The sequence below is a fragment of the Lissotriton vulgaris genome, chromosome 7 (assembly GCF_964263255.1).
Source record: "Lissotriton vulgaris chromosome 7, aLisVul1.2, whole genome shotgun sequence".
NCBI lineage: Eukaryota > Metazoa > Chordata > Amphibia > Caudata > Salamandridae > Lissotriton > Lissotriton vulgaris.
Genome location: NC_141695.1, coordinates 599,934,898 through 599,995,845, shown reverse-complemented (window position 1 = coordinate 599,995,845; position 60,948 = coordinate 599,934,898). Strand labels below are relative to the sequence as shown.

General features: G+C 49.0%; 1 pseudogene; it reads right to left on the bottom strand.

Moving 5' to 3' along the window:
• Positions 1-791: 791 nt before the first annotated feature.
• Positions 792-34,374, bottom strand: LOC147702088 (uncharacterized; annotated as a pseudogene).
• Positions 34,375-60,948: the final 26,574 nt, after the last annotated feature.

The following is a 60,948-nucleotide window of genomic DNA, read 5'->3' as shown; positions in this document are numbered from 1 at the left end:
AAGGTGGTCACAATGGGTCCTTTTCAAGAGGCTGTGTTGGACGGGAAAATCAGGCTGTGCAATGCACCTAAACATCACTCGAAATGTGCGTGAATCAGGATAAAAAGGAGTGGTGCGAGACAGTGTCGTGTAGGGGCTGCCCTCCATCAGTCCCCATCTGCCATCCCCGTGGCTACCTCTCACTTACCAGTTTACAGCATTTTGTCTTTTCTGTTGCCAAGATTCCCCCCTGGACAGGAATGTAACATTTCAATGAAAGCATTTTATTGCAGTCATCAACTGTATAGTTCGGGCTGCCTGAATGTGCTGATTCAAACAAGGCTATTTCAGTGCCATCTTGCCCAAGATTTTTAACCTCTCAACACTTAGTGCTAACATCGGCACATACCCCAGCCCTCCCACAACAATAACTGAATAACAGACACTACACAATTTTTTGGTGGAGAAAGTTGCTGCAGGTTTATTTGCATAACAATAAGCCAACATGTTGGGTTATCTTACGGGCGATCCAGGGGCAGGCAGCCCCTCGCCACCTGCCCAGCTGATGAGCCATAAAACCCCAGTGGTATTAACCGCGGGGTGTTGTCAATTTGGGGGAAGGGATAGCCCCTCCCACCGGCGGACCTCCAGTCCACCCCTTACTCACGCCCCTCCCCACTACGGGGGGGCCGAGAGTTGCAGGCAACCCCCGGTTGCTCAGGTCCAAAACCGCCCGTAGGACTAACGGGGCGCCGTCGCTCCTCCAGGATCCCCCGCGAGGACATCCCTGGGGATAATTGGCTTTAGCACCCTTACTGTGCTCCTGTAGAGGACGCCCTTCTGTAGTTTACAGCCTTTGGCTCGCCCTGTAACTCCACCTGCAACACAAAGAAAATAGTATTAAATGAGCCGGGTTTGCGGTAGGGAGGGAAAAACAGTGTTGGGCAGCTCGGCCAGGCAGGAGGAGGGCGACTGTCCTCAGCGACGTCCGGTACCAAAGAGGGTGCTCCGATGGTGGCAGAGGTAATTATACCCCCCACACACCCCCTTTCCCCGCCGGAAGAGAAGTCACCCGGGGACCCCACAGGTCCCCAACAATAGACTGCAGCTGAGTCTGTGCCATCGTGTGGCACTAAGGGTGGCTGCCCTCTTAAGTGGCCCCCTTAGATGGCCTGGGGCAGCCTGGCATAGTGCCAACATCGGCACATACCCCAGCCCTCCCACAACAATAACTGAATAACAGACACAACACAATTGTTTGGTGGAGAAAGTTGCTGCAGGTTTATTTGCATAACAATATGCCAACATGTTGGGTTATCTTACGGGCGATCCAGACACAGGCAGCCCCTCGCCACCTGCCCACCTGATGAGCCATAAAACCCCAGTGGTATTAACCGCGGGGTGTTGTCAATTTGGGGGAAGGGATGGTCCCTCCCAACGACGTACCTCCAGTCCACCCCTTACTCACGCCCCTCCCCCCTACGGGGGGCAGAGAGTTGCAGGTAACCCCCGGTTGCTCAGGTCCACCATTGCCCATAGGACTAATGGGGCACCGTCGCTCCTCCTGGATCCCCCGCGAAGACCTCCCTGGGGATAATTGGCTTTAGCACCCTTACTGTGCTCCTGTAGAGGGTATCCTTCTGTACCTTACAGCCTTTGGATCACCCTGTAACTCCGCCATGGCTCTTGGTGTGACCCCCGCCGCCCCAGGGCCCCCCCACCTTATACTGACCTTTCACTTACAACCTGCTGCTGTCAATGCTTCGCCTAAGTCTAGCAGAAATAGGTCCTTCCCTACTTTGGATAGGTGAATCCCATCAACCTCAAAGCACCCGTTGCATTTCGCATGCAGCAACCCATGCCTGACAAAACTAAAACCTCTTTGCTCCGTGAATTTGCGCATTGCACTGTTCACCTGCCTGCGCGAGGGTTCCATGGCCTCTCCTGAGCGCGCACCCCGCCAAAACAGCCTAGGCGTAATTTCGGACCACCATAGCTCACAGGACCCAAGCATGTTGCTCAATTCGTGCCCCTCATCTCCTGGAGCAGGTCTCTACGTCCCAGAGGAACCAGATCATCACCTCCCAGGTGTATTATCAGTACATCAGGTGGCCAGTCCCCTGCCCAGTCTCTGAAGTATTTTCCGCTTTAAGTTATTCCAACGCATGTCGGGTGTCCCCAGCCAAATTATCCTCATTGACATGAACCTGTGTTTCCATTTTCTGCTATCCACCCACTGAGATACCCTCTGTAATCCAGACTGTCCCATCACCCAGACCGTTTTACCTGGTAAATAAAGATGCAGAAGTTTGACACACTGTTTATTAACAACAACAAAACTCAATTCTTCGAACCACATCATCATCACAATTACACCGTCTCTTATGTCACACAATATTTAACACATTAAGCTCCAGGACCATTGTTTATTCCATAACTTTTACGAACGTATATATTTCCTGTAACAATTTGACTCCCAACTCCCCACTTGTTTGATGTGTTCCACTGGCAAGCCCGCCTGGAACGCCGTGGTTGCTGGCCCTATTCTAAAAGAATGGCTGCAAAAACGCTTGCCCTGGACCTTATTGCCTGAGAGTTCTAAGCACAGGTCCATTATGCGCTGCACTTGATATTTGGTCAAGGGTGTACCCTCAACGTGTATTGGGAGGTAACCCTCGCTAGCGGGGCGCAGCGCCAGGTATCTCGCGACTAGGCGCACTGGACAATACTTGGCGATCTCCAGTTTGTTCAACACTATCACTTTCCCTGCCCCTGCCTGGTCCATTTTCGATCTCCGCAGCCTTAAGGTCAGGACCTCCTCTTTGAGTACTGCATCCTGTCTGGACAATGCCACACCTGCCATTTCCTGTTTAGATTTCGCTACCAGCTCCCCCATTCAAAATGCTCCAAAGAAAGCCAACACAAAAGTTGCAGTGAAAAGAGCTGCTTCAAAAACTGAGTGAGTGACCATGTTCACCCAATCTAGCATCCCCTGCAGAGTCACAAAGTCTCTGGTTGACCTGGTGGAAGGTGCTCACGGCTCGCTCCTGGCCCAGCCCTTCAGTGCAGACCTTATTAAGAAGGACTTGGTAGGATCTAACTGCCCCCTCAACCTAGCGTGGTGGCTGATTGCTGGCAAGTGTCCTGCTATCCACGGTTGTGACTTCCCCTGGTCATTGGCCCACATTATGAAGTCCTGAGTCCTGTTCTCCAGGGAAGGCCTCACTTCATCCCAAGCATCGGAAACTGCGCAGAACTTCTCCACACCCGCCCGGTACTGCTTCATCGTCCGAGGAGCCAAGGACAGCTCGCCCAGCCCCCTTAAGCACCTTTCAGATTCAGTAGAAACCACAGATGTGCTGGGAAAGGGGTCATCACCTCCCTTGCTCGCGGCCACGTCTCCCGAAACCTGTGCCACTGAAATCGAGAAAGATCGTCAGCCATTGTGTTTAGCACACCTTGTATATGTTGCGCTCTACACTCAACGTTGTTCACCAGGCACACCCTCACCAGCTCCCTGAGTAAGCACAAGACTAGCGGGCAGGACGCTGAATGTGAATTGATCGATACAAAAGGGGATGATGGACGGAGCGTTTGAGCAAATCAAACACTCACCCCCAGTCAACTGATCTGGATTTAATCCATCACCATTCTTTAGCTAACTCTGCCACCCCAGGTCAGACATGGCCATATGCAAATCAGTCTGACCCTGTGCCTCATGGGAACAGTCCAGCCCGAACCGCCAAGCCATGTCTTCCCTGGACCGGAAACAAGCATCCTGGGACCGGTTTCGGATTCATAATCCCTATCAGCCAGGCTATCTTGAATCCAGTGGCAAAGTGAGCAAGGGACTCACGTCTGAGCATACCCTGCCAACATAGGGCGAACAAAGCAATACAAAAGTGGATGATGAACGGAGCGTTTGAGCAAATCAAACACTCACCCCAGTCAACTGATCTGGGTTTAATCCATCACCATTCTTTAGCTCACTCTGCCACCCCAGGTCAGACATGGCCATATGCAACTCAGTCTGACCCTGTGCCTCATGGGAACAGTCCAGCCCGAACCGCCAAGCATATGGCCATGTCTGACCTGGGGTGGCAGAGTGAGCTAAAGATCTGTTGACTGGGTGTGAGTGTTTGATTGGTTCAGATGCTCCGTCCATCACCACCCTCTTTTGTACTGGAATCTGAATTGATAGCTTGCACCACCGTCAGATTGTCTGACCAGAAAAGGACCCTACGTGCCGACAGCGCCACGGGCCAAAGGTGGAATGCCACTACTATCAGGAAGAGATCCAGGACAGAAATGTTCACTGTGATCTTCTTCTTACGCCATACATTGGGCCATCTCTGCACGCAACACTCAGTGTCCAGGATGACCCCGAAGCCCTCTCTTCCTGACGCATCCGTGAACAAAGCGAGTTCCGGAGACCCTGCCCAAGGCGCCCTCCAAACCACTGAACCATTGAAGTCTTCCAATAAGCTTGCCCACATTCATAAGTCGTCCTTCATTCATTCTGACTAGGTGGTACCTCCTGGTGACCTTCGCTGTAGCCCTGGCAATTCTGCGAGCAAAGACCCTCCCTGCCGGTATGATTCTGGCGGCGAAGTTAAGTTTGTCCAGTAAGCCTTGCAAGAAACCTAGTGTCACCTTCTCCTGACCCAAAGCTGCCTGGATGTGCTGCGCAAGGTCCCGAACCTTGTCTGACAGTAATCTGGATTCACCTGCCACTGTATCAATTTCAATCCCTAAAAAGGTCAACACTTGCGCCGGACCCACAGTCTTGCCAAGTGCCAGAGGGACCCCTAGGTGCGCAGCCAGTAACTCAAAATCATGCAGGGCCTTGCTACACTCCTGTGACCCATCATTCCTAATAAAGAGGAAATGGTCCAGGTAGTGAGACACCCCTCTGACCCCATAGCTTGACTGAAGAGCCCAATGAAGGAAGCTGCTGAATCCCTCAAACTACGCGCATGACACTGCACAACCCATGGGCATGCATCGGTCGTAAAAGTACTGGCCCTCTAGCTTGAAGCCTAGCAGGTGTTGGCTGCTCGGGTGCACTGTTAGTAACCGGAATGCCGACTCAATGTCTGCCTTGGCTAACCAGGCCCCCCTGCCTGCCCTCCTGACTAACTTCAACGCTACATCCAGAGTACAGTACGTGACCGAACAAGCGCCTTCCTCCAAACCATGGTTGACAGAGGCCCTACAGGGTGAGAGGTTGTGAATTAAGCGGAAAGCCCCAGGCTCCTTCTTGGGAACCACTCCCAGAGGAGACACCACAAAATTGTCCAAGCGTGGCCTTGAAAACGGGCCCGCCACTCTCCCCAGTAACCTCTCCTTCTCCACTTTGGCCCTGACCACAACCGGTTGATCCTTGACTGACCTAACATTGTCCGCCTCCCTGGGCCCTTCAGGTCCCACATAAGGTATTCTGAAACCCTCACTAAACCCCTCAAGTAGCAACTGACTGTCAAGCGTGAGCGGGTACTTTCTCAAGAGAGGCAATAGGTTTGACATGATCACTGGCGAAGGGCCCTTCACTGCACCCTCAATGACGTCAAGCTTTCCTGTGGAGGGAACCAAAGGGGGGGGGGGGGGGGGTGCTGAGAATAAACCGTCGCCAAGCTAAACAAGGGAGGGGGAGAGGTGGGGGGGACCCCAGACGTCCATACTAACTTCCTGCCTCCAGCTTACTTTTGGTGGTGCCCCCTTGCTCAGACTGGCAAGAGGCTGCCGGGTGGGGGCCTCCACACCTGTTGCAAGCGTGCGAAAATGTGCATGTCCTGCCCCAAGAGCCAGCCCTGGAGTTGAACAAACAACAGGTCCCCGGGGTGGACCTTCTGAACCCCCCTCTGTTACTCCCTCTCCCCCTGAAACCCCCCCAAAGGGCTACCTGTCCCCCCAGTCTCATAGAGAAAGGCACCACTGCGGACATCCTTGTTCCCCTGACTCTTGCTCTGTGCCCCTGCACCTTGCACCATGCGAGAACCCATGTGATCCAGCCTCAGCTGCACTTCCTTCTGGTCCCACCTTATTTCTGGACACAAGGACATCCTCTTCCTAAACCCCCGGTCATAGCTCAACCAACTCTGTCCGCCCCAATTCATGGCGTCATTGCGAATGAGGGCCCCGTATTGGATGAGACCCTGGGCCTGCTCAGGATGCTTCTCTAAGATGACGGCTGACAGGATAGCAAAAGCATCAAGCCAGTTTTCAATAGTTTTTCCGGCCACTGCTGGTACTTAATTTTCTTGTCATCCTCTTTAGCCCCCGCCTTCCTGACATCTACCCCCTCCTGCCCCAGTAAGAGCAGAGAAAAGATGTCTATCAGCTCTCGCCTCCATATAACCTCCTTGGCCGCTAAAGGTACCTGCCAGGCCAAGGAGCAGTGACCAGATAACAGGGGGACTGCAGCGACCATCTGCACCGGCGTGGGGGGCGCTAACTGCACTGCAGGGGAAACTACACTGGGTGTGCCACCTGCGGCTGAAGGAATTGGCGTGGCCACGCTGCTGGTTGCAGGGGTAGCAGCCGTACTGGTGTTTGGGACCGAAGTGGGCTACCACTGAGGCTGCGGGGTCCACTGCCACCCGACTGCTGCTAGACGTGGAAGGGAAAATGGGTGGCACAGGGGGAAAACCTCCCCAGCTCCCTCCGTGGGCCTACTAAGCAAAGGTGTGGCTGTGACCACCAAAGAGACACCCGGGCTAGCGGGGGTCGTCGCCCCCAGAGGAGACTGCGGCACCTTCACCTGGTTCACCCACACTGATCCCGCCACCCTATCCCCTCCCTCTCCCAAAGCTGGAACACTGACCGGCTGGGCCGGAGAAGGGGTTACCCGTCCCCCTCTCAGCTCTGCCATGAAGTTTTTGAGAGTGTCGAAGAGCTTACCCAGATCTTCACATGTAGCGTACCCCGCCGCAGTCTGGAAATTATCTTGGAGAGCCACTGGAGCTAAGGGCTGAAGGGTGACCAGTAGGGGCACCGCCTCCTTCTGCACGTGCAATGCCCTAGACTTGGCTGGCAGCGGGTCTGGTGGGAATTCCTTGGACGTGGGCTTGCGGGCCCGCTTCGATGCCCTCAAAGGGCCGACCTCCTGGTTGAGGTCAAAGTTAGGGGGGGTGGCTCACAGAAGACGCACGAGTCCTCTGATTCGACGGCCTTCAAGATCCCCGTGGCCCAAGACAGACTCCTTTCTCTGGCCATTTGAATAAACGCCGCCCACTGTGCCTTCTGCGTGGCATCCGGCAGCGAATCGTCCACCTGCGACGTCTGCGTAAAAAGTGATGGTGAGCCCTGGCTCTCCATGGCGTATCGTTGGGATTGCGTCACTCAATCTACGGGGATAAAGTCAGTCAGACATATCCTTAACACTCCTCTAGCTAGGCCAGACCTATTGCCGCCACTGCTGAGCCCGCATACCCCAATCCAAGGACTTACTTACTCAAGATTAGGTGGCTATGGATATGCGAGTTCCGTGTCAGACAATGAGTCCCCCATCGCAACAAATCTGTATTTCCGATGAAAAGAAAGGTTATCAGCGCCCCCCTCGCATCCCAAAAAACTTCGGTGCTTGTTGATAACCCCTCACAGCACCTTCCCCTAACTGACCATGACCTGCCCCTACCCGCAGAGTGTCAGAGCCTTACCTGTTCCTGACCAACTTCAAAATTCCTCTGCGTCGTTAAATTTCTGGCCAATAGACAATCTGGAATTAGAAAAAACACGTCAGTTTCCAACCCACACCTGTTTGCCAGTAACCATGGCCCACTGACCCCAGTGTGCCGCCACCTTTTTACCACAATTATCTCTCCCGTGGCCTTCCGAGGGGCTCTGGCGTCCTCTTCCGCTTGGTTCCTGCAGGGACATAGAACACACATCAGCTGCCCTAATCCCTAAATCCTGGCAGTGATCCATAGCAAATTAGCCAAAAGCCCGCAAAGTACTGCAAGCCACCCTCAGAGTCACTTGTCCCAACCACCTGCACCTGCCCTTACAATTGCCAGGAAATCAATGAGATACATGCTAAAATCTTTACAAATTTGACACCAGAACTCCGCATTGAAATTAAGCATGGGCGGAAAATCCGTTTCGCTCGCGGATTTTGCGGATTTTCGGTAAATTCGCAATCCGCGAGATTCGCGAATCTCCCGCAAAATCCGCAAATCCGCGAGCAGCGGATTTTATGGCTTGCTCGCACTGTTCGCGTGAGTTCGCGGCTTCCCAGTACAACTTCGCGCCCCGCGAATAAGCGCTAAATTGCAGAAATACGATCTTAGCAAAACTGAAACTACTTACCAGGTTCAAAAGTTCAGGCTCATCATTAGTAGCCATTTCCTGTAGTGCTTCCTGAGGGGCCCCTCCAGAGTTCAGTTGCCTACTTGCAACTATTATGTGACCCTGCTCTGAACCTCAGAATAGTTACACATATGCCACAAAGGTCCTGAATTACAGCTAAGGGAGACAAGCAGGAGCCAGGCTGGAAGTTCAAATCCATTAATCAGCCCCTAATTCATTATTGTCAGTTGGGGCAGGGCAGGTGTTGTAACTAATTTTGCAACAATGAAAGCACTTAGCAAGTGCAAAAGATCACTAATCAGGAAGCACTAAGGAAGCAGGTGCCAGCTAAAAAAATATTCTGTGACACATTAATCAGCCCCAAATTAATTCAGGTCACTTGAGGCAGGGAAGGTGTGCTTTGCTTTGCCGAAAATAATGTACACTGGACAACCAGAGGGTGCAGTGATGAAACAGAGGGTGGCATGGGTGGGCCAGAGGGTGGCATGAGTAGTCAGAGAGTGGCAGTGGTGACAGAGAGTGGCAGTGATGAAGAAGAGTGTCCCAAACAGGCTGGACACGTAGAAACAACAAGTTCGCAAAACTTGCGACCGACAGGTAAGTTCGCGTTTGCGAAATTGTACAAAACCCTCGCGAACTGGCAGAAACCCGCGCGAACACAAAAAAAAAATCCGCAAATTCGCGAGAATTCGCGGATTTTGCGGATTGCGAGTTCGCAAATCCGCAAAATTCGCGAACGCGAGATTCGCAAAATTCGCCCATGCTTAATTGAAATGCCTCCTATGCCGATACTGCATCCCACACACAAGACCAGTTACTTTTTACTAGCGCTGCGCAAGCCGGGAACTGACGAAGCAGTACACACCATAGCCCCTCCCGAGGTTTAGCCGTGCCTGAACGCCGAGGCGCAACAAGGCCTCTGCCCGCCCCCATCCCCCCGCATACACGCTGGACGCCGGGCCTCCCGGCAAAGCTCCCAAGGAGCCCGGCGCCTAGGCCTGCCTTCCGTGCACCACGTGCCCCCGGAAGACCAGCGTTGCCACAGTCTCAGGTGAGGCGGAGGGGGCCCACAGGGTAAACGGACACATGGAGACGCATAGATGCTGAAAATAAATGCACCACCGCGCTGGGAGAGGACACTGATGAGCATTCGTCCTCCAAGCGGACAACCGAGGAACTAGCAAGGCCTAGCCGAGAACTTACTTTACCCCAAGGCCTTGGTGTCGCGGGAAAACACCAGCCCCCCCCCCACCCGCAAGCGGGAGAGCCCCAAAGAGTACGCCAGCGTGGCCGTAAGAGTGGGACAACAGCAGACACTGATTATGAAGAACTAAACAATCCCCCCGCATGCCACCAACCTTTCACCACCAACCTTTCACCACCACCCCAAATCCCCCTCCCGCCGGGGCAACAGGCCGCAATCCCCCCCGCAACGCCGCAAACCGCATGCACGACAAGGCCTCAGCCCGCCCCCCCCACACCCCGCAAACACGCTGTCACACCGGGCATCCGGCAAAGCTCCCAGGAGCCCAGCGCTTAGGCCCGCCTACACCTCACAGCAGAACAAAGCCCCAGAGCGACCAAATCCCCCTCCCCAGGCAACCTGACCCCGCGACCCAGGAAAGGCAAGAGCGCCCACCGATGCACACACCACTAACCCCTACCCCCAGCACGCCGTAAAACAAGGCCACCAACCTTCCCCCCTCCTGCAAACGCCACAGGGCCACCTGACCGCCAACTAACTCGCACCTCTCCCCCACCCGCCACCCAAAACCACCCACAACGCAAGGGGCCCACCAAGAAAACAGGACCCTAAACCCCCCTCCCCCCCCCCCCCCGGAGCCTGCCCAGAAAGCTGGGACGAAGCATGAAAATACCGCCCAAACAAGGGGGGGACCAAGGTGGCAAGGAGGGCGGGGGTGGCGTCCGGAGCGAAGGGGGACTCACCTTGCTATCACACACAGAAAAACAGTGTTGGGCAGCTCGGCGAGGCAGGAGGAGGGCGACTGTCCTCAGCGACGTCCGGGACCAAAGAGGGCGCTCCGATGGGGGCAGAGGTAATAATACCCCCCCCCCACACCCCACACCCCTCCTTTCCCCACCAGAAGTGATGTCACCCGGGGACCCCACAGGTCCCCAACACTAGACTGCAGCTGAGTCTGTGCCATCGTGTGGCACTAAGGTTGGCAGCCCTCTTAGGTGGCCCCCTTCGGTGGCCCGGGGCAGCCTGGCATTCAAAAGGGATCTTAAGTAGATTTAGTCTGTTTCATTGCAGACGAAATGCTGTTCTTCAGGCGAACATCCACAGCGAATCAAAGCACTGCAATGAACACGTAATCACAACTGTATCGTGATACCATGCTAAAATCAAGCGCTCATTTGCAAAGATTCTCTTTCTTTTCATTGTATTTCATTAGGAGGAGATGTAGCATTATGGCCGAAGCGGTCACCTATGGTGCTGGGGAACTAGGTTAAAGTCTCTACGTCAGCTCAACATCTCGTAATTCTCTGCAAAACACTTAATCTACTAATGACTTCATGATAATACTTTTGGGTCGAGTTTGCGCTATTTAAAACTGAACAAAAAAAGATTTTGTTGTGATACAGAAACCCCGCTGATGAAACAATGAACAGCCATAAACTTACTCTAATGGCTGTCCTCAGAGCCTCGCTGCGAGAAGCGAAGAGAGAAAAGCACCCAAAGAGAAGTTCCACAAAGTCAAGTTCAGCACATTTTTAGGTCTCAGCTGTCGATAGCAGCGTCCATGCGCTGCTCTCGATATCCAAGAGCTTCTTGAAATCAATACGGTAAAGGAAGGGGACTTGAAGCTCCGCCCCCTCTTGTCATTGGCTCGCGTCATAGCTTAGGCTAAATGCAGGCTTCTTATTAGTCCCTCCTTGTTGCCGCCTTGTCTCCTTTTGGCTCCGCCCACTGGAATTGGATCATTTACTGGCGGCGTTACACCATGGCCATTATTTACTGGGTGAGCACTATTTGTTTTCTCCTTCCCTCTGCCTCTCTTCCCGAGCAGACCCTTCCCTCTGTGTCTCTCAGAGACACAGCTGCTTGTTTTTAACTTTGAAAATGAGCGCAGTGCCGCTTCACGGACTTCACACTCGGTTTATTTATATATTTCTTAACTTTAGCACTGAGCGCAGCGCCCGCTTTAATGACACCGCGCTCAGTGTTAAAGTTAAGAAATATATAAATAAACCGAGCGTGTCCATGAAGCGGTGCTGTGCTCAGTTTTAAACGCAAGCATTTGCAATGCAATCTGACACATTACATTGCAAATGCTTGTTTTTGGCAGAGAACCCTCATAAATCCCCTGTCTGTGGGCCTTATCATGTTATCCTTGTAAGGGAGATAGCTGTCCAGAGTGCAGCACTGCGCCTTTAAATTCCTTCAGCACGCTCAGCTGGTATCACGCGACTCTTTGAAAATGAGCGCTGCGCCGCTTCGCGGACACCACGCTCGGTTTATTTATATATTTCTTAACTTTAACACTGAGCGCAACGCCCGCTTTAAGGACACCGCGCTCAGTGTTAAAGTTAAGAAATATATAAATAAACCGAGCGCGGTGTCCGTAAAGCGGTGCCGCCCTCAGTTTTAAACTTAAGCATTTGCAATGCAATCAGACCGATTACAGGCACGGCTGGTATCACATGACTGCGCTGCTTCCACAGAAGGAGCTGTGGGTTCAATGCTGTTGGGAAGCCTGAGTGCTGGTCCGCTTATGGAGGAGCCGCGGTTACAGCCTCAACGCTCCCAGGTAAAGACGGGGTCCTGCCTGAATCCAGTGGCCTTTAAACCTCCAATGGCCTTTAATCCTTTACATGGTCTTCGCTTTTCCGGCAATGAGGCACATGAGAATTTTTATTTTTAAGTTTGGTAGTTACCGTATTGACTCTTATCGGACTTTTTTGCAAGCGCCTCACTCTTTTCTCCTTCGCCGCTCCTTGATACCCACCTTCTTTCTTTTTTTGTTCTCTTTTTCTATCTCACCTCTTCTCCACACAAGGTTATATAAAAAATAGCCTTTGTATTGTCATAAACACATAAGAAATATAATCACATAAAATACACTGTGCCAACTGGCATTAGGCAATATTCACAGGGGATTATATACAGGACCGGGCCAATTGAGCCGCGGTCAGAACGGTCAGAACCATCAGATCAGGTAAGTAAATGCAAAATACAACCAATAACTACTGGTACAAAAATGACCTAAGCATTACATCACATTAGACATAAACCCACAGTAGGCCCAAACCTTAACAGCATAAACACATTACGCAATATCACATTAGGCATAAACACATTACCCTAAGCCTCAGGAGCCAAAACCCTAAAATGACCCCCAGGCCAACTGGCCTACCTAATGGGGCTCAAATGCCCTACGTCCAGAATGTCAGGGCTGCCAATGCAGTAGGGACCAAGCGCGCGCAATGGCGCTGGGGCAGAGGAGTGTCTCTCACTCCTACCTCCTTCAGCAATGCCCCCAAAGGAAGGTTGGCCTAAACATTTCAGCTGCCCACTACATGCTGGGCAGCTGTGAAATCAAAGGTGGGCATGGGCACTCACTGTGCCAGCTGCCCTCAAAAGGAAATGCCCCCAAGTTGCAGCCGCCCGCTCTCTGTCTCGCGGTGCAGCTGGAACCAGGACTGGCACTAACTGGGCCTCCTTAGCTCCCTTTGCCAGAGCTCCAATGTGGGGCTTAGATTCAACCCCCAAAAGAAATCAGCATGGGCACCACTGTGCCTGGGGGGAGCCCCACTCGGGGGACTCTCAGAAACAATTTCCCCCAACGTTGGAGCGGCCCGCTCTTCTGCGGGGCAGCTCAGTAAATGGCACTCACAGTGTGCCAGGCATCGCTCTTACCTGACCGGAACTCTCAGGCTGGATCCCGGGGCTCTCCTCAGCCCACTGGAGCCCCGGCCACATTGTTACTGCAGGGGGGAAGGCACCGGCTAGGTGCCTTCACACACCCCTCCACCGGACTCCCAACTATGCCCCACTCACCGGGCTGGTCTGGAGAGGCTCTCCAGACTTCACCCGGGCCCCCTCCTGGGACCCGGGACTTCAATATCAGGCTCGCGGGCAGGACCACGAAGGCGGGGTGGGCTCCCGCTGGACCCACATGCTCCTTGTTGCGGCCACACGCGGGCCTCTCACTGTCATGGGAGCCCCGCCTCCAGTCACGCTGCTTCCTGACTCCGGCCGTGCTGCTCCTCTTCCTTGCGGCTAGCCTGGGCTTCCGTCTTGCGGCCCCACCCACTGTCAGGTTGCGTGCCTTACTTCCCACTTTAACTGGCAGAGATTCTTTGGCGCTTGTGACGGTGCAGCAGCAATGCGGGGTGGGCACCCGCCAGTTAGGACCACATGCGGGGTGGACACTCACCTTCTATTAATACAGGAAAATTGGCACAAATACGCAGGGTGGGCACCACTTCCTAATCCTCATAAAATCCGGCACCATTACGCGGGGTGGGCACCCGCTTCCTAATCCTCATAAAAACCAGCAGCAATAAGCAGGGTGGGCACCCGGCTCCTCTGGCAGCTCGAGGGAATCCCCACGTTGGGATTCCCTCCAGAATCACAGCATCCGCACTCTGCACGCTGCCAGCTCCTCACTCTCCTCTGGGGCAATAATAAAATAAAAGCGCTCACGCGATGCTAGCAAACAGGTAAAAATAAAGGGTCCTGGGAGCTGGGGAGACCACAGCGCAGCCTGGCAGGACAGCATGCAGGGACCCCCAGGAGTCAGCAGCTGGGTCCTGCGGCGGTTCCTCCTGGTAGAGTGCCCCCTCCCAAAATAAGCACAAGCACAACAACCTTCATGGGGTCACAGCCCCTTCATTTATAGGACATTTTCCGTTGTTCAGCAGAGCACAGGGCTTGGGGAAAAAGCAAAAACTGGTTATGGGGGAATTGGAGCACTTTGTTTACAAGGCTCCTCTTCCCCTTTGTCATGTGGGGGCTCGTCATCAGACACACCACAGGGGGGCAGAGCCAGCATTTACTAGGGCAGGGGGCAGTCACTCACGTATAAAACGTAGGTTGGCTATGTTAGAACGATTTTTCTAACACCTGAGATTATCTGGAGCCCCTATAGTGGAGAATTTGGAGGAGAACTGGACAGACCTCCAGTGGGCCGGCTGTCAACCGGTTCTTGTTCAAGACTCTATCTCATGGGGCCCGAGTTAAATCGTTACCACTCAGTAGTCATTGTTTCTCTGCCCACACCCCTCCCTAGCACACGTGCATGTCAGGGAGCCAAGGTGGGGAACTCCAGAGAGGTCCACCTTCTCTTTAGTTTTGTTGGTGTCGAAGTAGGCAGGAACTGTACTTCTCCCCTCAGTGGGCTTTAAACCATAAAGAGTTCTTCTTGGATGTGATACAGCTGTCCTTTTGGTTTGCTTATATCGATGTACGATTCTAACTTAGTATTATGCCTGGGTTGCAAGGATGGAATTTGCACATTCTTTCACCTTTACCAGAGTCGCCTGTTTGCTCCCCGGGTGTATGTCTGGATTGGAGGATTATGGGGGTTACTGGTTTGTGGCCGATTTTCGGGGAAGTAGCCCCATTGGCTAGTTCCTGCATGATGCTGATGTTTCCTGCCGGTTTCTTAATTAACACTAATGCTTTAGACCTCTATTCCATTTCACGAGTCCTCATAGTGTCCTCTCTAAGTGGAATGATATTGATAAGTTGGAAACATGGCATCTAGTATTGGGACGATCGCCAAACCTCACTTGCGCCTTACAAATCCAGGTTCAGCATCAAAGGGATTAGTGGAGAAATCCCGGCAGATGGTATCTTGTAGACCACAAAGGCAGAATGAGTTGATATGTTGCCTATGTCATTTTGTTGGATGACATCTGCATAGCAACCGGTGAATAGCGAATTGGGTGCTTGTGGCACATTTGATAATGGTGCAGGATAATTATTGTGTTACTCTAGGAATCTGTGTTTCTTTGCTGTTGGTTACCAGCCAAATGGTGGGACAGTACAATTTTACACTTACTCTGGGCAATTACAACGCAAAGAGAAGGGTTGCGAAGGCAATGCCTCGGCCACTGATGGACTATGTTTCATTTTAGTTGTATGGGAGTAGGGCTCGCAAGTTCGTCTCGTTTTGCTATGTCTAGTCGATGCAGGTAAAAAGTGCCTTCTGCAAACAAGGGCAGGTTACAGGTTGCTTCAGTTCAGACATATTCACCCGCGCTTTAGCCAGGGCAGCAGGCGCGTTGTGGTAGTTGTCGTCTAACAAGTGTGCTGCGGTGCAAAAAAGTTTGATAAACACTGTGTTAGAGACAAATGGCGACAGGGTATTATAGACTATTTGGCACTCCCAATATTCAGGAAACGGCAGGTATTTGCACATAATGTTCCCCTCTGGTTCCCACAGACTTGTCTGCCCCCTGGGTTATCCTTCTATGGGCTTGATCCAGAGACTGGAAGGGGCATCTTCTGCGACCTGTGTCCCAAACACTTTGATAGTCAACGCTGGGGTAGATGTACCTTGAAGGGCATGATTACTCCTTGGGTCGTCCCAAAATGTTGGGGTCAAACTGGGTTGGAGTATTAAGTCCACAGTCCTTAGGAATAATCCAGCATTCCTTCAATGCAAGTAAGGCCAGTTGGCGATACACAGTATCAGCGAGTGGGTAACATACACCGGTTATTCAGCGACATCATGCCCCGGGGACATGCACGCTTCACAAAAACACAGAGCTTCAACCAGAAAGGTGCCAAGTGGCAGAAGCCAGTAATAAGTTTAATATATGTGTGTCTCTGGCCTTACAGCTGTGTGGAGCCAGTCTCCTTCAAAGGTACGCCCAGGTGAAAATTGGGTGCTTCTTATGGTTTGCATGACCAATGCGGTTGGTGGTATCTCCCAGGGAAACCACTGATGGTATATTGCAGCTAAACATAAAACTGGGAATCTGGGATTTCGACACTTTTGCTAGTTTAAGCATCCAGAGTCAGGGATGGTTAGCAGGTACTGGCATCTGTGATCCGACAGCAGTTAAGCAAGCGGGGTGCACTGTGTAAGTTGTCACTACACGAAAGGGTGAGGTCCCACCAATAGTGGGACAATACATATATGGTTCAAACCAGATTTGACTCCAATAAGGTGTTCACCAGGGCTTAGCAATCATAAGGGTCTGTGCAATTGTCTGGTCAACGGGGTGAAGTAAATGCATCCCCGAACCAAGGGTAGGTGACCTGTTGCTTCAGTTAAGCTCAAAAGCCCCGCACGGTTAGCTATATTAGCCACCCTGGGTGTGGACGCTAACAGCCAACATAGCGTGCTGCTTTTCCAATAAAGGGGAAAACAGGGTGTTGAGCATAAAAGGCTACCATGCAAAAAGAACATTTGACACATCCAGTGTTCAACAAAAGTTACAATTTAACGAGCAGGTAATTTACCATCGCTGTGGCTGCTCAGGGTGGACAGTGTGAACCCCACCTCCTACCTCCCTATCTGGGATATTCTAGGATGAGGGTAAAGTAGGACTTAGCAATCCTTAGTGTTAGGCACCACATTGCAGACAGTGCGCACTGTATTAAATCAGGCAGATTTTCTAAGCTGGTATGTCTAGGGGGTTCCACCACTGAGGGAACTGAGTGGGTGAAATTCCCATAAGGGATAAGGGATGCATGGCAAGGACAGGATGGCACCCTTGCTCACTGTCGCATACTTCTAGTTATGAACATTCCTGTGCGTCATGATTTAGAAAGCAAAGGGACTGTTCAAATGTTAAGGATAATCCTTCTCACCCTAATAGCCAAAGAAGGCAGATGGGTTGTGGGAGTGGTCTCCTAACAAGGGGGCTGCTGTCCCATAGATGGGGGACACAGGTGTTCAGGCACATACGGTGCTAGAAGAACGGCAGCTAGGTATGAGCAGCCAATAGATGGGGCAATGTGAGCCATGATGTCTGAAACCGTCCCGCCCAGAGTTGGCACGGGGCTAAGTCATGTGATGTGGTAGAACTTTCCTGCATGGGGTGAATAGTTCTTAGCACAAGTTCACAGGTCAAAAGGGCCTTTTGTTTTATCAGACACTAGCTGATCCAGGCTAACGCAAAGGGCTATAATGATATAGATGGGGTTCTTCTATCACCAGTAGGAATGGATCTCTTCCTTCTAGAATTGCAGGAGGCTCTAGGGTTGAGAGGTTGCAGGTAAGACCATAGCTGTTTTGGTAGGGGCTCTGGCAGAGGCCACCTCCGGAGCTGTAGTGGAGTTACAGGGCGATCTGGATGCAAATAGGTACATAAGGGTACCTCTGCAGAGCACAATAGGGGTGCCAAAGACAAATACCAGGAGCCTCATGGGAGGTTCCTGGAAACCCACGTGAGCGTCCTGTTAGTCCTTCGGGCAGTTGTGGGCCTGAACATCAGGGGGCTTGCCTTGCTACGCTCTGCCCTGAAGGAGGTGTGAGTAAAACGGGACCAATGTGTCACGTGATCCGGAAAGAGGATCACACCATAAGGTGTAGCACAGATTGGGTTCTCCCCAGTGTTACTTGGCTCATCATGCGGGCAGGCAGCATAGATGGTTACAGCTGCCTGCCCTTGGATCGCCCGAAAGATAACCCACCATATTGCATACTGTTGTATAGAATAAACCTGCAGCATTATTTACCCAAACAAAAGTTGTCTTGTGCATTTATTTATTCAGTATCCATGCTATGAGTTTGTGAGGCTGAGGAATGGCTGCCATTGGTGGCACTATGCAGCTGCCTGTGGCCCATGCAGGGGGCCACTCAAAAGGCGGCCTCTAGTGCCATCTGTGCACTAACCCACCCCCTTCCTAGTTGTGGGGACTCAGGGGGGAGTCCCCTCAGAATGGCGTGTGGCGTGCTGGGCGCATCACTTCCTGCACACTGAGGATAGGGGGGTATGTAGGCCTCCCCAGCCATTTTGGTATCCCCTTTTTGTTGCGCTGGTCACACCGTCTCCCACCCTACCGCTTACCTGGCATGGGGAGGCAGACACGATACATAGAATGTTGTAATGTTTTCTTTTTTATTGCAGGCGGAGTTACAGGGCAATCTGGATGCAAATGGGTACACAAGGGTACCTCTGCAGGGCACAATAGGGGTGCCAGAGCAAAATACCAGGAGCCTCATCAGAGGTTTCTGAAAACCTGTGTCTGCGTCCCATTAGTCCTTCGGGCGGTTGTGCGCCTGAACAACCGGGGGCTTGCCTTGCTACGGTCCGCCCTGAAAGAGGCGTGAGTAAAAAGGGACAAATGTGTCACATGATCCGGAAAGAGGATCACACCATAAGGTGTAGCACAGATTTGGTTTTCCCCAGTGCTACTAGGCTCATCAGGCAGGCAAGCAGCATAGATGGTTCCAGCTGCCTGCCCTTGGAACGCCCGTAAGATAACCCACCATATTGCATACTGTTGTATGGAATAAACCTGCAGCAATATTTACCTAAACAAAAGTTGTCTTGTGTATTTATTTAGCATGCATGCTATGAGTTTGTGTGGGTGGGGAATGGCTGCCAATGGTGACACTATGCCCCCACGTTTGGTTTCTGCATATACTGCTGGTCTGTTGTCCAAGAGACCCAAGTCACGGCACTCTGCAGCTCTGCAATGGCACTATTTCTTGTTGAGCCATCAGTCACGGGTTACTGTAGCCCACTTCAGGTCCTTGCTGACTATTACATTTCAAAAAAGAGCAATTTTTAAAACTAAACAATTTACAAAAACTCAATTGCCTTGGATTTCACTCACAATAAGTGTGCCTCAAAGTGTTGCAGAAAAAGCATTGGAAAATGTCACACATAAACACACTAGAAATTTGGAAATATCACACATAAGCCAACTGAAAACTTGGGAGCTATGAAAGAACTACTACCAAGCATCTCAACTCAGGATCCTCTTTGAGTTGTCTTTGTACGAAACTGAGCTCCACTGAGTCCATATGGATGCAGCAGTAATGGGCCGCACCCCAAGGACTGTGCCCTGGCTACCTAATGAGAGGCCTCCGGTATGCTTCACTTCTGAAGTCAACCATAGAGATATGGGACTCACTTAAAAAAAGTGATTGTCTACAGTACTTTCATCTAAGACACTACACCCCATACTCAGGGGGATTAAAGCTGCAATTAGACATTTAACTGGGTGGGAGAAGCTCTTTACAACATACATGGGCCCAAAAACCCTTCTATCCAATATTTATGGAATACTTGTAGATGTGAGTCCCAATGTAGAATGGTCATCTGTAAGATAATTGAACCAAACTTTGGCCAGTCAAATCTCCATGGTCCAGTTACAGAAACTTTGGACCAACATTTCTCACATTGCAGCAAAGTCCTGCAACAGCCTCCCCACGCACCTCCCGACCATCACCTCTCTTCAAAAATTACGAATGGCCCTCAAGACCTGGCTGTCGAATAAGGCTCCAGGGGCTGTAAGCACCTGGATGCCCTGTCGGGTGATTAGCTGCTCTTTCTGAATCCTGAGTGATTGATCCCATCCCTGTGTAAGAGTGTGCAGAACAGGGAACTGATGGATGAATTCATGATGATTTGGCATGTCACCCTTTCAAAGCTGAAACAAATTTAACCAACGGAAGGATTATGTTGGAGGGGTTGTGGACACGTAGGAGATGTGCTTCATGTATGGTGGACTTGCCCAAGACTATCAATCTTTGGAAAGAGATTCTTAGCCACATCAAGGGTGTGGTGGGGTACCCATTGCAACCTAAACCACCGATTATTATGCTTAGTCTCAGACTGATGGAAATTACCAATCTGTCTAAAACGGACTAGATACTGATCCCCAATATGAGGCTGGCAGCAAAACGTAAATCTACCTCCATCCTGACTATGCAAGAATGGGCTGACAAAGTCTGGATGCTGCTGGCATGCAAAACTTAATGAGATGGGAAATAAATATGAAAAGGAACCCACACATTGAGTCCTTGAAAGACAAAGGTTTTGGATATGGTTTGCTCTAAATCATTGAGATCCCTTCGACTTTCAAGTTAATGTAAGGAGGTGGAGGGTAAAATGTTAAAATTATAAAGCATAAGATGAAGTGTTGAAATAACTCTCCTGGAAAGTAAACATGGAACGCCTTACTGTCTGATTTGCCACCTGGAGGGAGGAGGGGGAAAGAGATATTTGGTGGGGTTATTTCAGTGCATTGGGCTATGGTCATATATATATTTAAACTGCTGTTTAATGAGCTCAGTGTTTTTTTTCTTTGACATCTGTTTATTGTTTTTTGTCTGATACATTTATAATTTGCATTGCGCAGTCAATATGTTAAGCATGTGTCAATCAGTGAGTAGTCGAAAGCAATAACAGTTTTGAACATTAGCAGGGGTGACAACTGAGCGATATAGGCAGTAGCCTCTCCTAGGCTGCAATCCTCCATTCCAAACCTCTGGCACAGCTCACAATGTTTGATGTTTGTGCCCAACATTTGTTCATAGCTCAGTTCTTGGAGATTATCGTTTATCTATGTATTCATTTGGCCCCATGTCCATAGGTTTATTGAAACCAGCTAGCTTTGCACATCCGTGTCCCACCATCTATCCCTACCCATATTGTCCCTCCATTTCCACCAGTTGGGCCACTGTGTTATTGTGATTCAGGTGTGGATCATGTAATGAGGGGCAGTCATTGGTTAGTAAAGGACCCCAGGAGTAAGGGCAATGGTATGCAAGGGTGCGTTCCACTTTGCTACAGCAAGGCTCTCAGTGCCCCGGGGTGTGCGTTGTGATGTCTGATGTTAGGTTCAACAGTGGAAGGCCGTAGGGCGGTCTAGTTGTTGTTTGTGTGTGCCCCTTGAAGTTCGAGTATAATGGCTTCCCATTGTGCCCAAATTGGTTCCTTGCGAAGCCCCCAGGCGTCCTCCGTTCGCAGCGCCACTCCCTCTGCCCTATCCCACACCAGAAGGGGCTGTCTCTAGGCCTGTAGAACCAGAGGATTAGGCCTCTTCCACCTCCTTGTGATCAGACACTTGGACACCAGCATGTCCAGGTCTAGAAATCAGGTGGTGACCTTCCACTTTTTACCTCTAGGGTAGAGATGGAGTATGATTTCCTCCCACATGAGTGAAGAGTGCGACCAGTGTACGCCGTCGGTACGTCACTGACCTTTTGCCAGCAATGACCGAGTGACGGGCAGGCCCAAAGCATATGAAGGAGGTCAGCGTTTAGTAGTTGGCACCTGGGGCATACTCTGTCTGTTTGCTTACATATTGTTTTGATTTTTGCTGTGGTGAGGTATGCTCTCTGAATCACAAAATGTTGTATGAAGTTAAAGTGCGCATTGCGTGGGATATATGCAGGGATGTGTACTATAACAGCCGGGGGAGTGCTACCATTTTCAGTAAGGCTATCCTGCCCATTACTGACAGGAGGAGCGTACACCAAAATGTCATCTCGATCTCAGCGTGGTGATTGCCCTACCTAAGTTGCCCTCCAGGACAGGTCATCCTTGCGATGATAGATTCTGACACCCAGGTAACAAAAAGTGTCTAGCTGCCACCTGATGCTGTCACTGCTGTGGGCAAGCATTGGTTCCGGATGTCCATGTACAAAGGGGTAGAGACAAGTTTTGCTCCTATTGACATGCAGCCCAGAAAAAACAGCAAATTCCTCTAATAGTCCTGGTGGGATCCAGCACACATTCCTGAGATGCACCATAATGTAATCTGCATTAAGTGAGACTATGTGCACCCCATCTCCCAGGGGTATCCAACACTCCTCCCCCGTTTACGAAGCTCCACTGTCAATGGCTCAACTGCCATCGCGAAGAGGAGTGGAGACAGTGGGCAACACTGCCGGGTGCCCCGACATATAGGCAAAGAACAAGAGACATGCCCACCCATCTTTACTCACTCCATTGGTTCCTTATATAGTTTAAGGAGACAAGGGAACCTTCTAGGTAGTCAAGGACCACGGGTGATAGTATTATAAGGCAACAGAGGTCCTTAACTGAAAATGATAAACAAGAAGCAAATAATAAATTATAGACAACAATGTGTGCTATAAGCAAAAATGTGTCCAGCCGGACACTGATTTTATTAATGTAAGAAATCAGCAAGGATAAGGTGAACAAATATACAGTGGGATACAATCCTGTATCCAGTACATATAACACATAAAGGACAAAACCAAGGGAAATGAAAAAAGGTAAATCCAGGCAATTTAATAACGAGGGGACGCTGGTAAAGGATTTGAGAGTAGCCTAACTAACCTCATGTAGTAAACACAATTGGGTGACACAATGGAAAACTAGTGTGTGACTACATTAACTGTCGACGGCGTTTCCATCCTGTATATAAATAGAAGGATCATCATCTGGACTAAAATAACATTGCCTAAGTATTCAGATATACAAGCCTTGATTAGGCTGGGAAGGGAAGCGAGCTGGCGGGCTATCACGGTAGGAAGCCGTGCGGCTAGGAGGTAAGGCTCCTGGAGTATCTAGAATACAGGTATTCTAGATACTCCAGGAGCCTTACCTCCTAGCCGCATGGCTTCCCACCGTGATAGCCTGCCGGCACGCTTCCCTTCCGAGCTGGTGGTGTCGGTGTGATGAGGCCAGGTACTGTGCAGCTGTAGTTATCACTAAGATATGCCACCTGCCCCACCTCTCCACCCTCTCTCAGGGACTGCTCATGTTGGCAGCGCGAGTCCACTGATGAGTCTGTCAGACAGGGACGACCATGGGGCGACGCAATGGGGAAGGGGGCAACAAGTTGTCAGCAGTATAGTTCACTACCCCGGAGTAGTCAAGTCAGCCTTATGCCTTTTTGCCGTATTCAGTTAGTGTCCTCTTATGGTGGCTGCGTATATTGTGTCACGTGCTCAGGCCCTACACACCGTCTTCAACAACTGCTAGCTTGTTCAATACAACTACTGCGCTCCCACTTACTCCGCCTACTTCACTGCCTCCTGCTACCTGTATCACTTCACCTAGCCTCCCAGCTCTTCTTTAGCAAGGTCTGTGCTCAGTCCCTCTCAGTTTAGCTCCAGGTGGCCCCGCCAAGCAGAGGGCCGGGCCTACACCCCCTGAGTGTGTGGGGAAATGTCAGTGCCCATGCCGAGTAGGATTGCTGATGCCATGCCTCACAGCTGGTGTCTAGCCTGGCCCTCCGCCAGGGCGGCATGGGCCACGTCTCAGGGTACTCCCAGAGCTCGCAGGAACTGCTTTCAGCGCCCCCAGGTTATGTCCTCAGTGGGCTAACCCCCACAGCCTAAAGAGGGTGGCCGCGTCCCTCGCTCTCCCCCCCCCACCACCCCTGCAGCGGTCTAGGTCTTATCCGGCCCTCGGTGACACACACGCTGAAAAGGCTGCTGGGGGGAGAGGGAAGGGGGCCAGGGTGGAGAAAAGGAGAAAGGCAGTTCACGCTCACATTAGCCATGTCTTCTCCCCGCAGTTCTCGAGGTGACAGGGTCTTCCTCCTCCACTGTATGCACAGTGGAGGCCTGCAGTTCAGCCCGAGGATGCCAGATACGCTGACTACCTCTCTGGCCCAGTCAACGCTCACACTTCAGGGAGTCCTCCAGGCCCAAGCAGCTAAAAGTAGTCTGCCACTTCTGCCCCAGCTCCTGCCGCAACCAACGCACCAGTCCTCACCGCCTCGTGCCCAGCGGCTTCAGCTGGGCGTAATCAGGTCTTCACATTGCCAGTGGACTGCTGCACCCCTCCCGCCTCCACTGGCCATGGTCTAGGCCCGAATCGGCCCCCAGAATCACACGCCGCAGGCAATGTACCAAGAGGAGGAGCAATGGTGGGAAGAGGAGGAGAAAGCGCACGCCCACCTCCCACCAGGCGTCTCCTCACCTGCACCGGAGTGCTCAACCGGAGCCAGCCCCAGGATGAAAAATGTTCTAGCTAACGTGACAAAGAATTTTCAATTCTATTAAGGACACAGAGGCGAGAATTATGCTTCTCAATCTTTACTGAACACACAGCAGCAAAGGGTAAACTTTAAACAGCATACCCCGGAAGGACAACCCCCTCCAGGTCTGCACCAATAGTATCACAGTAGTAAGAATAAATGTCCACAATGACATAACCACTTCCTCTTTCTTTGCAATGTTTATAAACTGTAACAGGACTGAATCCAACTCAACGTGGAACCACATCAGAAAACATCCTCTTTGAACGTAGAAGTCTGGTCCAAAGCTTCGGCAGAACAGCTCACACTTCAAGATTGTGTGCCTTGGTCACCTGAAACGAGAAACACAGCCATAACACCCATGCCAGACTGAAAGAAAACAGTCACAAATAGAGAATTGGGTGGGAAAAAATAAGAAGTCAAACATAGCATCGAAAATGCAATCAATATCAGTATAATAGTTATAAAACATGTACAATATACAATAAGTCATCCTGGGTGGGATAATTCTCGCCTCCGTGTCCTTAATAGAATTGAAAATTCTTTGTCGCGTTAGCTAGAAATTTTTTCATTCTATGTCAGTCCACGGAGGCTCAAATTATGCTAGTTTAAAGTTGCTTCACTACAACAGACACTATCAGGCACATGCACCAAGCGTTTGGGAATTCGCTAAAATTGCAAATCGCAAAAATAAGGCATTTGCGATCGTAATTTAAAGAGTAGAAATGCATGAACCTTAATTTTGCGAAAATCGGTAAATTTTCGCAAAATTAAGGAATCGCTAAAAAATTCAGCGAAAACCATTGCGATTTCCCGTTTGCGATTCGCAAGGAAAGAATCGCAAATAAGGAATCACAATCCAAATGCATGAAAAATCGCAATTAGCGATTTTGATGAAATTCGGTAATTTGCAATCGCAATTTAAGAAGATACCCAACCAGGTGATAAAAATGAGTGCAAATCAGAAACAGCTGAACACCAACAGAAACATATATAAACACACCCACAATGAGGCCCCAGTTTCCAAAATGGCTGCTCTGTACCTGATGGCGAGGAGGATGAGGCTGCAAGCGGCTCAACAGAGAGGGAGGTAAATCAATGAGCGCATCTTCAGAATACGTGTCACTCTGCTTGGTCAGGAGGATGATGAAATATATAACAAGTATAGGCTGAATGGCCAAATGATACATGATCTGATCCATGAACTGGACCCTATCCTGCAACAACAGACCCATAGGACCAATGCAATCCCAACGCATGTGCAGGTATTATGTTGCCTACATCTACTGGCGTCAGGCACTTTTCAGGGAGTAATAGCAGTAGCAGGAGGTGTGTCTCAAAGTGCAATGTCAAGAATATTGGCTGATTTTCTTGATGCTATGATGGTACGGATACACAACCACATAAGTTTTCCTACCACAGCCCATGAAATAGCTAGGACCAAGCAGGAGTTCTATCAAATAGCTGGCTTCCCCCAAGTACTGGGTTGTATTGATTACACCCATGTGGCGATATGTCCCCTAGCAGCTCATGAATATATGTATTGCAATAGGAAAAGTTATCATTCCCTGAATATTCAGGTGGTGTGCAATGCAAAGAACATTATAACGGACATTGTGTCACAATTCCCTGGCAGTGCACATGATTCGTATATCTTCAGGCAAAGTGGCATTCAGACCCGTCTAGCAAGGAGAGAGTTTGGAGAGGGACATTTGCTAGGTAATTATGTGCAACACATCTTTCCATACCTTGTACAAATGTAAAACTCAAACAACCACTGACAGCCTTTCTACCCTCTCATGTAGGTGACAGCGCATATGCCTTGCGAAACTACCTGCTGACACCATACCTAAATCCAGCCACAGCCGCACAAAGGAGATACAATGCAGCACATATATCTACGAGGAACTTGATTGAGTGCACATTAGGCCTACTCAAGAGCCGATTCAGACGCCTCCATAAGACCGGAGGTGCAATGAAATACAGTCCCGTCAAATGCTGCAAGATAGTGGCAGCATGTGCCATGCTGCACAACATTGCAACAAAGGGAGGCTTGGAAGTGGAGCTGTCTGACAGTGACTCAGAGGATGGAAACCAACAAGTGCCACACCACCCTGCCCAACAAGGCACGGGCGCAGCAGAAGGCCGCAGGCGCAGATTGGAGATTACACAGAATTACTTCTGAGGTGAGTAATGAAGACACAAACACATTCATTGAAATGCTAAGTATACTTTATGTAAATGTATTGTGACCGGTGAACATTAGCAAACAAACAAAAGTGACTAATGTCACTATACTCATTTGAATACGAAAACAAAGAGAAAATTTAAATCAAATGTACTTGAAAGTCAGTGATATGGTCACATCGTGTCAATGGTTAAGTCACCATTTCACTCAAAATGTCAGGATGGGAGACTAGCGTTTTTTCCCTCGAACACCCAGACGCCTGTCTTGTGCTGCATCTTCTTGCCTTTCGTTGGCAGTGGATGGGGTAGCGCTGCGAGTAGTGCGTCTCACAGCAATTGCAACAGGCACTGTGGTACTGCTCATGCTTGAGGCACACTCACTGCTGTCATCCTGTGCAGTCATGTGCACTTGCCTACCAGATGCATTCATCTGGTCTACTGCATTAGTCACTTGATGCAGTGCTTTGGCAACATCTCCACTACAGTGACACATTTCCGTCTGCAAAAGTCACTGATCTACGCGCCAGCAGTGTCGTGGCTGTGGCCAGACTATTGCTGGTCTTCCCTTGCTGTTTGAGTTGCTGCATCAGTTGGCGGTGCTGTCTGTTGCACGGTGCATCCCCCTCCTGCATGACCTTTGTGAGTTCCTGGACACTACTGGCCAGTAGAGCAATGTTGCCTGACATCTGTGCAATTTCCTCCTTGACTAACCGAGTGTTCTTGCTCTGCAGGTGATGTGAGTGGAGCATCTGTCCCTCCAAGCCACCCCAGACTGGATTTCTCGCCTCCACCTGCTGTGGTCTGCGTGCCCTGCGTCTTCTCCTTAGCGATCTACAAAAGCCTCTCCGGATCTGTGTGTGATGTCTGTTTGCCGTACACGGACTGCAGGTGCAGCATTGCCCTCATCATCGGAAGCCATGGGACGCAGTGTTGGGACAAGTGCCCTACGGGAATGAGGCACACGTGAATGCGCAGTAGGCAGAGCTGGTGTGTCCTCATGTTCTGATCCGCTGCTGTGTTGCAATTCCTGACCATCAATGTCCCCGGCCTCATTGAGTTCTGCATCTTTGAGGTGAAACAGTGCAAAACGGGATCAATGTATGCTTGTGAGGTCATGTCACAGTTCTAATTTAATAAAATTAGACATATTCTTAACATCTGCTACAGCATTTCTTACACTTTTGGGCATTTCTGTGTGTGTGTCATTGTCAGTACTTAGCCAGACTACAACTCCCATGATGCACTTTCCTCAGTAATCTAATAGGAAACAGGCTTTACAGTGTGTGCTCATGCTGTGCTCTGCTGACATCCTGACTTATGTACTTGGGGCTATTGACACATGCATTTCTCGTACCTGCTGAGGGTGTGCAGCTCCGGAGGTGTCCAGCTGCGTGACTCCTACAACTGCTTCAGGCTGGATGGTAGACTCCACCAGATCCTCCATGGGAGTGTTTCCTGTGTGTGGTGGTGTGCCCCCTCCTGTCTTCTGTGCCTCCTTCATACGGTCTGCAATGCTCGCCTTGGCACGACTGCGTAAATCGTACCTTCTCTTCTTAAGTTCCTCTGTTGAACGGTGAGTGACCCAATGGCATTTACTTGGTTCTGAATCCGGATCCATATTTTGCGATTTTGCAATTTGCGATTTTGCAAATTGGGAAATCGCAATTTTTTCTGCGATTTTTACCGATTCCTTAATAATTCGCAACATTTTTCATGCATTCCGCTTTGCGATTCCTTATTTGGGATTCCTTCAAAATCGCTAATAAGGAATCTCAAAACCATTCAATGATGCATGTACCTGTATATCCATAATAGGTTTGTGATAAAAGGTCTTAAAAGTGGACTCAGAGGACCAGTCCGCCGCAGTCATAATATCTTGTAACCTAGACCCCTTGTCAAGGGCTTTCGAGGCCATGGACCCCCTCACAGAATGAGCACCAAAAATGGAGGAATCAATTCCCGCTAGGGACAACAACCAGGTAATTCACCTGGCCAGAGTAGCCGAAGAGACTGGGCAGAAAGGTCTCTGAAGCGATATCAAAAATTGACCTGCCACATCATTTCTGAACTCTCCGGTACAATCCTCATGGACTTTCAAACATTGCACAACACATAGTTTGCTATGATGTGGAAAGGCAGGATAAGAAATACATTTAGAATTAGTCTTAGTACGACGGGAAAGTGTGAAAGAAACTCCAGACGGAGTAAACACTCTACCTGCTAAATCCAGACCACGTGCGTCTGACACACGTCTACATGAAATAAGACATAGTAAAAGTGTCAATTGGGCAGACAATTGTTTGCGCGACAGTCCTTCATTGGCTGGCCAAGTTTTCAAGAATTTCAGAACTATGTAAGCATCCCATAACGTTTGATATCTAGGTTGAGGAGGAATTACCAACCTGATACCGTGCAATACCTTAAAGACCAAGGGATGTTCCCCCACAGGTCTACCATCTACATGACGATGTCCTGCTGAAATGGCTGATCTAAAATTGTTTACCGTCCGATAGGCCATGCCAGATTTGGCCAATTCAGACAAAAAATTCACAATCACAGAGACTCCGGATCCCAATGGATCACTTTGCCGTTCACCACACCAACGCACCCATCAACGCCAAGCGGATTCGTATTGTTTGTGCGTGGAAGGTGCCCAAGACTGGGAGAGAAAAAAGAGAGTGTCTTGCGAAACTCCCGGCATTTGCCAGCGTCGCCGGAAAGTCTCCACGCCATGAGAGGTAACTGGCCTTGCAGGACCAAGGGATGAAGGAGGCCCACCGGGTCCGTCAACAACTCTGGATAAAACCTGATCCGAACCGGAGGGACGCATGATAAGCTCATTGCCCCCGGAAACCACGCTTGGGCTTTCCATCATGGGGAAACTAGGATTATTTCCGCCCCCTGTCTGCGTATCTGAGCTAACATCCTTGGAATCATGACAAAGGGTGGAAAGGCATACAGAATGCCCGTCGTCCGCGATTGAAGGAATGCGTACGAGCTGATCGCTAACGGATCCGGACGCCAACTGTAAAACAGGGGAAGCTGTCTGTTGAGTCGGGACGCACACAGATCCAGAGCACATGGACCCCATTTGGAGTTCAATGCTTGGAACACATTGGGATGAAGTCCCCAATCGCTGGGGTCCCTCAGAAATCTGGAATTCCAATCTGCCACCACATTCGATGAACCTGGAATGTATTCCGCCGTCACTGAGATGTGGTGATCCAGACAATAGTGCCAAAAATCCTTGGCAATTTCCGCTAGAAGTCGGGACCTGGTACCGCCCAGGCGATTGATGTAACGAACTGCGGACACATTGTCCAGACGCAGAAGAATACAACAACTCGCTCTCTGTGGAGAAAGAGTTCGAATCGCAAAAGATCCTGCCAACAATTCCAGGCAGTTAATATGAAGTCGCAACTCCTCTTGGGACCACCAACCTCCGGTCTCTAGTGTCCCACAACGAGCACCCCAGCCCCACCGGCTTGCGTCGGACTCTATGAAGGCATCCGGAGTCGCCGCAAAGATAGCCTTGCCATTCCAAGCGTCCATGTGTTCTAACCACCAATTCATTTCTAGGCGAGCCTCCCGAGACAACGCAATCTGTTATGCATAATGTAAGCCCCTGCGGAGATCCAGGATCTTCAACCTCTGTAAGGCCCTGTAGTGTAAGGGTCCGGGAAAAATTGCCTGAATGGACGCCGCCAACAAACCCACGAGGCGGGCTAACGTCCTCCATGATATTGTCGGAGAGGCAAGCGCTCTCCTCAACTCTTTCTTTTTTTGAAAACCTTTATTGTGCAGATATTAGCATACAAATACGGGCCTACAACCAAATAGGCCGGCCACGAAGCAATCTGGAAGGCAAGTAATTCAATACAGAGGTTTCACAGCAGTCACTCAGTGTAAGGCGAACCAATAATGCAATCATGGAGGGACTGAGTGTGACCACCCGACTCAGGATCAAAGAAGGTTAATTTTATAATAGGAAATTATAGCAGGATCAGATACAGTCAAATCATCCGAGTGTCCACAGCGGGCCACGTACACAGCAGCGAGACAGTAAGGCATCAATAAAAACGGTCTTAAGCAACAGTCTACAGCAATCAGAATAGAGGTGCCATATATCCAACCAGTACACACCGTAGTCCGCCACGTACACTCGGCCACCAAAGTGACGTACTTATACCGAACTGAGTAACCAGAGCAGCAAAAGGAGTTATAGTCATTCTCCATACTGACCCAGAAGATAAGAAAAAGAGGAACAATAAAAAGAGAAAAGGAAGGAATGCCGCGCTGCTGTACGCGCCCCCACTGCGATAGGGGCGAGCAAAGTGACTGGGGACAACGTTATTGGGCGGGTGGGGCGTGCAGGTCAGGATATCTGTGCAATCAACAACGTATAAGGGAAAAGAACCACACCCTCCCCCCCCTCAAGCAATAACACAGTGGGAAACACGCACAGCCACGGCGTCCTAGGAAAGGGACACAAAAGAGCCATAGAAACTAAAAAGAAAATGGCCAGAAAAAGACCCATACCCACCCACCCCACCCTGCACCCCTGCAGAAGGCTACGGCCTACCCCCCCCCCCCCACAGCGTGCCTGTCGCCCTAAATAGGAACCCGAAATATAGGAGAAGTTAGGGAAAGGGAAAGGAGACAGTAGAGACAGGAAAAGAAAAAGGAACCAAAGGGGGAGAAGAGCCATCAATCGAAGCATTCGGCCCCTACCCCCCGCCATCACCCACATTAATGCAACATCAAGACGAAAGCAACATAGGCTCGGGTATCATAAACATTTCGAAGAATTCGTTCATAGTGTCATGGTTGAAGGCGCTTCTCATCTTCATCTGTCTACCATCAGTCCTCCGGGTCCAGAACCGGCTCACCCCTGTCCTGTCTTAGCCATCGTTACCATGCGTGGTAGAATAGTGGGCAGCAAACAAGTCAAAGTGGTGAGTCCATACGTTAGAAACAGGATAGACCATGGGAGCAAGCCAGAGAATTCCAGCAAACAGCGGCTAAACAAGTACTTTGTGTGGCAGTATAGACGTTGCAGCAACAACAACGGGAGCAGCAAACAGCGCAGGTAAAGTCTCACCGTCCAGGAGAGTGGAGTCGTCCCCGCAGGATAATACCGGGGCCTCGCCGGGGCAGCTCGAATCGGCAATCTACGTTGTTCCCCGAGCAGTCGAGCAGGAACGGGCCCCGGCGCGGCACCCACGTCAGCGCCCACCACGATCAGGGCGACTCCAGGATCCGGGGCCGCTGGTGTATATTCTTGTCGATGCCCAGTGATAGCACTCACCACGGCAAAAGATGGGGATGAACCAGCACACACTCGGAGCCGAGCCGCGTTCAAGAGGGGCGGCCCGGCAGCAATGGCGGCCGTGTCCATATTCAGCACAAGGGTGTCGAGGGCCAAGGCCGTGCGCAAAGTCTTTAAAGCATCAAGAACATCGCCAAGCGTGGGCTCCCGCACACATGAACAGACCCCCGCACCATTCAGTGGCACAAATTTGCCGCTCCGGTTCAGTCCGAGACTCAGGGCGCCGGCCGCCATCTTGCAAGTTCAGCCACGGCCCCGCGCGCCTCAACTCCTGGAACGGGCTCTCAAGCAAGGCCGACACGGGGGCACCCTCGAGCCCCAGAAATGGCAATCTGGTTACAGAAAGGAGAGCCACCAAAAGGGGGACCGCTGGCGCCACCGCCCCACGGGCGCCACACGCCAACTCCGGGCTCAAGGCTTCAAGATGGCCGGACAAGGCAACAAAGGGGGGAGCCCCCTATACGGTCTTCCCCCTTCCAGGGCGTGCTGGGCCTCACCACGGGGCCCTCCGGCTGCTGGACCGGGCCTGATCCGTTGCCATCAGGATGTATGAGTTAGGCAGGAAGGCTGGCGGAGCCGAGCTACAATGCGGCCATCACGGTCGCGAGCTTGGCTCCTCCCCCTCCTCAACTCTTTCTTGATCGCAGTTCTCTTCCTGAGAGGTAAAAGCAGTTGGGAGGTCAAAGAGTTGACCTGAAAACCCAGAAAGTCGATCAGCAGAGATTTGGGAACAATGAGGAGAAAGCCCAACTCCTGGAGGTGATGGATAGTCCAGGACAGATGAAGTTGAACCACCTCGACAGACTGACCCATGATCAGAATGTCGTCCAGGTAGATGATAAGTCTGACTCCCCTCTCTCGCAACCACTGAACGACCGGTCTCATGAGTTTCGTGAAACACCATGGAGCGGACGAGAGACCGAAAGGCATAGCCGAAAACTCGAACCACTGATTGCGCCATTGAAATTGGAGGAATCGCCGGTGAGGCGGAAAATGGTGACTGCTAGATATGCATCTTTTAGATCCAACCGAACCATCCAATCGTGGCTCAACAACATGTCTCGTAAGAGATGAATACCCTCCATTTTGAAATGACAGTACACTACTCCCACATTGAACTCCTTCAAGTTCAGAACCAGACAAAAACCGAGATCTTTCTTGGGCACTAAGAATATTGTACTTACAAAACCGTGCGGATGTGGATCCGTCTGCACTATAGCCCCTTTGTTCAGTAATGACTGAACTTCCCCGTTGATGAAACTCATCTCTACAGGGGAAAACCTTAGGGGCCTGCAAGTCACTGATTGCGTAGGGGTCGAATAAAACTCGATTTGGAAACCCCGAATAGTCTGATATATCCATGGGTCGGAAGACAGGGCCTCCCACCTGGGAAGGAACTGCGCTAGACGACCTCCCACCATATGATCCACATAATGTAAAATGGGTACCTGTATAAGAGGAGTCTCCAGACTGGAACTGCTGGCCTCTATAGCTTCCACGTTGTCCGCGACCCCTGTCGCCTCTGTTTCTGGTTGGATAAAACTTGTATCTTTGGGAACCTCCTATGCCCCGTTGATCTGAACCTCTAGAGGTCTGATTAGCACCTCGGCCGGACCCTCGACCTCTGAAACGGCCGGCCCTATAAAAAACACCAGAATGAAAAACACGCTTGATGTTGGCCTGTGCCATATCCAAGGCTGAAAATGTTGCCACATATTTACCCATTTTCTTGACAAAGTCCTCTCCAAATAACATGCCATTGGCTAAGGAACCCGGTTCCGTAGTTGCCATCTCTGCCAGCTGAGGGTCTATGCGCATGAGGAAGGGTCTTCTTCTCTCTGTGGATAATGCCACATTGGCATTGCCCAAAAAACACATGGCGGGTTGCGCCCATTCCATGACTTCAGAGGGATCTAGAGGGACACCTTTGTCCTTTGCCGCATCTAAAATTTTTGTCAGTGGACCAGAGATATCTAAAAGCTTCTCCTGACATCCTTTCCAGGCTCTGTCTAAACCCTTCTTAGGGTCCTTTGAAAATTTACGCATAAATGACGCCATATTAGTATCTAAATCCAGCGTATCTGCCACCTTTCCCAACAAAGACGGTCGGGACATTCAGAACGCAGGGTGGCCCTGATCTGATTCTCAAAACCCTGTCGTAAATTATTCTGGACATAATGCGCCACTTCCATACAAGGAACCCATTCAGTGGATCTGGGGTGAATTAAATTCTGAGGATTAAACAACAGATTCTTAGGTTGCACTTCCTCTTGTGCATCGTAAAACATATGTTTGGACTTTTTGAGCTTTTTCCTGTGTTGCACTGATTCATCATCAGTATCTGAAGAATCCTGGGTAGCTAGAGAAGACTCTCCCTGCCTGCCAAGGAACCATGATCCAAAAGAACACTCTTCACCACATTCAACATAGCTTCAGCCGTAGCCCGAGAGGTAGAAGAGGATTTACCGGAAGACCTAGATTTTCTCTTACTAGAAGATTTGAGAGTCTTCGTTAAGGGCATCAGGGCTTTGATAAGCGCCTTATTCATTAAACCCCGGACGTGGGCATCCTGGGCTTCCACAGGTTGCTCTTCCATTTCTTCTTCATAAGGTTCCTGATATTCTTCAAACTCATTGTATTCTACCCACTTGTCTTCCTCCTCAGCGTAGAACGCCATAATAAATTACAGGAGGGCTGAAGGAGTTTCTAGGGGGGGAGAAAAACCCAAGGGCAAAGACCCCTAAAAGTGTTTAAAAGAAAAAATACTTGGGTCTCAAACTATTAATTTAAAGGTGGCATGAGCATGCCCTTTTTAAAACTCCCCTAATGCCAGGCATTCATCTGGAAGCGCTCCAGTCAGTGTTCAATAAGAGCCAGGGATTTGACAGGCGAGTTATGCACTGAAGCGCGAAGAGCCGGGCTTCGTTTCAGTCACCGGCTCTTCGCACATGCGCAGAACAAAGAAGGCGGGGCTTACACGCAGCCTGCCCCCCTCGCGAAAATCAAAGCGCGTTTAAACGCTACGTCACTGCACAAAGACGCGCAGAAAACAATACGGTAAAGCATACCGCCACTCCCGATAGAGCAAACAAATGCGCAGGCTAGCGTACAGTAAAGGCAGCGCAGTGCGCTAAGAAAGAAGTGCAAATTCACCATAAAACAGCAATAATAAATCATTAAAATGCATGAGAAGAAAATGTCACTTATCTCGCTGCTGCAGCAGCAAAGAGGAAGTGGTTACGTCATTGTGGACATTTATTATTACTACTGTGATACTATTGGTGCAGACCTGGAGGGGGTTGTCCTTCCGGGGTATGCTGTTTAAAGTTTAACCCTTTGCTACTGTGTGTTCAGTAAAGATTGAGAAGCATAATTTAGCCTCCGTGGACTGACATAGAATTCCAGTCCAGCCAGCCCGATCAAAGCCTCATGCCTCAGTCCGGGCCCCTCGCTCACTGCCGCCTCAAGTCTAACCACAGTCCCCACTGTTGCGGCTCACCTCCCGGGCCCATCTGTTTACCACTGGTCAAACTCGGGATCGGCGTGGACCCAAGGCCTCAGTCCGCCACCAGTCCTCCTCAGGATCCAGGTTGTTTTTCCCCCCACTGAGCGACCAGGCGACCCCCCTGGATCAACAGAGTGTCTCCCAGCATAGGGGATGGGTTACAGTTACGCAGGCTGGCAGGATCTTTGCCGGAATTTTGGGCCAGGGGCTCAGAGCCTCAGTAAGGTACGTTCACCATTTTAGGCTGCTGGCCACATCCCCACCTTAATGAGCTCAATCTTTGGGCACGCTGGAATTCTGAAAAGAAATAAAATTTTCTTTGGGAAAAAAAGGTAGATAAATGCCCTTTGTACCATGTAAGTATGGCTTTGGGTGGGCGATAGGCTACTTTGCAGCCATTCCCTAAGTAGAGGCTGGGTCATGTATTGCATCCATACATTAGACTGATTGCGATTAAATACATCCTGTGTTATCCTGTTATGGAATTGCCATCAACCATGCAGTTTGGTCTGTGACCTCCCGGTGTTGTCCCAGTGTTGAAAGCACCAAGGGCCATATGTAGGTAAATAGTATTTACTGATTCGTAAGTACCGAATTTTACAGATTCGGTATTTACAAATCGGTAAATGCTATGTAGCTAATAATTCGGTAAAAATTACAGAATCGTTAAGATTCGGTAATGCCTGGAGGCCCATAGGAATAAATGTCAATTACTGAATCGTAAATACCGATTCGGTAAAAGGGTGAAAACATTGAAGGGTGGCAGGGTGTCACTTTGACACCCTGTTGCACCCCTCAATTGTTTATGGGTGCACATTTTGCAGGCATACATGCCCTAGGGGCATGTATGTCTGCAACATGGCACTGAAGCAAATTGCATTAAATTGCTTTTTGTTTTTTTCCGTTATTTACCAACCAACTTGTAGTTCGTGGTAAATAACGAATCCTAACATGGGATAAGCACTTATTTAAGTGATCCCTACATTAGGAATTCGGTAATTTACCAAATAGGTATTTAAGAAATCGGTAATTTACCGATTCCTTAAATTACTGATTCAGTAAATTACCGAATCCTTAATTTCGGCCCCCTACGTAAGAAAAGCCTATTACCGGTCGATATTCGGCCCTTACCGACCAGTAATGGGCCACCTACATCTGGCCCCAAGTTGTTTATTGAATAAGACTGGAATTTTGGCTCATTGACAAGCTTATGTATTGACATTCTGGCCACAGAAAGGCTTGCCTGTTTTTAAATAGCTATTTATTAAGTTTTGAGACATATATGAAGTTGTACAATAGTCATGCTCCACTAGTGCTTAATTTGAGCCAGTGGTTTCCAGTACTTGGCACTGGCACTTAATTGTCAACATCATCAATTATGACAGCCTGCCCCATGGTGGCGATGTCTGTCTAAATTCGAGATGAACACAACAATAGTTGTTTATTAATTTAATATACACTTAAAATGACTAACACCAGCTGCCCAAGCCATCCTTGAAGCTTTGGGGGACTGGAATAGTAAAAATTGTCACATGTGTAGATTGAAATGGTCAGTAGTTGTGTTGGTTCTGTCTTTGGTGGCGTTGGCAAGGGCAATGCTTAGTGAAAGCTGCAGTGTCCACATGCGCTCAGAAGGAGTGAGCCAGTGTGGTAGAATTATATCACACAATTAAGGGGTGTACCAACAGCACAGGTACAAACAGGCAGTGGGGGAGAGGGGAGTGTACTTCGACGAAGATGAGGAGCTAACTTAGTGAGTCCTGTGCATGTCTGCAACTCCATCAATTGCAGGACCTGCAAGAGGACTTTTAACTGTGCCTCAACTGCATGGGGCGTATGGGCAGTCAGCTGCGGTGCACTGGTGGGGATGGTGGTTTGGACTGGGTGGGTTGATGCCCCCTTGCCCGCAGTCTATGGCGGCTTTATGTCTGACCTGCTGCAGTATGGTATCCTGACCTGTGATTGTTGAGGGTTTCCGGCCCTGTGTTTCAGACGTCTCACTGCATTATCCTCAGCCTGGACTCATTTCAAAAGCTCCAGATTTCAGGTATTCACAAGCCTTCGCAGGCATTCACAAGCTCGAGGGAAAGATCAACAAATTTATATTAAAGTTTGCCCTCCTTTGGGTGAGGCATTATATCTAGAATGCAAGTTTTTGGTGTGCAAATGTGAGTTTGCCTGTCACCCGCGTGACCAGTGCACACACATCTTGCTAGAAGGGCTGAAGTGCATAGCATTGGCATGTCATGAAAAAAATCGGCTAATTGATTCTTACATTGAGGACATTTGTGAGAAGTTGTGATGAAAACCAGGTGTAGCCCGGCCAGTATGAGCTGTACGTTATTGTGAGAATTTGGGTGCAAAAACTGCCTTGAGTCTAATCAGGCTCATTTGCAAAACCTTTAGCGTAAACCCGGGTTGCTGTGGCTTTGAGCAGCAAGTCTTAACTAGAATAAAGCGTATAGAGGCACCAAACAGCGAAATAAAAAAGTCACACGCCACAAAAGAAATCCAACACCAATTTATGAAAATAGATTATATTTTATGAGACCCAGGGAGCAATATCCACCGCAGCGTCCCGGAGATATACAATTTTAAAGCAAAACGTACATTCTTTAAGTCAGAACAACAGACAAGCATAGTAGCCATAAAGTTTTGAACCATTTAATAAGTTTGAAAGAGTTGTGTTCGGCTACTCCGGCCCGACTAGGGTGACCACATCCATCAGAGAGAAGGTCAGGGGAGGCCAACAAGGAGTATTTGCACAGTTACTTGGCTCCCAACGCGTTCTCCAGTCCATTTCTGTTCTTTATTCAACAGCCACCATAGACTTTAATGGAGTGGTCCTGATGTGATGTGAGGATGCAGGAGATGGAGGATTCTTAAGGATGCTCTGGGTACTGTGTGGTCGATGGGGGTGTCCTTATGGTTACTTCTCAGTCCACAGGTCAGGTGGAGTGTTTTTGGCCACAGAGGTCTCGAACACTTGAAATCCTCTTTGAGCCACTAGAAGATCAGCTGCTGCTGGGCTACAGTTCTCCAGTCACAGCGTTTCCAGCAGTATCCTTTGATGGAGGCTAGTGTCCCTCTTTTGGGTGACCAATCTAGACTCAGGCAACAGTCCTGGGTCCGGCAGACTCGGGTGCAAATGTTTTGCCTTCAAGAACCAGTCTCTTGGGGTGCCCAGTAGCGGTCAGTGTCGATTGTCCAGGAGTGGCAACTGACTTGTTGAGTAGGGATACTTAAGTTTTGATAGCCATGGCCTAGTTCCAGGTGTCAACCGACTGACCCTTGGTTTCAAGTTCAAGTTCAAAAAGGCTTTATTCGATTGATAAATAGCAATCATAAAAGCACACAAATATAAAGTACATAAACAATTTCATGGGTGAAAATTCATAATGAACATTACATAAAATCATGTTAAATGTTACAGTATTACATTATTTTAAAAGGAAAACCGTCATTTCAGTACAAAAAACATTCAATTAGACACAGATTTCCTAATATACAAAAAACTTTTTTCAAAAATGCTGTGGTTCTAGGAGCACCGTTTTCGCTATCTAAAAATTGTAATGACAATAAAGCGGACGACATTGACGTAGCCCAGACTGTTTTAGTATGGTACCAACAACAGCCTCCTAACAGAGGAAAAAAAATTACTAAATAAAACGACATGGATCGTGGATTGAGGGGACATTTTGTCACAGGGGCAAGGCTGGAGGTCTTGCGACCAGTCATTCATAACAGGAAAGGTGACTAGTCTATGAAAGACCCCTAGCCTAAAGCGGGTTAATAAAAACATATCATAAACACCGGGAACAAAAATTAAGTATGGCTGAATATTAAAAGTAGTTAAAATCATTTGATTATGCAGGACTGTCGGCTTTAAAATCTCGGATGACATTCTAAGAGTGTCCAACAGCAAAAGACCCTCTTTCCTCAATTCCCTTCTAGTCACTGCCCTGATGGTAGGAGGATTTGAAAAATACTCTAGATGGCCAAGATCCGTAAAGAAATTGTAAACGTATCTTAGCCAAGGAATCCTCATTACTCCTTCCAATTTCAAGATGTCTAAAAGAATATCTCTGTTCAGTTTGGTTTCCTCTTTCATCCACAGCCTGTACCACAATAGCACAGGCTCTAGTCTAATTAAATCAGAAATAAATGGGAGAACTAGCTCTGCTTGACAAATACATCCTGAGATGCCACTTGGAACGGCTAAGGTATATTTTAAAAAGGAGTTTTCTACTGTCTGAATAGGGTTAAGGTCAGCAAACCCCCAAACCCCACTCCCATAAACAGCTGCAGAGACACACTTTGCCTTATATATTTTAATTAGTTCCTTGGGAGGTCTATTACCCAATTTTCTGGCAAAGATAGTAAGGGCAGATGTGGTGCGTAAAAGTGCCAGTTTTTTTGCTGCTACAGCTTGTACCCAGGAGTCATTCTGAGAGAAGAGGATACCCAAATAAGAGAATTTTTTAGTAGCCTCAATCTTATGTCCTGCAATAAACATGTCTCTGTTTTTCTTAAAACCCCTACCACAGCGCATAATAAAAGTTTTGGAACAGTTTACCCGTAATCCCAGATCTTTCATGAAAAGGGAAAAACTATCCAAAACACGCTGAAGGCCCACCTGTGTGGTGACATCAGCGCGGCGTCACCCGCATACAAGAGGGCCGGAATTGGGCGGCCGGCTACTTAAGGGAAATCTTGATTATCTTTAAGCAAGGCTTCCTCAAGCCCATTTATATACAAATTAAAAAGGAATGAAGCCAGGACACAGCCCTGTCTGACTTCACTCCGTTATCGGGTCTAGAATCCGTTGACTGACTCCCTAAAAAATCACTTAGACTTTCCGTAACGCAAAAGACACTGGAAAGCTTACCTATCAGTGTCCGGGCGGGAACCAGTGTTCTTAAGGAGAGGACAGGGGGAAACCGGTATGTTCAGAAACTACGCGTAGAGAAAGGTGCAACACCCAGTTGTGGATGCAGTGTCAATACGCTGGTATATAACCCCCTTAATCCACCTGTCGTAATGGCGGCCACTAACACAAGTGGCATCATTGGGAACCCGCATACAACGATAGAACAACTGAGGGATACTCCGGTAATTAATGAATCAGGTGGTACCTCTACCCCTGTAGACAATGGGGATTTGACCCGCATAATGTTTTGGAATGTGGCCAGATAGGAGGAGGCATCGCCATCATCCACAGGGACACCATCCGCATCACGACCTACACCGACGACATCCTGACCACCGCCGAACACCTACACTTCCAGATCCACACCGACCCGAAGACCACCCTCAGAGGCACCCTGATCTACCGACCCCCGGGACCACGCACCCAATTCAGCGAGGACATAGCCGACTTCGTCAGCCCGCATGCCCTCCCCTCCGCTGACTACATCCTCCTGGGGGACCTCAACTTCCACCTGGAGAACAACAACGACCGCAACACCACCACCCTGCTCGACAACCTCGCCAACCTCGGACTCAAGCAACTGGTGACCACCCCCACCTACCTCGCCGGACACACACTCGATGCCGTCTTCTCATCCAGCAAAGATATCGCCTTCAGCCACGCCACAGGACTCCACTGGACGGACCACAGCTGCGTCCACTTCACCTTCAGAAGAACGACGACCCACCACCACCAGCAACAGGTCGCCCGCAGAAGCTGGAGCAAGATCACAGCCGACCAGCTCGCCGCTTCCCTGAGCCAGCACCCTCCCGCCAGCTCAGCGAACCCCAGCCAGGCCGCCGACAACCTCACAAAGTGGATCAGCAACTGCGCGGACGAACTCGCCCCACTGAGGACCCCGCCCAGCAGACCCGGCAGCAAGAAGGCCCCGTGGTTCACCGACGAACTCAAGAGCTCCAAGAAGAACTGCCGAGCCCTCGAGAAAGCCTGGAGAAGGGAGCCAACACCGGACAACATGACCACCCTCAAGCTTGCCACCCGGAAGCATCACCAACTGATCCGCGACACCAAGAAAACTGCATTCAAGGACCGGTTGGATAACAACGCACACAACAGCAAGGAACTCTTCAACATCGTGAAAGAGCTCTCCAACCCCAACACCGGAAACAACGACATCACCCCATCGCAAGAACTCTGCAACTCTCTCGCCTCCTACTTCCACAACAAGATCGCGGACATACACAATAGCTTCAACACCCAACCGACGAACGCCACGTCCAACTCGACCGAACCACCGCCCCCCACCACCACCCTCCGCGCCTGGACTCCGATCTGCACCGAAGAAACCGTCCGCATGATGAACTCCATCCACTCCGGATCTCCGACCGACCCCTGCCCTCACCACGTCTTCAACAAGGCCGACGCCGTCATCGCACCCCACCTGCGGGACATCATCAACACCTCCTTCACCACCGCCACCTTCCCTGAGAGCTGGAAGCATGCCGAACTAAGCGCTCTACTCAAGAAACCAACAGCGGACCCCACCGAACTCAAGAATTACCGCCCCATCTCGCTGCTCCTGTTCCCAGCCAAAGTCATCGAGAAGACCGTCAACAAGCAGCTGGCCGCCTTCCTCGAGACGAACGGATCCCTCGACCCCTCACAGTCTGGCTTCCGAGCCAACCACAGCACCGAGACCGCCCTCATCGCTGCCACCGATGACATCCGAACCCTGATGGACAACGGAGAAACAGCGGCCCTCATCCTACTAGACCTCTCCGCGGCCTTCGACACCGTCTGCCACCGCACCCTAGTGCAGCGCCTCAGCAACGTCGGAATCCAGGAGAAGGCGCTGGAATGGATCATCTCCTTCCTCGACGGAAGAACACAGAGAGTCCGTCTACCACCGTACAAGTCAGAGGCCACCAAAGTCATCTGCGGCGTCCCTCAAGGATCCTCGCTGAGCCCAACCCTCTTCAACGTCTACATGAGCCCCCTCGCGGCCATCGCACACCAACACAACCTCAACATAATCTCCTACGCCGACGACACCCAGCTGATCCTCTCCCTGACCAACGACCCCGCCGCCGCCAGAGCCAACCTGCACGAAGGGATGAAAGAGGTAGCCGAGTGGATGTCGACCAGCCGCCTGAAGCTGAACTCGGACAAGACGGAAGTCCTCATCCTGGGATCCTCGCCCTCCGCCTGGGACGACTCCTGGTGGCCCCCCGCCCTGGGCACCGCACCCAAACCGACAGACCACGCACGCAACCTGGGCTTCATCCTGGACTCCTCCCTCTCCATGACCAAGCAAGTCAACGCCGTCTCCTCGTCATGCTTCAACACCCTGCGCATGCTACGGAAGATCTTCCGGTGGATCCCCACCGAGACCAGGAAGACTGTCACCCAGGCACTCGTCACCAGCCGTCTGGACTAAGGCAACGCCCTCTACGCCGGAACCACCGCCAAGCTCCAGATGAGACTCCAACGGATCCAGAACGCCTCAGCCAGACTCATCCTCGACATCCCACGACACAGCCACATCTCCGGACACCTAAAAGACCTGCACTGGCTCCCGGTCAACAAGAGAATCACCTTCCGTCTCCTTACCCACGCACACAAAGCTCTTCACGACCAAGGCCCGAGCTACCTCAAGAACCGCATCAACTTCTACGCTCCCAAACGACACCTCCGATCAGCCAGTCACGCCCTCGCCGTCGTCCCCCGCATCCGAAGAACGACAACAGGAGGAAGGTCCTTCTCCTACCTGGCCGCCAAGACCTGGAACTCCCTCCCTCCCGACCTGCGCCTGACCCAAGACCACCTCGCCTTCAGGAAGAAGCTCAAGACCTGGCTGTTCGGGTAGCAGCAGCACCCCCCCCCCCCCCCTAGCGCCTTGAGACCCTCCGGGTAAGTAGAGCGCTCTATAAATGCCTATGATTGATTGATTGATTGGCATGACTCAGAGCTAAAATAGCAAACCCAATTTGGGTAGATACCATAAATGAGTTTGAAATCCTGTGTATTCAGGAGACATGGTTAATAGTGCCACTCCATCTTCCCGGCTACAAAACCATGGTTACACCGGCAGTGGAGGTTGCACATGGTAGGGCTAAAGGTGGCCTGTGCACATTTTTATCAAACCAGCTACAATACCAGAAAGTACAATTACTTTCTGGTAGTCCTTATTATCATCTGGTGAAGATATATATAACTAAGCAGGCCTGCATCTTAATTATTAACTTTTATAATAATATTTCCCCTATGGATATGGAAGTCACATTAAAAAAACTGGGCAATGAGGTAAATAAAGAAATAGATAATAATCGTATGGACATATCAGTCATCTGGGGAGGTGATTTTAATTGTACTATTTGCAAAAAGGGTAGACAGGGAATCTGTGGTATTATGCTCAACCATGATAGCGATTTAACACATTTTGAGCACTCTACATGCGGAGATCTGTTAAACGATATCATGTTGTCAGGGGACCTGGAGTACGCAAATGAAGTTGGCCATTCTGAGTTCCCCTTTGAGCCAACATTCATAGGCAGGGGCGCATCCTCCACAATAGATTTTATCCTAGTCCCTGCTAGCCTTGGACACTTAATCAAAACCTGTCAAACCTTGGCCAGTGCATTAAGTGACCACTATCCCCTAGTCCTGGAGATTCTATTCCCTCTTCGGCAAATGAGCTGTGGACAACCGCCCAGACAGAACGTCTCTGATGTAAGCATGACAAGACAAAATGGCTACACTCTTAAGTGGAACCAGGTGGTCCCTGGTGATTTTTTGTATAATTTAATATCTATGTGCCTACCTAGTTTCCTGGCTATACTTGATGAGAATTCTAATAGCCAGGATATTATAAATCAATTTAATAATATTGTCCGTCAAATTAAGGAGAACCTATGGGTGGACAAAAAAAAAACGCAAAGGAAAGACTAGTAGCTGGTTTGATTCTGCATGCACAGAGGCCCACACAAATCTTAAACATGCGCTACATGCCGTTCCCCGTGATCCTATATTGGTTAGGGATCTTCGGAGAAGGTACAATCAGGCATTGAATAATAGGAAAATAACAATTAAAAGGGAGGCCTTGGAGGCTTTGTGCGAGGCTTCTCAGAGAAGGGACATCACCGCGTTTTGGAAAGCCGTGAATGTTCCCTTCTTTGGTGATAATACTAAAGCACGCATTGAAACCGCCATCTCCGAAGATGTGTGGGTAAACCACTATTCCAAACTTTATAGTACCCTTGAAGGTGGCCAACAATCCCCAAACCAATTTACGAGGGAGGGAGGTGCAAAGGTTTTTAAATTGGATATTACACTAGAAGAAGTAACTGTGAGCCTAAAGGCAACCCGGGGAGGGAAAGCCCCGGAACCAGATGGAATTCCATCAGATTTGTTTAAAAACAATGTTGACCTTTGGGGGCCTCTCTTAGTGCAATTATTTAATGCGACAGCGGAGAAGGGCATTCTACCCTCATGGTTTACATCTGCCATTGTGCCCATATTTAAAAAAGGAGACAGACAAAACCCCATGTGTTATCGACCAATCTCCCTATTGGATTGTTCTGTGAAAATTTTAGAGAGAGTTATCTTAAGCAGATTACAAACTTGGGCAGAAGATAACTGTATTATTAGCGATCTCCAGTTTGGGTTCCAAAAAGGGGTAGGAACGATTGAGCAAGGGTTAAACTTATTTATCCTACAGCAAAAATACATCAGGGCAAGGCGGGAGCGTATTTATTTTGCCTTCGTTGACTTGACGTCAGCGTTTGACTGCGTTTCACATAGCCAGCTAAGGGCCATTCTGAGAAATCTGGGTGTTGAAGAAAATATAATTCACTTTCTTATGGAATTATATTCAGGTGCCACCGCAACAGTGCGTTATGGGAAAAATGGGGAATGTACTAGATCATTTGACATAGGGCGCGGGGTACGCCAGGGGTGCGTCCTCGCACCCTTCTTATTTTTAGTGCATATTGGCGGCCTGGAGGAAGCCTTACTAAAATCTTCAAAGGATACGCCTATGGTAGGTAGAAGACCGATCCCTGCGCTTCTTTACGCAGATGATGCGGTTATTATGGCCCAGACACCTATAGCATTACAAGGTCTTTTAACATCTTTTAACACTTTTATGTCAGATCTAGACCTGCACATTAATTGCACAAAAACATTCTCTATGAATTGCGACCTGGCGCTATTAAGAAGAAAAAGGTTATTTACATTAATGCCAGTCGCTTAGATTTCACCCCAACTTTCTCATATTTAGGGATTCTATTTCATGAAGCAGGCACATGGGCAAGTGCAATAAAAGCTAGGAAATTGCTTTTTTGTAAATCAATTACGGCCCTAAAAAACGTTGCGAAAAAAATTGGGAAAAAACCAACTGTTGAACTTTAAAAAATTTTTAATGCAACATGTATTTCAATTGCTGTCTACGGTGCTGGGATATGGGGATATGAAAACGTAAGACCAATCCAGGTCGCAGAAAATATGTTCTTGAGGTACATCCTAGCTGTACCTGAGAGTGCCTCAAGCTATATCTGTCACATGTAACTTGGTCAACCTTACGTCGAAGACACAATTAGAGTCCAGCCAATTTTATTATGGCACAGGGTCTGGACCAATAATGAATGTGTACTGAACTGCGCCATTATGAAAGACGTATTAAGTCTTTATTATGTATGTAGGATCAGGTAGTTTTTGTATGTAAAAGATTTTCTTCTGAAACTGGGCTGCCAGAATTACTATGATGATCCCCTCTCAATGTGTAATATTTCTAGGAAAATACTGAAAGTGCAATGCATGAAATATTTGGAAAACATTAGAGCTAGGGAGGAAGTAAAGAAAAAGTCTGTTGCTGCTCATCAACTAGTATTGGTACAGGGGAAAATCCAACCATACCTAACCCTAACGATGAAAGAACAAGAGCGGTTCATTTTAACTCGTTTTAGGTTGAATATCTTTTTTAGAGTTTAAAGCTTCCCCGTTATGAACTCCTGGTCACATGACTTAATTAAATGTCCCTGCGATGATTTATCTGTCCAATCTGACATCCATATCCTATTTTTCTGTACGTTTTACAAAGTAGCACGTAAAAGGTTGATTGTATCTATTTTAAAGGAAATGGGAGTTAACCGATGTCGCCCTGCTTTTTTAGCATTGCAGAAATTAGATGTAATTTTAATTGTGGCTTCTATTACTGAGTTTCTTAAAATTACTTTTAGATTACGTAAATCAATTCGCATCTAACTACGCTGTATATAAATTAATTTTAGTCGCTTTGATGTTTTTACCGTAATGTACTTTCTATGTATTTGAATGAAGAATTTGTATGTGTACTTTTATGGTTATTTGATTTTAACCGAATAAAGACAAATTGACTACTGAATTGACACTCCTGCTCGAAAAAGCAGCCGAACGCTCGCCCTTCGGACCATAGCGCACACGTGCTTTAGCGTCACTATAAAAATGTTTAAGAAAAAAAATAATATTTCCATCAACCCCCAAAGCTCCCAGTATTTTCCATAATTTAGTGTGAACCACACAGTCATGTCTTTGGTCTGGGGCTTGGTAGCGACTTTTCCTCAAGCCAGAAGCTGCAGGCACAGTCGTTTCTTCGCTAGTCCAAGGTGCAGCAGGTGCAGTACAGCAGACGGTGCAGCCTCTCCTTGCAAGGTCCAGGGGTTAGCAGGGAAGTCCTTCTTTTCTCCACTTCCGTAGTGATCTGAGGATCTTTGTGCCAGGATTGCCATATTTATGCCCAGAAAGTGCCCTGGGCGGATGATGTGATCACTAGCCAATGAGCTACCAGGATACCTCCTGCCTGTGACGGCTTTCGGCTATGTGTGGCAGCTAGCAATTCCAAGGTGCACTATTCTGCCCAGTCCCAAAATAGCTAAACACTTCCTTGGATGTTAGGAGCTCCGCAGTCCATCCTTGAGGTGTGGCTAACTGTGGGCTACATGCGCATGGGAAGACCGGTTTGGGCACTAGACTCCCTTCTCTGTTCCTGCCATCAGCCTTTCTACCTACACAAAGGGGCTACCCTTCAGGAATGTGATCCCCATTTGCCCACCAAACGCGGATTCACCTTTGAAGGTTGCCTTTTGGGCCAACACCTTAAGTGGGTTCCTGAAAGGGGGTTGTAACACCTCCCTTTGTAGCATTCTACCATTGTTCCTACTCCCCAGGAGAGCAGAAATCTGTCTGGTGGCCAGCAACCATATGTGGACACTGGGTAAACTGTGAAGAACCGGAATAACCCACTTACTGGGCCTCGGCGGCGGGGGAATCGCCCAAGTCTTCCATACCCTTCATACGTAGTAAAAGGAGACACGGGAGCCTTCGTCTGCAGGAGGAACCCAGATTTATTCAAATAGATCGGGCTATGGAACAGAGTCCCAAGCTTGTCAGAAACAAGACAGAGGAGGCTGCTGCTTTACTCCACAGCTTACAAGCCTTTTATACTTTTTCATTCTGGTCTTTTGGCTGTTAGTTCATTGTTCAATCAGGGCAGTATTTGCAGTTCATAATCAGATCCAGACGGTGTTTGTAGATGGTGACCTGGTCAAGACTTGGTACACAAATCATTGTTTACTTGGCTTGATCAAGGCTCAGTCTTTAAGGTTATTGTTCACTCAGGTTGATCAAAGCCCAGTCTTTCAGGTCAATGATTAATCACCCTGATCAAGGCCCAGCAGTCAGACCATTGTCCAGATAACCTGATCACGGTGTCAAGGATGTTTACCAGGCTGGGAGCAGGAGATGGAAAACAAATCATTTACACAGGGTGTGAGTGTCTCATGGCTTTCTGTTGAACTGCAAGAGCAGGGGGGGTTGAGTGTGCGACAGTTCCTGGGCAGAAATGCAGGCTGCAAGATGGCTGTGGTCGTGTTAGTTAGATTTTGCTCAGGCATCAGCAGAAACGACCAGGTGGGTCATGTGGAAGTGTTTGACACGAGATGGCAATTTAAAAAAATGGAGTCCCGGTACAAATGATGCCGATCAGAAGAACACTTTTCCTCAACTGGGCGATCCTAAAAGTCACATATCCTTAAAAGTGACATTAAATTTGACTTATGCATCAAGTCAGGTTAAATGCCATACTTAATTTGATACCTTGAAGTTCCTATTTTAGTAGTCCCAATCAGAAGTTAGTCATGCTGAGGGGTCAGCCGATAACTCTACGTTAGCCAATGAGCCAACTATCTTTTCCACAGCAAAAAGACAATTTAGAAGTGTTGCTGTTAGGACCGACTAAAAGCATATGTCCTACTTAATAATATATAGCTACTCGCCTTAGGACTCCATTGGCCTTTCTTAGGAGAGACTTACGTATTTTGGTAAGTGAAGTGGAGGTTATGCCATTGTTTGAATGGCAAAGTTCAATCAATCGATTGGGGATTTGTGAAGTGCATTACGCACCCATGAGGGTTTCAAGGCGCTGGGGGGAGGGGGTATATCTGAGCTATTAGTTTAAAACTGGTCTTGCAGGCTGCAGTGGAACGCTGGGAGACATTTTGTACCTTGTCCAGCACAGGGTGGTACAACCAGTGCTGCAGCCCTGGGGGAACACTGTCTTACATGTCCTGGGTACCCTAGGTACCTTATACTAGGGACTTATAAAGTAGTCAGCTTATGCCAATTGGGTGTAGCCAATTCAAAATACACTCTGTAAGGGGTTAGAGCACTGTCACTGAATTCTGGTTATCAGGCCTCAGTGCACCCCCAGAGTCGAATAACCAGCAGCATTAGTCCAAAACTTTGGGGATTGATCATGCAAAAAGAGACATTTCTTTACAGGTATGCACATAATTGAACTTTAATAGCACAAGGCATGCATTTCTGGAGACCTTAGGTATGTGGTAGAGAACAGAGGTCCACTCCTTGTCAGACAGTCCAATCTGGAAGTCATGACTCCAATGAAGCTTGAGATCCTTCAGAGGTAGCGCTTGATCTTTCTGGAGTGGACAATACATGTTTGGTATTTTGTATTGCTGAGGACTCTATGTCAGCAGTGTGTGCCACCCTGTGTCTGTCTCTGGCTGCAGATGTTGCTCAGTCCTGCGTACTCTAGGAATTGCCATGCACAGAGGACCTACTCAGTTCTGCAAATGACAGAAGAGTCCTCACTCAAATCACTGGCATATACATGTGATGTAAGTATTCTTCCAGCATCCTCTCTTGATTGATAAACCCGCTCCCGCAATGTTGGGTAAGCACAAAAGTGGGAGATCAGGCGAATATACCGTCTTGTAACAGCAAAACTCCTAAAGCCAGCAATGGGAAGCAACCTGAGAAGAAGAGGTGCATATGTGGTTTGAAAATTGTTACTTAAGACATACTTCAAGATGGATGATTTGCTTATGTGTCACTGCAGATATCATAATTTGGGAGATGCAGCTTGTGCATTTCAAGACACAATCCACTGGAGCTGATCTCCCAGGTAGTGTGACTTGTAATCTAATGCACCAATGCCTTTGACATCACACCTCATAGAACAGCTTGTCCAGGGCCACCCCGGGTCCACCCTGTCCCCCCACTAGCTCAGTAAGCTAGTCATTCAACTCACGCAATAGCGACCGATGTGGCAAGAATGATAGATTTGCGAATAAATACAAACCACCCGGCAGGGCCGTCATTTTAGATAGCGCTATTCGCCCCAGGGCAGAAAGCAGAAGCTTCTTCCAGAACCTAGAGGAGTACCGAAGGTATGATGTTTTTTTGTCTAAGTTGTACTCTTTGGCGTCATTCAGGTACCTGTATATGTATAATACCAGATATATGCATGATTTGGGTCTGTTGACAAATAGACCAGAGACTGCTCCACTGGTGTCCAAATTGTGTACAGGATCCAGGCCCAATGTGATGTCAGTCAGGTATATCAAAATACTTTCAGCATATAACAAGTAAGAATGTATGCCGCAAGCAACGGCTAAGCGGTATCAGTTCCCTACCTGATGAATACTGATGAATACTGTTAGCTAAAGGTTCCATTGCGAACAAGAACAGCAGGTGTGACAGGGGGCACCTCTCCCAGGTGCTACCATGCATTGCCATGGCTTGGAAAACTCTTGCCCGTTCCTCACTCGCTCCACAGGTTCAGCATATAGAATTGTAATCCAAGACAAAATGCGCCAATGTGCTTCAGTACTGCGATACGTTAGGCCCAGGGGAGGCTATCAAATGCCTTAGCCACTTCAATAGAGAGCACTGGACATGTCTTAATTCTGCAGGCACCCCATCTATGGCATGTAATAGCTGCCTAATGTTTGAGGACGTACTCCTGCCAGGCACAAACCTGCATTGGTCAGTATGTACTAGGTAGGGTATCTTGTACTGGATACAGTTCGCTAATCTGGCTCAAGATCTTTCAATCCTGAATAAGGATGGACGGCAGAGGATAAGAGTCCTTATCTAGTGGTTTACTCCTAGCTTTGGGAAGTATTACCATGACAGCGTTGCAGGAGGATGGTGGTAATCTGTCAATCAGGGTGACTTGTCTTATGGTTTACGGAGTACCTGGCCTGGCAGTTCGGGCTGCACTCTTTTTATTGGAGCAGGGTCAAGACTGACTTACATATTGCTGGATCCAGGCTGAGGCAGCATGTTGGGGAAAATACATTTGGGTTAGAATGTTACCCTCAGCGATTGCCAGTGGTTATACTTATTGCTAGCATTCCTCCAATCACCTTTTGGGTGTTTGATGCAGTAAGTGGCTGGGTATGCTCAGGTTTTGGTCCTGTACTCATTGTGCCACTCACTTGAACCAAGCTACACCGACTGACGAACCCTAATCAGGGTGAAACCAGTCTTGAGTCCACTTGAGGGAGGACCTGGCTGGCAATTCGGGCTAGATTATTCCTTTTGGAGCAGGAGGAAGATTGATTTGTCTATGACTGGTTCCAAACTGTGGTGGCATGGTGGCTAAAAGAATGATGGGTTGGAATGCTACCTGAGCAATTGTTAGTGGTCTGACTTATTGCAAGCAATATTCCCATCAGTTTTTGTGTTTTTGTTGTAATTTGCACTCCGTGATCTAACCTTTTCATCTCAAGTTTAGATGCTTCAAATGAGCTGCATCTAAAAATTGTTCTATGAGATTAGTGTCAAACTCCTTTTGAGAACTATGTAGTCTCTGACAATATGCCGTGAGCACCACATTGATGTTTCAAAAGAAGGAAACCTAGTTGCTAAAGACCAAAATTCACCCATTGATGAGGTGATAGATTTAGATTGTGACCTAACGCAGATTAGTTCCCTAAAGGAAGACTTTAAAGTTTTGACAGGGGCTGTTCAATCCCTCACTTCTGTGATTGAGAGCTATCACAAGTCAACTATAGAATTATTCATAAAACAACATCTATCTTTAGGAGGGAAAAGAGTAGATAAATCCAATTTCACAAATTGCAAGTCGGTGGATGTCCACCCAAGACAGAAACGGTGGATGAGGAATAATAAATCCTTGTAGTCGAAGCACCTATATGCCAACAAATAGAGCTATGGGGATGGGTACTCATGAATAGTATAAAACTAGAGATAGCAACAATGTTCACTCCTTGCCCAGTCTCCATTTTGTAACTATCAGGCCAGCATACTACATACTATACCCAGCATAATTTTTCAACTCAGGGTTTGCCACCGAATGACACATTATTTTCCTCAAAAGGCCGCCCTCACATACTGTCACACAATCGGCACAGTGGAATTATTTATATGAGAGGGGTTCCTAGATTAGATCCTGACCAGAGAGAATCTCTAGATTCTTTAATTAACACGATCACTCATTGGATTCGTCATAAACGTAATTGTCTCTCATTCATACGTTCAGACTTGTTTACTGCCCAACGTGCATCTAACACTATCATGACACTATTAAGATGACTATCAGAAACCAGTCCATTATCAATGGACTCCTAGCTATAGAAGCTCATTCTTTTCCTCCTCAAGGCTCTACAATTTAGTTCAAATCACCACTAGACTCTGTAAACTATGCTGAAGGTTGTCCTCAAACACAGTCAAATGTCTTTGTATGAAACGCCAGGAATTCTTGAGGGTACTAAATTAATTAGTTCATTCCAGGATCCATCCAAAAAGGACCCTTGCATAGATGACGAAATCAAATGACTTTGGGCAGCAATATCCCCCGACCAGCACAGCAGTGCTGCTAACAAGGGCAACACTTCCTCTACGCTGAAAGAAAATGATTGTGTACTAATTCTAATAACTCCATGATAGTAGGAAATGTAAGCAGTTCACTATTCATCGAACAATCTGTAGAGATGGCGCTAAGTTGCTCTTACTTACAGCAGGTGGCCTCTTTGTCTACTATCCAGAATAAGGACAGAGTGCCATGGAAAAACCTTTAATGGAATCATGGAATGTAGCCGGCTTAAAGCTGACACATGTGGACCCTGACTGGGGACTTACATAGATGAACATGACATTTGTGTCATCCATGAAACATGGTTCCCTGAATCCTGTTTTAGATGTGGCTATTCCAGCTTTTCATGCCCTGTTCTGATCCAGGAGAACGTTTGCACTGTAGGGGGTTTATTAATTTGGTTAAAAAACTTGTTGGGTTGTAAAATCAACCTATTTCCTGGAACTATACCTGATTTACTTGGACTGCAACCTTGCAAAGATCTCTATCTTTTTAATGTCTATAATAGTCCCCAGGGCATGCACAAGGAACTTTGATTTTTACCTATTTGGAAAGCCTGCTAAGTTCCTTGCCTTGCTAAACCTATGCAATAGTAGCAGGCGATTTTAATGATGTTACGATAGAACTGTTGGATAGCTGCATCTCATCTATATCTGATGAGTAGGACGCTTCATGGAATATTCCAAGACTGGACATCTCCTAAGCAAAAAAAATGCTCAACTCTGGCACTACAGTTGCTGGGCATTACATTAAGAAGTGGGCTAAGAGCTTGCAACAGGATGTTACCTTTAGACCAGAGTTTTCCAAACTGTGTGTACCGACACAGTACTGTGTCGCCTGCAAATGGTGGGTGTGTCGCGGGATGACACCGGTATTAAAGGGAACTTAGAACATAACTGCTGCTAATTAAGAGGCATTCCTTTGAAAGCTTTGTTCTCACTATGCCTCATCTATTACATAACCTCTCCCAGTAAATGGCCTTTTAAATACCTGCAAAGTACTCGGGTGCGGCTGTGTGTGTCCGGGAAGGTGGGGTGAGGTGACAGAGGGTGACAGACAGAGAGAGACAGACAGAGGGAGCGAGAGGGAGGAAGACAGAGGGAGGGAGAGAGAGAGATAGAGGGAGACAGAGGGAAGGAGACAGACAGAGAGAGGGAGACAGTGGAGAGGGAAACCGTGGGAGACAGAGAAAGAGGGAGACAGAGGGAGAGACACAGAGGGAGGGCATCCAGGGTAGACAGAGGGAGAGGGAGACAGAGAGAGGAAGACAGATAGAGGGAGACGGAGGGAGACAGAGCGAGGGAGACAGAGGGAGAGGGAGACAAAGAGAGGGAGACAGAGAGAGGAGACAGAGAGAGAGGGAGACAGACAGAGGGAGAGAGAGAAGGAGACAGAGGGAGGGAGACAGAGGGAGGGAGACAGAGGGACAGAGACAGAAGGAAGGAGACAGAGAGAGGGAGACAGAGGGTGACAGACAGAGGGAGACAGACAGAGGGAGGGAGACAGACAGAGGGAGGAGGGTGACAGAGGCAGAGACAGGGACAGACAGACAGATAGAGGCAGAGACAGGGACAGACAGATAGAGGCAGAGACTGAGACAGACAGAGGCAGAGAGACAGAGAGGGAGACAGAGGGAGACAAAGGAAGAGAGAGAGGGAGACAGGTGGACATAGGGATTGTGGGGGAGGGAGTCAGAGAGAGAGGGAGACAGAGAGATAGGGAGACAGAGAGACGGAGACAGAGGGATACAGAGGGAGGCAGAGGGAGACAGAGGGAGGGAGTCAGGGGGAGACAGGGAAGGAGAGCGAGACAGACAGACTGAGGGAGACAGGGGAGGGAAATATCTCCAAAAGCTAACACCTGCCCTGAGCAGTTCTTAGCCATGTTACCACCCTGAAGCCTTCAGCTACGGTCGCTCCCCACGCAGCTCCCCGCACTTTCTGCCGTGGTATCGTAGCGCTCACCCGCATTGCCCCTTTATTATTTTGCACTGTGCCTGCCTGTCTGCTTGCGCCCACCCGCATTGCTCCCTCATTATTTTTGAACTGTGCCTGCATGTCCGCTGCAAATTAATATACTATAGCGCTTGAGCCTTTGTGGAATTGCAGCGCGCTATTGCTGCTAGGAGATCGCAGCGTTTCTACAATTGTTTAACATTTACAGCTGCCCGTCTGTTTCAAATTACTGATCGTAGCGCTTGAGGTAGCCAAATAAGTTTCGTCGCGCTACACTCAGTAAACGCGCAGCCAGCAGGATTGTATTGTGCCTGGCTACTTTTGATTACTTTGTTTAAATAGTGCAATTGTGCATAGCGTCCATATCAGGTTGTGCCTCCAATACAGTTTCGTTTTTGGCCTGCAGCCATTTTGTGCTTTGTTGTTGTCCCTCCCTGCCCGGACCTACACCCCGCCCCGCCTCCCAGCTGCTCCTCCCTCGCCCCTCCCCCTCCACTATCCACTTTTGACAGATGCTTTTGCGCGCAGCGAACGCGCCCCATGCGCGCCGAAGGTGCGCCAAAGGTAAGCCCGTCTACGCCCGTCCGCGCCTGGACCGCGCCCAGCGCCAGACCCCCTGGCCCCCACAAACCGCACTCCTCCAGCATAACGTATGACGCCGCCACCCTCCTAGCCCTTAAACCCGGACGCACACCTCAATGCTACAAAGCTGCCCCGGGACGTACCCACGGTCCCTTTGCTTGCCACTCCTGCAAATTTACCAGCATCAAGACCCATACCACATCCACTAACCCCAAACACAGCTCCGACTCTAACCACCTGAAGTGCATCCTGCTGAACACCCGCTCGGTCCACAGACACGCCACCGAACTCTGGGATCTACTCGACACTACATCACCGGACGTCGCCTTCCTTACTGAAACATGGATGAACGCATCATCAACACCCGACATAGCCATAGCCCTCCCGGAAAACTACAAGATCATCTGAAAAGACTGCACCGTCCAAACAGGAGGAGGCATCGCCATCGTCCATAAGAACACCATCAAAATCACGACCAGCTCCGACGATAACCTAACAACCACCGAACACCTCCACTTCCAGATCCACACCGACCCTAGGACTACACTCAGAGGCACCCTCATCTACAGGCCTCCAGGAACCCGTAAACAATTCAGCGAAGACATCACTGACTTCATCAGTCCACATGCCCTCACCTCCGAGAACTACATTCTACTAGGAGACCTCAACTTCCACCTGGAAAAGAAAAACGACAGCAACACCACCACCCTCCTTGACAACCTGGCCAATCTCGGACTCAAACAACTTGTTGACACCCCCACCCATGTAGCCGGACATATGCTCGACCCAATCTTCACCTCCAGCAAACACATCTCCTTCGATCGCACCACAGCTCTCCATTGGACGGACCACAGTTGTGTTCACTTCAGCTACAAAACCACATCGACCAACAACCCCCCACAACCTATTCCCCAAAGAAAATGGAACAAAATCACCACCGACCAACTCCTCACATCGCTCAACCAAAACCCACCCGCCCTCTCATCGGACCCAAACCAAGCTGCCATCAAATTCAAACAATGGATCACTCACAGCGTTGACAAATTAGCACCCTCGAAAAAACCATCACACCAAACAAGACAGCAAAAAGGCCCCCTGGTTCAATGATGACCTTAAGAAATCCAAGAAGCTATGCCGTACTCTCGAGAAAACATGGAGAAAAAACCCAACCACCGACAACATGACCACCTTCAAGGCAGCCACCCGCAAACACCACCAGCTGATTCGATCCACCAAGAAATCAGCATTCAAGAATCGACTCGACAACAACGCCTATTACAGCAAGGAACTATTCAACATCATCAAAGAATTCACCAACCCCACCGCAGCCTCAAACGACATCACTCCCTCCCAAGACCTCTGCGATTCGTTATCCTCCTTCTTCTACAACAAAATTGCCGACATACATAACAGCTTCGAAAACAGTTCCAACGAACAATCCTCTCCACCCCCCTCAGAACCTAAACCGCCCTCTAACAACCTCAGCGCCTGGAACCCAATCACCACTGAAGACACCATCCGCCTAATGAATTCCATCCACTCTGGCTCGCCAACCGACCCATGTCCCCACCACATCTTCAACAAAGCAGACTCCATCATCGCACCCCATCTCCGTGATGTCATCAACTGCTCCTTCAACTCTGCTACATTCCCAGAAAGCTGGAAACATGGTGAAGTCAGAGCCCTCCTGAAGAAACCCACAGCAGACCCCTCTGAACTTAAAGACTACCGCCCCATATCCCTCCTCCCACTCCCGGGCAAAGTCATCGAGAAAGCCGTCAATAGCCAACTCGCCGCCTTCCTCGAATCCAACAACTCCCTCGATCCCTCACAGTCCGGCTTTCGAGCCAAACACAGCACCGAAACCGCCCTCATCGCAGCAACAGACGACATCCGAACACTACAGGACAACGGAGAAACAGTGGCCCTCATTCTACTCGACCTCTCCGCCGCCTTCGACACTGTCTGTCACAGCACCCTCATACAACGCCTCAGCAACATCGGCATAAAAGGAAAAGCCTTGGACTGGATCATCTCGTTCCTAGCTGGGAGAACTCAGAGAGTCCGACTTCCCCCATTCAACTCAGAGGCTACCAAAGTCATCTGCGGTGTACCACAAGGATCATCACTCAGTCCCACCCTCTTCAACGTTTACATGAGTCCTGAAGGACTGGGTTATTTAGAACCCAGCGGTGCCAGGGCACAACACCTGAAACCTTCGTGGGTAACCTGCTCCGGCGTACGAATCACAGAGACACGGGACACTTCCTCCGACGTCAAAGATTCAAGGTTTATTTGCTGCAGGGAACACAGAAATCACGACAAGTACAACTCGTGCAACTTGGGGAGACTGCTTCAAATTGGTTCTGTGGATCGCTCCTTTTATACACAATTTCCCATAGAGTTACACTGAACACAAAAGTTTATGACCCGGTTCCCATAATTATCCCCCAGAGGGGTCGCTTTGGTCACTTTGAAACGCACAAGGTCCGGGACATAAGTGCGGAAACATTTGGCGGTTCCCAACTATAAAAACCCATCTTCCCACCATTAGCACATTCCAATCAGTGGTAAAACAGATCGAAATAGGAACAAGGACAGGTGGAGAGGAAGAGGGAAACAGTGGGGAGATCGGAAAGGGTGTAAAAGGGGAGGTATCAAGAAACACGAGATACAGGCATCAAAGGGACGTGCCTAATGAGATGCACGACTGAGACAATAAGTCCGTGCGGCAAGATGAGCCTCGAGCGGCGCCATCTGCCTTACAGTAGCATCCCCCTCATCATAAAGACACTTACAAAGGACATGTGTCTTTCGCAAATATCTTGGGAGTCCCAGGGTCGCGAAGCGGACAACGTCCGTTCGCTGGCTACTTGAGGGCAAGAGACAAAATGGATGCCGTATCTAAGATGGAACCCGTGGGTACAGACGAAAAACCCACATAACAACCGAACGGTTTAAGTTAGCACAGCGAAACTGCGCACACTTACCAAACTCGTCATTTGCGGTTCATAGATACCAGACTCGACTATATTCGTGCGAGTCGAAAGCACCACTTACAATTGTCACGGAACCTCAGACGCTCCTTTTGCCCTCATGTAGGCAAGCACTAGTCGGAATCATACTCGATATTCATCAGACCATCTAGATGTTGCTGTAGCATAGCTCTGTCCAACCGAGTTCCATTGGTAACAGGCGGCTGTCTCATACACGTTGTAGCACAGAGGCCACATAAGGCAGGACCGCACTGCACGCAAAGGCAACACGTGAACAGGAACGCCACGACAACTCCGATAATCATCAGAATCTTCCAACCCCAAGTCGACATTAGGCCCCAAAACCACCCAAGTAGCGTCCAATCCCCTACATCCACGTGTATGGATTCAGAGATCTTATGCAACTTAGAGATGGCTTGATAGACAGTCGGAGCATTATCTGGAATGAAAATGCAGCAGCTCGAATGGATCACCTTACATACCCCACCTCGATCTGCTAAGATGACATCTAAAACCATACGGTTTTGTAACGTCATAAGTCTATCCGCCTGAAGTTCTGTGGTGATATTACCAAGGGCACTGGCAGTAATATTAGCTGTCGATTCTACCACTCGAGTCAACTGTCTCAGGTTCCTACTATTAACCATAGGCCCCCAAAACGGGAGGAAACCCTTGAAAAAGTCTCCTGCCTCTTGACCGGCAGTATCCTCTTCGCTAATTACGCCTCGCACAACTCTAGTCTTATGATAATCGGCATCTATAGTGAATGTCGGAGGCAACAGATTTGCAATGAAGCATGAGCCCATGAAGTCAGCGGGCAACCATGCGTATGCACGATCATGGCAGATAAAGTATGTACCCTTGACAGCCAGAAACACAGGGGACGAGACCATCGGCAGAATGTAATTTTCAGTGCAAGCACTCTCTCCAAGTCGGGCTTTCGATCTTCGGCCACGACCCATCAGACAAAAATTACCAATGTGGGGTACGACCCATATCGGAGGTGAGCTTTTAAGCTGCTTTTCACTCGTGAACACACTATACTCGCCTCTACTCAGGACCCTGTAAGCTTGTACCTCTTCTTCGGGAATAAGCGAGGGATCATAGATATCGCTGTCTAAGTCCTCTATTGCTATTGACAAAGGTTTTTGATACGAGGTAGGACCAGAGTAGGGGGAACGTGGTTCTCGAATGGGGTGGAAACCTAGTGCGCTTCGAAACATTGTTTGAAATGCTCGAGCAGACCCTTGGGAGCTATACGGTAACACCAGATATGGAATTCCCTTATCCGAAGTATGTGGCATCAACCCACACACCCAACAATTAGTAGTGTTAACCACTAACTGATGCTGATGAAGGAGCTGAATAAAGGAATTATTGCGGAATTCTGCACGTCTAGCCTGCTCGTGTTCGGGTAAGACATGAAAAGAATGGGGAGAAGCAACAGTAGTAAGTTTAGGATCAGGTGTAGGAGTAGGTAACACAGGAGATAGAAAACCAGAGATCATATAATACACCCCACCCGCCAAGAATGCAGAAACAGTCAAGAATAACATAAACACTTGGAATATAAAACATTTCGTACGACTAAGTTGTTGCAGCTTGAATCTTTGTATCTGAGCTTCCTCCAAGTCCATCAGCTTCGAAAATGCCATTCCCTACGACCGTCCGCAACGTTTCTTGACGCACTTCGTTCTGTGTAGCAATAGTCAATCCCTAGGAGTTCCCAGGAACCGACGGTCTTTAACCTAGCGTCAAGACCTACTATCCAGAAGGAAGTACGCGCGCGGCCCTACGGCCTTTAATGCACAATATATATATATATATGCAAAAAACAATGTCTCTCGGCTGTGGAAGCAAAAGTATAAGGAATGAAACTCAATGTATATACACAGGAATAATCACAATAATATGAATGTTCGATATTGATCACGGAAAACGGGATAATGCAGTTGTCAATACAGCAAAGCAGGATCTTTTATTAGTCTTTAGTGCTAGATCGCAAAAAGTATCGGGTTTTCCCAGGACGTGTCTGCTCGTCGAACAAAGGATCCGTTGAAGAGACAGCATCCTGTTGATCAGTTGAGTGTTCTGGTCTTGAGTCTTTTGATGACAATTGTTCAACAGTGTCTTTCTGCTGCGCTGAGGATTCTCCAACAGGCTGTGCGTCGCTGAAGGGTACAAACGCCAGCAATCCTTCGGTTTCAGTTGATGCAATGCCTCTCCTCACCCACGGGTCTGCCGGCAAAGGAATAGGGACCTTTTTGGTATGGGTGGCGTGCACCCAATTCTTCCGTCCCTCGAGACGAACAGCAGTCCTCGTGGCAAGGAGAACCTGGTAGGGTCCAGTAAACCTCGGGTCCAAGTTGTTCTTGCGCGAAAAGTTCCGCGTCACCACCCAATCTCCGGGCTGGAGCTGGTGGCCTGGACCCTCCGTCTGCGTCGGCAGTGCATCGTAAACCTGTTGGTGAATTAACCTCAGTTTAGCAGTCAAGTCATGAAGGTAATCGATCAACATTGGGTACTCAAGATCACAGAACACACCTGGCCTAGGAACCCCCCACACATTCGCAGGACGGCCGAACACTATTTCATATGGGCTAAGCCCTACTCGGGAGTGTACAGTCGCCCTAGTTGACAGTAATGCTAAAGGTAAAGCGTCAGGCCACGAGAGACCAGTCGTAGCCTGAATCTTTGCTAGTTTCAGTTTAAGGGTACCGTTATACCCTTCAACCAAACCAGCTGACTGGGGATGATTGGCGCTGTGGAATTTCTGATTAATTCCAAGGCCCTTACACACACTCTTCATCACACTTCCCACAAACTCACTTCCGTTATCTGACCACACGACTCTAGGCATTCCATACCGAGGAAAATATTCCTTCAGTAGGATTTTCGCAGTAGACAAAGCAGTATTGTCTTTGAGAGGATAAGCCTCGATCCATCGGGAGAATGCGCAAACCACAACTAAAACGTATTTCAGGTTATTGCATCGCTCCATATGGATGAAGTCCAATTGGATCACCTCAAAGGGACATGAAGGGGGAGCAAAACTGCCAGGAGGAGTTGGGGTTCCTTTGCCAGGATTGTACATCATGCACACCATAC